This window comes from Lithobates pipiens, unplaced genomic scaffold (assembly GCF_037356315.1).
Source record: "Lithobates pipiens isolate NorthernLeopardFrog02 unplaced genomic scaffold, aLitPip1_a1.2 Scaffold_27, whole genome shotgun sequence".
Classification (NCBI taxonomy): Eukaryota; Metazoa; Chordata; class Amphibia; order Anura; family Ranidae; genus Lithobates; species Lithobates pipiens.
In genome coordinates this window covers 33,074,006-33,146,094 of record NW_027507788.1, presented here as the reverse complement: position 1 = coordinate 33,146,094, position 72,089 = coordinate 33,074,006, and the positions used below count along the sequence as shown (strand labels likewise).

The 72,089-nt window shown below is 45.4% G+C and overlaps 1 protein-coding gene across 1 annotated transcript; it reads right to left on the bottom strand.

Annotated features, from left to right (window-relative positions):
* Positions 1-33,679: 33,679 nt before the first annotated feature.
* LOC143933148 (formyl peptide receptor 2-like) lies at positions 33,680-53,030 on the bottom strand. Its single transcript, XM_077456083.1, has 3 exons — positions 52,953-53,030; positions 44,301-44,384; positions 33,680-35,013 (listed from the first exon to the last, which is right to left on the bottom strand). The coding sequence occupies exons 1-3, from the start codon at positions 53,003-53,005 to the stop codon at positions 34,011-34,013; spliced, it is 1,140 nt and encodes a 379-aa protein (XP_077312209.1). The 5' UTR covers positions 53,006-53,030; the 3' UTR covers positions 33,680-34,010.
* Between the last annotated feature and the right edge of the window lie 19,059 nt (positions 53,031-72,089).

Here is a 72,089-nt window from a genome sequence, read left to right as displayed (position 1 = left end):
GCAAACCAATCAATATATATGCTTATTGCGTTTTTTTTTTACCAAAAATATGTAGAAGAATACGTATCGGCCTAAACTGAGGATAATATATTTTATATATTTTTGGGGGATATTTATTATAGCAAAAAGTTCAAAATATTGCTGCTTTTTTTTTTAATTGTCGCTCTTTTTTTGTTTATAGCGCAAAAAATAAAAACAGCAGAGCTAATCAAATACCACCAAAAGAAAGCTCTATTTGTGGGGAGAAAAGGAAGTCAATTTTTTTTGTGTGCAATGTCGCACGACCGCGCAATTGTCAGTTAAAGCAACGCAGTGCCGAATCGCAAAAAGTGCTCTGGTCAGGAAGGGGGTACAATCTTCCGGGGATGAAGCGGTTAATAAGTCAATTCCAATATGTAATGCTTATGCTACAATTTATTAGAATATAAAAACACTTTTCTGAGTTCCTTAGTCCTTTTTCCATTTTTTTTTTCTTACCAACGGGCAGCAGGAAACTCGCGCTAATCTGCATGTGGTTAGTTCAACTCTTGTTTTGTTGCAGGCAGATTTATCTGCGTTGACTTCAGGGCCGTTCGCTGAAGATGTATTCCAGTCTGGCTGGCATGGACTTTATAAAACCTTTTTTTAAATCTTGGGAACACAAAACATAGACAAGTGGATCGATGCAGCTGTTGAAATAAGTCAAGGAGATGCAAATTCCGGAGATGATCATGTTGGCTTTCCAGTATTTGCTGTTGTAAGGAACAAATGGCCACGTATTGTAATGAAACCAACAGATGAAGAAGCAAAGCACAATGACAATGATGACCTTTAAGCCCTTGTACACACGGTCGGACATTCCGACAACAAAATCCGCCAGATTTTGTCCGACGCATTTTGTCCGAAACTTGTGTTGCATACACACGGTCAGACACAGTTGTCGGAAAATCCGATCGTACGTAACGTGATGACGTTATTTCGTTACGACGGGACTACGTTCAGGCTAGTAGCCAATAGCTTTGGTCTAGGAATTTGATCTGAGCATGCGTGGCACTTTGTCCGATCAGAATTCTCTACACACAATTGGACAAAGTCCGATCGGATCATGTTGTCGGAAAGTTTTATAGCTCAGCTCTAAAACTTTGTCCGTCGGTAGGGATGAGCTTCGTGTTCGACTCGAACATCGGCTGTTCGCCCGTTCGGCGAATTCCGAACGTTATGGGCCGTTTGCACCAAATTCGTGTGGCGCTCACGGCCCACAATGCACTGCGATGGCGCAGTGCATTGCTGGCTCATGATTGGCCAAGCATGCACTGTGACCCCACATGCTTGGCCAATCACAGCGCCGGCAGCGAGGAGAGCCATGATTGGCCACAGGCAGGATGCCTGTGGCCAATCATAGCTCAGGCTGTGTAGTACACGCCCCACACTATATAAGGCCGCCAGCGCGGCGGCCTTGTGTAGTGTGTTGGCATCTGTAGCAGTTAGTGGGTGTTCTGTGTACCTTCAACACAGTATACACCAATCGTTATGGGCCAATTTTTGGTTCTTGCTCTTCTGTAGTGGTTGTTGACTGCGTGCCCTGACCGCAGTATACACCGCTATATTCACCTATATATCTAGCGATATATCTATCTTTTATAATAGAGCTGTCAGTCAGTGTTAGGAGATTGTGCTCTGAATGCAGTATACACTGCTATATCCACCTATATAGCTAAATATCTTGCTCGTTTTAAATAGAGCTTTCAGTCAGCGGTAGGAGATTGTGCATGCTGTCTGCATGCTCTGAAATAGATGGACGGAAAAACAAATTATTCAGGGGTGATAACCCTTCCCTATGTTTTCCAAAAAGCTTAAAAATATTTTTTTTTGACTGGAGCTACACTTTAAAAATGTACCGGTTGAAAATTACAAACCGATTCAACTTAACACAACAAACCTACACAGTCCCTGTCTTGTTTGCACCGCCTGTATACTGCTGTTCTGAGTATATAGGGCCTGGGGGCCACACGTATTTCCTTTTTTTAATATGGGTACGGGGTTCCCCTTAATATGCGTACAAGACCCAAAGGGGCTGGTAATGGGCAGGGAGGGCTACCCATGCCATTTTTCTCAATGATTTTCAACCATATTGCAGGAACCAGATATAACATTAAAACCGCAAGCAGTTTTAAATGACGTTATTTCCGTTAAATGTCATTTTGTGCAGGGACTGTTCTAAACACAGGAAACACATTGCACTTCACAGGCATACTACAGACACCCCCCCCCCCCCCCCCCCAGGCACGATATTTAAAGGAATATTTAACTTTTTTTTTTCACTTTAATCGTCATTAAAATCAGTGCTCCCGCCAAAACGGCCATTTTTAAAAGTTTTATTGGCATTGACCCATGTCCCCTAAGGCAGGAGCCAGGTCCCCAAACCCTTTTTAGGACAGTATCTTGCATATTAGCCATTAAAATTAACACTTTTCATTTCGAACGTTCGAGTCCCATAGACTTCAATGGGGTTCTAACGTTCGTACGAATTTGGGGTCCGTTCGAAAGTTCTGGTGCGAACCGAACCGGGGGGTGTTCGGCTCATCCCTATCCGTCGGATATTCCGACAGAAACAGTCCGATGGAGACCACACACAGTCGGACAACACGGTCCGATCGGACATTTTCCGTCGGAATGTCCGACCATGTGTACAAGGGCTTAGTGTTTTTGTGAAATGTTTGGTCTTTTAAGAGATCTGATTTTGTAAGCAATTAGAACATAAGAGATGGTAATTATGATAAATGGTAATGAAAAACATACATACATTTTGGATGATAAACATCTTCTTAAACCTTTTGATTATCTATATCCTCTTTGAACCATCCCTCATACTTAGGAAAGCAGTCTGAGTTGTCTTCTATTTTTTTATTTTATTATTTTACAGGATTTATATAGCGCAGACAGTTTACGCATCACTTTACAATATTAGGGCAGACAGTACAATTACAATACAGTTCAATACAGGGGGAATCAGAGAGCCCGGCTCATTAGAGCTTACAATCTAGTAGGGAGGGTCAAGTTATACAAAAGGGTAATAGCTGTGGGGGATGAGCTAATGGAGAAAATGGTGCAGTTGTTAGATGGAGGCAGGATAGGCTTCTCTGAAGAGGAAAGTTTTCAGGGATCACCTAAAAGTGGATACATTTGGAGACAGTCTGACAGATTGGGGTAGGGAATTCCAGAGGATGGGTGAGGCTCGGGAGAAGTCCTGGAGGAAGATATGGGAGGAGGTGATGAGGGAGCTAGAGAGCAGGAGGTCTTGGGATGAACGAAGATTACAATTTGGTTGGTATTTTGAGACTAGGCTAGTGATGTAGCTGGGGGCAGAGTTGTGGGTGGCTTTGTAACTTATTGTTAGTATTTTGAATTGACTTTGTTGGACGAGTGGCAGCCAATGGAGGCAGAGGCGGCTCTATAATTAGGCATATTAGGCGGTTGCCTAAGGCCCAGCGCTCCCAGGGGCCTCGCGCCCATCTAATTTGCCTGACGGAGGAAGGGGTGAGGAGAGCCCAGCATCGGGAAGAATGATGGCACTGCCTGCGTATGTGCGGGATCGATATTTTCATGCCAGAGCCCTGCACTAACACCAGCGGGACTGCCTCCACCTCTCATCTTTATCCTGGCTGCAGGGAGGAAGAATCGGGGTGAGTCACTGCTCCTCGGGCAATCTGTAATGCCCGTATAAAGGTCTGCACCAGCGATGACGGGAGAAAAAAAAATCTCACTGGTTGGTCCAGGGGCCAATGTGCTGCAGGCTGCAGGGGTTGACTGGTCAATGAAGCCCCGCCCTGCACGTGTGTTGTGGTTTCACCCAGAGGCAATGCAGAGGCTGCTTGTAGTGACGGCGGTGTGATGAATTTGGGATTGGGGTGAGTCCAGTGACAAAATCTGTTTATTGCACACTGACACATAACTGCTCTGTCCACCACCCAGCCCCTGTATGCAAACAGCTCCTCTTCCATGGGACCGGACCACAGACATCACAGCTTATATCCAGAACTCACACAGGAGCACAGAACAAAACGCCTTCCTTCTTCTCTCTCTCCCCCTCTACTCCTCCCCATCTCCCACTCCCCCTCATCCATACCCTGTCTCCTCCCCCCCCCCTCTCTCTCTCTCTCTCTCTCCCCCCTCTCTCTCTCCCCCCCCTCTCTCTCTCTCTCTCCTCCCCCCTCTCTCTCTCCTCCCCTTCTCTCCCTCCCACCCCTCTCTCTCTTCCCCCCCACCCCTCTCTCTCTTCCCCCTTTTCTCTCTCTCTCTCTTATCTCTCACTCTCCCCCCCCCTCTCCCCCCACTTTCTCTCCCTCTCTTATCTCTCTCCCTCCCACCCATCTCTCTCTTACCCCTACTCTCTCTTTATCTCTCTCTCCCCCTCCTCTCTCTCCCTCCCTCTATCTCCCTCCAACCCCTCTTTCCCTCTCCCCCTCCCCTGTTTCCCTCCCACTCCTCTTTCCCTCCCTCTCTCCCCTCTCTCTCTTTCTCTCTCCCACCCCCTCTCTCTCTTCCCCCTTTTCTCTCTCTCTCTCTTATCTCACTCCCCCCTCCCCCACTTTCTCTCCCTGTCTTATCTCTCTCCCCCATCTCTCTCTCCCTCCTCTCTCTCCCTTACCCCTACTCTCTCTTATCTCTCTCTCCCCCTCCTCTCTCTCCCTCCCTCTATCTCCCTCCAACCCCTCTTTCCCTCTCCCCCTCCCCTCCTCTCTCTCTTTCCACCCCCTCTCCGCCCTCTCTCTCTTTCTCTCTCCCACCCCTCTCACTAACTTCCTTCACCCACTCCCCTCACCCCCTCCCTCTCCACTCTATTTCCACCCCTCCCTCTTTTTTTTCTCTCTCTCTCTCTCTTTCTCTCTCTATCTCTCCCTCTCTTCCACGCCTATCTCCCTTCCCCCTCTTCTCTGTCTCCCTTCCCTCTCTCTCTCTCGCTCTCTTCCCTTTCTCTCTTCTCTCTCTCCATTCCCTCTCTCTCCATCCCCCTCTCCCCTCTTCTCCCTCCCTCCCCCTCTCTCTCTCCTCTCCCCATTCTCTCTCCCCTCCCCCTCTCTCTCTCCCTCCCCCCTCTCTCTCCCTCCCCCCCTCTCTCCCCCTCCCTCCCCCTCTCTCTCCCTCCCTCCCTCTCTCCCCTCCCTCTCCCTCCCCCCCCCTCTCTCCTCTCTCCTCCCTCCCCCCTCTCTCTCTCTCCCTCCCTCCTCTCCTCTCTCTCCCTCCCCCCTCTCTCTCTCTCTCTTGCGCTCTCTCTTATCTCTCTCCGCCTCCCACTTTCTCTCTCCCCCTCCCATTTTCTCTCTCTCTTATCTCTCCCCCCTCCCTCTCCTCTCTCTCCCCCCCTCTATCTCCATCTCACCCCTCTTTCCCTCTCCCCCCCCCTCTTTCTCTCCCACCCTCTCTCTCTTCCCCCTCCCTCCCACTCTTCTCTCTCTCTCTCCCTCCCACTCTTCTCTCCCCCTTCCCTCTTTCCCTCCCACCTCTCTCCCTCTACCCCTCCCCCCTTTCCCTCCCACCTCTCTCCAACCCCCTCTCTCCCTACCCCCTCTCTCTCCCCTCACCCCCTCTCTCTCTCCCCCCTCTATGTCTCTCCCCATCTCACCCCACTCCTCTCTCTTTCAACCCTCTACCTCTCCGTTTTTCTCTCTCGCCTTTCTCTCCCCTGCTTCTCCACCATCTCTCTCCCTTCCCTCTCCCCCTCCCCCTCTCTCTCCCTTCCCTTCCCCCTCCCCCTCTCTCTCCCTTCCCTCTCCCCCTCCCCCTCTTTCTCCCTTCCCTCTCCTCTTCTCTCTCTCCCTTCCCTCTCCTCTTCTCTCTCTCCCTTCCCTCTCCTCTCTCTCCCTTCCCTTTCCTCCTCTCTCTCTCCCTTCTCTCTCTTCCCTCTCTCTCTCCCACCCCCCTCTCTAACCTCTTTCTTTCACTCCCCTCTATTCCCCCCTCCCTCCCACTCCTCTCTCTCCTACTCCACTCTATTTCTACACCTCTCTCTCCCCCTTTTTCTCTTGTTCTCTCTCTCTCTCCTGCGACTCTCTCTCTCCCTTCCCCCTCCTCTCTGTCTCCCTCCCCTCTCTCTCCCACCCTCCCTCTCTTTCTCTCTCCTCCCTCTCTATCCCTCTCTCTCTCCCTCCCCTCTCTCTCCCACCCCTCCCTCTCTTTCTCCTCACTCTCTCTCCCCCCCTCTCTCTCCCTTACCTCTCTCCCTCCCTCTCTCTGTCCCCTTCCCTCTCTCCCCCCTCTCTTTCTCTCTCCCACCCCCCCTCTAACCTCCTTCTCCCACTCCCCTCTATTCCGCCCTCCCTCCTACTCCTCTCTCCCACTCCTCTCTATTTCCACCCCACTCTATTTCCACCCCTCCCTCTACCTCTTTCTCTCTCTCTCCCATGCCTCTCTCCCTTCCCCCTCCTCTCTCTCTCCCTTCCCTCCTCTTCGTCCCCCCTTCCCTCTCTCCCACGCCTCTCTCTCCCTTCCCCCTCCTCTCTGTCTCCCCTCCCTCTCTCTCCCACCCCCCCCCCCTCTCTTTCTCTCTCCCCCCTTTCTCTCTCCCCCTCTCTCTCCCCAGTCAGCTCTGTATTCAGGTTCACTGACCTGAATACAATTCATTATTGTGTCCACAGCAGGTATGGGGCATAGGTTTAGGAAAATAGATGATCAATTTATGGCCAAGGTAATGTGAAATGTAGGCATACCAAAGAGCTATCTAGTAAGTGACGATCACTATAGAGAGGGAGCTTATCATATGATCCAATGCCTACTGAACTGGCCATGGGTGAATTCCCATCAGTTCATTAGACACTGTGCAGTGCACTGTATTATACATTTTTATGGCTTGAATTCTTTTTCCAATTATGGGTGTGAGTAGGGCCTCATGTCTAAGTTTAGCCTAAGGCCTCACAAAGCCTAGAGCCGCCTCTGAATGGAGGGATTGGCAGAAAGGGGTAGCAGTCGCTGAGCGGTTTGTAAGGTGGATGAGTCTGGCAGCAGCATTCATGATGGCCTGAAGGGGGATAGTGTATGTAAAGGTGAGCCAATGAGGAGGGAGTTGCAGTAGTCAAGGCGAGAGATGACCAGGGAGTGAATCAGGAGCTTTGTGGTTTCATTGGTTAGAAAGGGACGTAGTTTGAAGGTGTTGCGGAGGTTGAGGCTGCAAGCTTTGGAAAGTGATTGGGATGTGGGGGCCGAAAAAGAGAGTTTCAGAGTTCAGGATAAGCACCTAGGCACCCTGGCATGTGGGATGGGTGGATGGTTGTGCCATTACTCTTGACAGATCAGGGGAAGAGGCACGTGGGATGTCAGGGGAAGAGGCACATGGGATGCCAGGGGAAGAGGCACGTGGGATGTCAGGGTCAGGGGAAGAGGCACGTGGGATGTCAGGGGGAAGAGGCACATGGGATGTCAGGGGAAGAGGCACATGGGATGTCAGGGGAAAGAGGCACGTGGGATGTCAGGGGAAGAGGCACATGGGATGTCAGGGGAAGAGGCACATGGGATGTCAGGGGAAGAGGCACATGGGATGCCAGGGGAAGAGGCACGTGGGATGTCAGGGTCAGGGAAGAGGCACGTGGGATGTCAGGGAGAGGCACATGGATGTCAGGGGAAGAGGCACATGGGATGTCAGGGGAAGAGGCACGTGGGATGTCAGGGGAAGAGGCACATGGGATGTCAGGGAAGAGGCACATGGGATGTCAGGGGAAGAGGCACATGGGATGTCAGGGGAGGACATGGGGTCAGGGGAAGGCACGTGGGAGTTTCAGGGGGAAGAGGCACGTGGGGATGTATTTGCGCACCACATGCGGCACGCTGCTCACAACACACAAGCAAGCCAAGTAAACACTGCTACTAGGGCTGACCAGCCTACGTGTTCTATATATTCGACTCCAAAATGGCCACATGATGGAGGCACACCTGTTGATACTGATCAACAGGGCCGTCTTTAATACTGATTGGACCCTGGGCAAAATTTTTCTTGGGGCTCCCCCCCATGCAGTTTTGCTCTCCACCTGCTCTGAGACATACAATAAATAGCAGCTAGATTTAAAATCAGTTTACTGTATCAGATCAGGCGGCAATTGCGATTGGTTACCAGCGGTTACAGCATATCATTACTGTTAATTGGTTACTAGAGATTACTGTAAAGTAATACTGATTGGTTGCTGGAGGTTACAGCACATCATCTCCTCACTGCAGGGGAGCATGATATACATATGAATGCCACCTTTATTTACATATCAATGCTGCCGGCCGCATCTATTTACTTAGTAATGCCGTCACCATTTACATATGAATGCTAGTTATTTACATGTAAACACAGGGTCTGCAGGTGAGTCATCTGTACACAACAATAGGACAGAGCTGAGCAGCATTAGTACCATCACTTCACACTGAGATATTGGGACTAAAACTTCAAGGGACAAGGGAATTTACACTGGGATAGTCGGCAAGTATGAGGCAGCTGCTTTGGGCCCCACAACAATGACAGGGCCCAGGCAGCTGCCCCTTTTGCCCTGCCTTAAAGACGGCCCTGCTGATCACAGTCAAAACATAGACACTAGAAAACATGTTGATGAGCATCACGGACAAGGAAAGTTTGCACAAATCTTTGTTAAAAATACGTTTCCCAAAACGGTTTCCATTGTGAAATACAGAGAGGAAGGGCAAGGTTGCAGATGAGATCGGCAATGGCCAAGTTGAGGAACCAAACAGAATTGACGGTCTTCATCTTGGCAACGTAGATGACTAGACCATTTCCTATGTCTCCAATAATGAATGTGATGCTGTAGCAAAGGATCAATAGAATCTGTATAATTGTATAAGCTTTGGACATTGATGTAAGAAACCAGAGGAACTCAACATAGTCTGAAGAATCCATTTGATGTGACGACTATTCAAGAAGTCTTGAGTCCAGGTATCGGACTGAGAAAAAGTTTGCATGTTTTTGTTTTTTCTCTGCTGAAAGAGATAAAAAGATCTGATGATTCGTTTTCTTTTTTTATTCATAGTAAACCTATTCAAAAGTTTGTTCTCACCATAGATAATACCAAAGGACCTTGTTCTAAGCAGCAAATAACATTTGATATACATATGATTTCAGTAGGAAAATCATGTATAGTCTGGAGGAAAGAAGGGAAAGGAGAGACATGATTGAACCACTTGCCGACCAGCCGCCCCAGTTGTACTGCGGGAGAATGGCACGGCTGGGTAAAGCGACATTATGTAACATTGCTCTGCCCTGTGGCCACTAGGGGCGGCCACCATGCACACGCTGCTCGCCCCCAGACCTCCGGGCTCGCACGATTGCAGCTGACACACAGAGAACCGGGATCTGTGTGTGTAAACACACAGTTTCCGGTTCTCTGAGGGGAGAAGAGACAGATTGTCTGTTCATACAGAGTATGAATAGCGATCTGTCATCTCCCCTACACAGTCCCATCCCCACTTCAGTTAGAACACACACTAGGGGACACAATTAACCCCTTGATCGCCCCCTAGTGTTAACCCCTTCCCTGCCAGTGGCCTTTTTACAGTAATCAATGCATTTTTATAGCATTGATCGCTGTATAAATCCCAATCGTCTCAAAAATGTGTCAAAATTGTCCGATGTGTCCACCATAATGTCGCAGTCCCGATAAAATCGCAGATCACCGCCATTACTAGTAGAAATAAAATAATAATAAAAATTTATAAATCTATCTCCTATTTTGTAGACACTATAACTTTTGCGCAAATCAATCAATATACGCTTATTGCGATTTTTTTTTACTAAAAATATGTAGAAGAATACATATCGGCCTAAACTGAGGAAAAAATGATTTTTTTTATATATATATTTTCGGGGGATATTTATAACATGAAAAAGAAAAAAAGAATGCATTTTTTTCAAAATTGTTGCTCTTTTTTTGTTTGTAGCACAAAAAATTAAAACCGGAGAGGTTATCAAATGCCATCAAAAGAAAGCTCTATATGTGGAAAAAAAAGGACGTCAATTTTGTTTGGGTGCAGCGTCGCACGACCGCGCAATTGTCAGTTAAAGCAACGCAGTGCCGAATCGCAAAAAGTGCTCTGGTCAGGAAGGGGGTAAAATCTTCTGGGGCTGAAGTGCTTAACCACTTAAGCCCCGGACCAATTTGCAGCCAAAGGACTAGGCCCCCTTTTTGCGATTTTTGCGATTCGGCACTGCGTCGCTTTAACTGACAATTGCGCGGTCGTGCGACGTGGCTCCCAAACAAAATTGGGCATCCTTTTTTTCCCACAAACAGAGCTTTCTTTTGGTGGTATTTGATCACCTCTGCGGTTTTTATTTTTTGCGCTATAAACAAAAATAGAGCGACAATTTTGAAAAAAAATTCAATATTTTTTACTTTTTGCTATAATAAATATCCCCAAAAAATATACAAAAAAATATGTTTTTTGCCTCAGTTTAGGCCGATACGTATTCTTCTACATATTTTTGGTAAAAAAATCACAATTAGCGATTATTGTTTGGTTTGTGTAAAAGTTATAGCGTTTACAAAATAGTAAGAAGAAAAAAGTTTTATAGCACTTTTATTAATATTTTTTTTTACTAGTAACATTATGGCGGACATTTTTGACACATTTTTGGGACCATTATCATTTATACAGCAATCAGTGCTATAAAAATACACTGATTCCTGTGTAAATGACACTGGCAGTGAAGGAGTTAACCACTAGGGGGCAGTGTAGGGGTTATGTGTGACATTATGTTTTTTTATTTTTTATTGAAGGGGCGTGGCCACGGTCACGGAGCTCAAGACCGGGTTGGGAGCGCGCCGCCGGCGGATCACTCCCGACCTATGGCTGGACACTTAAAGAGCCACGTACAGGTACGAGATTGTGCCCAGCCGTGCCATTCTGCCAACGTATATCGGCGTGAGGTGTTCCTTAAGTGGTTAAAGGGGTTTTAAAGGTACGTATTTTTTTTTATTAAATAACAAACATGTTATACACACCGCCTCTGTGCAAGGGTTTTGCACAGAGTGGCCCCAATCCGCCTCTTCTGGGGTTCCCCAGTGGCACTCCAGGCTCCTCCAGGCTCATGGACGTGCTCCCGAGTCCTGCTGCTGCGTCCATTGACACAGACACCAGGACTTGGCCCTGCCTCCCTGGCTCCCGTGTCACTCTATGTGAAAGACAGCAGCGGGAGCCAATGACTGCTGCTGCTATCAATCTACTGTATATAATGAGGACAGGAGCCAGAGGCTGGAGCTGCTGGGCTCGTTCTTGTTGCTGGAACGATTGGGTTCAGGTAAGTAAAAGGGGGGCTCTGGGGGGGCTGCTGAACTACAGAAGGTTTTACGCCTTAAGAATGCAATAAGGTGAAAAACCTCAAGGGTTTACAACCCCTTTAAATACATGAAGGGTTTCAGGAGGGAACTTTTTTCAATATGAAACCAAAATCAAGAACGCAGACACATGACCTCAAACTACCTGCAAGGAAGTTCAAAATGAATCTTATGGCACGTACAGGGGCGGACTGACCATTGGGCCACTCGGGCACTGCCCGAGGGCCCCATGCCACTAGGGGGCCCCCATCAGGGTTGCCAGCCTCAGTAAAACCAGGGACAGTATGTAAAAATTTGAAATGTCCCTTACCGACATCCTTTTGGTCTAAAAACCCTGAGATTATAGCTGTCCCACCTCTCCAGTACCTTCTCAGCCAATAGAAACATGTCTGTGTATACTGTGTGATTGTATACTGTGTGTGTGTGTGTGTGTGTGTGTGTGTGTGTTTGTGTCTATTGTGTGTCTACTGTGTGGCCCCATAATCTCTAATTGCCCGGGGGCCCCATGAGTTGTCAGTCCGCCCCTGGGCACGTACACATGATCGGAATTTTGATCGGAAAAAGCTCTGATGGTGTTTCCGATGGAATTCCGCTCAAGCTTGTCTTGCATACACACGGACACACAAAAGTTCTCTGAACTCTCGACCGCCAAGAACGCGGTGACGTACAACACTACGATGAGCCGAGAAAATTAAGTACAATGCTTCCGAGCAATGCGTCAAATTGTTTCCGAGCATGCGTAGGAATTTTGCGCGTCGGAATTTGTACAGACGATCGGAATTTCCATTCGGAACTTTTTATGATCAAAAAGTTGAGAACATTGCTCTCTATCTTTTGCTGGCCGAAATTCCACCAGCAAAAGTCCAATGGAGCATACACACGGTCGCATTTTTCCGACCAAAAGCTCTCGTCGGACTTTTGCTGAATTTCCAATCGTGTCTACAGGCATAAGAAGGTATTATTTTACTGAAAGGGTAGTTGATGTTTGGAATAATCTACCGTCAGAGGTAGTGAGATAGTCAACAGAAAAATGGCTTCAAACATGCTTGGGATACATATAGATATATAGTCAAACAAAGTTAACAATAAATTATGTAGCGGATGACATTTGGGATCAAATGTCACACGCCTGTAAATTTAGTTTTTGGCCTCCGAGCAGTAAAGTTTCTGAGGGTTAATTGTGTAGGTTAGGCCTCAACACCAGTCTGGCCAGGTTGTGTTTGGAAGGTCTGCCTGGTCATGTGAACGGTGAGGTGCACATGACAGACTAGAACCAAGTCTGGTTGGATGTTTGGGTATCGGCCATCTCGGAGCCAATCAGCGGGAGTGCCGGGGCCCATTGAGGAGTCTGGGAGGGGGCACTTAAACGGGTGTGGGTCACGTGTTCGGGGTTCCGGAGTTGTTCGAGAGACCTGTGTGGTCTAGTCTGGTTCCAGGACCCGGTTAGCCCCATGAGGGGTCCCGGTCACGGGTTGTTCGACACCCCGTAACATGTTCTTGTCAGTGGCCCCTGATAGACCTGCCTGGTCTGGGGTAGGGATCTGTCTGTTCCGGAGTCCCGGAGCCGGCTGGTCCGGGGCGCAGTAATTGAAGGAGGATTCAAAGTGTCAGGTGTGCTCTCGGCTTGGAGGGACACCACAGCGGAGGAGGGCCGGCAAGTGGCATCCTGAGAAGTGCCTGGTTACTGAGTTGGTTGGTTACTGAGTTGAGAAGGCCATTGACAAATTCACACTTTTCCAGTACCATAAAGGAGATGGGAAACGTTCCAGGTACGGAGGAAAAAGGTTCCTGCTTGCCCTTAGTTGTTTGTTCAAGTTTGAGTCAACGTGCTGACTGCCAGGATCTCTGGCTAGAGATCTGTTTAGCCTGGAAGTACCCAGCTGCGAGAGGCTACTCTCTGGGTGGAAATAGAGACTTTGCTAGACCTGCAGTTCAAGGTGCCTGAGTTCTTCACCCGTGCCCTCTGTTCCCAAAGAGACTGTGTTAGTTGAAAGTTCTACTGCAGAATAAAACCTTTTTGAAAGGACTTAATCTGTGTCACTGTACAAGTCGTTGATTATCAACCCTGGGAACCCCTAGAAGTGGAAGAGCAGGCCAAGAGAATGTAACCAGTAAGCCCATTCAGTTAAAGCAGGGTTCCACCCTAAAGTGGAACTTCAGCTGATCGGAATCCCCCCCCCCCCTCCGGTGTCACAATTGGCACCTTACAGGGGGGAGGGGGGTGGAGATACCTGTCAAAGACAGGTATTTACACCCACTTCCGGTCATAGACTCCCGTGGGAGTCTACGCCATTTCCTGCCCTGCCGCGCTGTCTGCTGGGACACACACGGGTCCCAGTGACAGCGTGGACAATTCCTATTGCGCTGCGCGACTCGCGCATGCGCAGTAGGGAACCGGGAAGTGAAGCCGATTCGCTTCACTTCCTGATTCCCTCACCTAGAATGGTGACGGCAGCAGCCGAGAGCCGAGCGATCGATCGACCTCGGCTGCCGGCATCTCTGGAACCCGGGACAGGTGAGTGTCCATTTATTAAAAGTCAGCAGCTGCAGTATTTATAGCTGCTGGCTTTTAATATTTTTTTTTTAGGTGGAATCCCTCTTTAAGGTCACCCTTCAACGGGTTATGGCCGCTACAATAAAACAATACAAAAACAAAAATAAAATGGCAGACTTGTTGGACTGCTCTGTCTTTTTCTGCGGTCAATTTTCTATGAAAATAATATAGTGTATGACGTAATGTTAAAATCCCATACCATACCTTACAATGGGCTGTCTATTGGGATTCTCCTCACCGTGAAGTCGACAATGGCACGAACGATTCTCCCTGTGCTTTCTTCTCGATATATATATATATTAGAGAGTTTTATATAACTGATTTGTCATTGCACTGTTACCACTTCGAACTGATTTGTCTAAAAGGCAAAAGTAAAAGAAAACGCACGGGACACAGATAAGGTCATCGATAAGGGCTTCATAGATGTGACTGTTAAAAAAATGGAAAAAAATAACATTTTGATATATTTTATAATTCCAGTGCAATGCAAAAATTTTCAGATTTTAACCACTTCAATACCGGGCACTTTCACCCCTTTCCTGGTCAGGTCAATTTTGAGCTTTCGCCGCTGTCGCACTTTGAATGACAAATACGCAGTCATGCAACACTGTACACAAACAAAATTTTTTCACATTTTTTTTTTTGAGACAAATAGAGCTTTCTTTAATTATTTAATCATCACTTTTTTATTTTTTTGCTAAACAAAAAAAAGACAGAACATTTTAAAAAAACATAGTTTTTCTTTGTTTCCGTTATAAAATTTTGTAAATAATTATTTTTTCTCCTTCACTGATGGGCACTGATGAGGCAGCACCAATGAGGTGGCACTGATAGGCACTGATGAGGAGGCACTAATATGCAGCACTGATAGGCACTGGTAGGCAGCACTGATGGGCACTGATAGGCAGCACTGATAGGCACTGATAGGCAGAACTGAGAGGCGGCAGGCATGGGCACTGATATGTAAAAAACAAGTGGAAGAGGAATGGCGCCTTCTGAGTGCAGTAAAACGGTAAATTTTAATAACATTTTTAAAAATCAATACACTTACAAAAGTGGTTAATAGATGGGCATTGTAATTATTTCAATATCCGCTAGTCGCCATCAGAGAGGAGAGGCCATCAGCTGTAAATCCAGCAGAGGGATAGATGATGTGGATGGTCCCATGTGGTTGTGGAGCGCAAACACTAGGCACCAGCACTGGCGGGGATCGGCATTGCTTCTGGGTTAGCGGGGAGGAGCTCGTGTTCGGGACATGCGTGTCCATTCTTCAGGCTTTATGGCTGCCATCACAGATATGGGCACTGATATGCTGCACTGCTAGGTGGCACTGATATGCAGCACTGATAGGCAGCACTGATGGGCACTGATAGGCAGAACTGAGAGGTGGCATTTATGGGCACTGATAGGTGGCACTGATGGGCACTGATGGGCAGCCTTTATGGGAATCCACAAACACCAATTCCCTCCTCCCGGGTCTTATCCCATCAATGGCACTGGCAGCGCTTCCCTCCGGGTGAAGGCTTCCCACAATTGTCTCCTTCCTCCTTCTCCTAAACCAATTGAAACACTTCTCCATTCGGTCAATCGGTTAACAGGTCTCAGACCCGCTTCCTAATTGGCCAGGAGGAGAATCAGTGTGACAATAGCGAATATTCATTTGCTATCGCCACACAACTGGGTGCGCTCGGAGCGTCCCGAGACCATCTTTTTTTGAAGCCTATTAGAGCCTCTAGCTCTAATCACGTGCGTAAAAAAAAAAAAAAACCCTGATTGCAATCCATGCATCCAGTGCCCTGTATGTAGATTAGGGGGCCGGATGCTTGAATGGGGGGGCAGCGCCTGTGCGCCCTGCATTACTGGCCAGCCACTATTCTGAGGGCTAGATATTGTTTCCCTGCATTAAGGTAAAAAATGTCTCACTAGCTGTATTGCCCCCTCACCTCCCTTTATACTTACCTGAGTCCTATCTCAATCCAGCCCTGTGCCCGTCTGCAGCAGTGCATGGCTCTCTCTCCTCACAGACTCAGAGACAGCAATGAGAGCCATTGGCTTCTGTTGCTGTCAATCAAATCCTGTGAAAAGGCAGCAGGGGGGAAGGCGGGGGAGTTGGAGATGAGCCACTCTGTGTGTCAATGGATGCACACAGCCTGGCTCAGGAGAGAGCCAACATAGATGAGAGCATAGGAAGAGGAGGAGCCAAGAGCAGCAGTGGGGTTCTGGACTGCCCTGTGCAATACAATTGCACAGAGCTGGTAATCAGACCATGTATCTAAATAAAAAATAAAATAAAAAAAATGTTTACAATCAGTTTAATATGCCACTGCATTATATTATATATATATAAAATAGAAGAAATGCAAATACCTGAATTTGAGATTATTCCTGATTTGGCATTAGTCCTTTACAATCCCTGAATGGGGCTAGACTGGGAGAGAGAGAAGCAGCACAATGAGCTATTCAGTTTATGTTCTGACATGGTGCATGCTGATAGAAGGAGAGACCAGAGTGACAAAAAGATACGCTTATCAGTCTCCTGCTTCTCTTCTTGAAGTAGGAGGACAAAAAAATGTAGCTGCTAATTAACTGCAGCAGAGAAAAAAATTAGGTGTCCTGCCAGACAGGGCTGTGCTGTGTAACAGAGCAGTAAACATCTAAGGAATGGATGAACAGAAATACTACTCCTTTGGCAGGTAAAACTGTTCTGATATTTAATCTGTGTATTTAGCTGCTTGTCTTAAAGCCCAGCTCCACCCAAAAGGGGAAGCTCTGCTTGTTCACACCTTCCTCCCCCTCCACTGCCACATTTGTCACTTTCTGAGGGGGGGGGGGGAGCGGGTAACTGTTAAAACCAGGTACCTGCTTCCCCCCCAAAAAAGTGGCAAATGTGGCCGTGGAGGAGGGGAGGGTGCAAACAAGTGGAGCTTCTGGATAAGATCATTACAACAATCTGCAAGCAATTCCGGCCCCTCTCCATTCCCCCCGCTGACTTCTGGGACACACACAGGTCCCAGAAGATGGCGGGACCGTTCAGAAAGCACAACACAAGTCGGGCATGCGCAGTAGGAAACCGGCTGTGAATCCTGCAGGCGTCACTGCCAGTTTGCCTTACAATGCCGGCGCCTGCACCTGAAGCCGATTGACGAATCAGCTCGGGGTGCTGACATTGCGGGATCCCTGGACAGGTAAGTGTCCTTATATTAAAAGTCAGCAGTATTTCTAGCTGCTGACTATTCATTTTTTTCCTCTTTAAGTTCAGCTTTATGCTGCGTACACACAATCAGAAAAGTCTGATGAGAGCTTTTGGTCGGAAAATGCGACCATGTGTATGCTCCATCGGACTTTTGCTGGCGGAATTCCAGCCAGCAAAAGATTGAGAGCAGGTTCTCAATTTTTCGGTCGGAAAAAGTTCCAATCGGAAATTCCGATCGCCAGTAGCAATTCCCGATGCGCAAAATTCCTACGCATGCTCGGAAACAATTCGACGCATGCTCAGAAGGATTGAACTTCATTTTCTCGGCTCGTTGTAGTGTTGCATGTCACCGCGTTCTTAGCGGTCGAAAGTTCAGAGAACTTTTGTGTGACTGTGTGTATGCAAGCCAAGCTGGAGCGGAATCCCGTCGGAAAAAAACATCCAAGATTGTTATGGGCGGCTATGCATTAAACACTGATAGTAAAACAAATGCATCTGCCGTGGCTCTAAATTTCTAGTTGCTGCCTGGTTATTATTCTTGCCCTCAGACTTGAGTGCTTTTCTAAAGCCTATAGCCACATGAATCTTTGATGACAGATATTTTGTCCAAGAATAATTTTTACTGAATTGTGATTAGTACATTTGGCTTGCTGAGCTAGGGTCCTGAGTTACACTATATTGTCAAAAGTATTGGGATGCCTGCCTTTACATATATGTGAACTTTAATGGCATCCGAGTCTTATGCCTCAGAATTTTGGTCGGAAAAAGCTCTGATAGTTTTCCCAACGGAATTCCGACAGGGGTTTCGCTCAAGCTGTCTTGCCTACACGCGGTCACACCAAATTCCAACCGTCAAGAATGCGGTGACATACAACACGTACGACGGGACTAGAAAAAGGACGTTCAATATCCAGTAGCCAATAGCTTCCATCTCCTAGTTGAATCTGAGCATGCGTGAGTTTTTGCGCGTCGGAATTGCATACACACGATCAGAATTTCCACTAGAAAGTTTTTCCGTCAGGAAACTTGAGAACATGCTATCAATTTTTTGCTGGAGGAAATTCGGACAGCTAAATTCCAATGGAGCATACACACGGTCGCATTTTCTGATGAAAATCTCTCATCAGTCTTTCTCTGGCCGCAATTCCGATTGTGTGTACACGGCATTAGTCCTTAGGGTTCAATATTGAGTTGGCCCACCCTTTGCAGCTAAAACAGCTTCACCTCTTCTGGGAGTGCCACAAGGTTGTGCCGGCCAGTCAAGTTCCTCCACCCCAAACTCGCTCATCCATGTCTTTATGGACCTTGCTTTGTGCACTGGTCCAAATCATTTGGTGGAAGGGGGGGGGGGGGGGGGTTATGGTGTGGGGTTGTTTTCCAAGGGATGGGTTTGGCCCCTTGGTTCCAATGAAGGGAACTCTTAAGGCATCAGCGTACCACGACCTTTTGGACAATTTCATGCTCCCAACTTTATGGGAACAGTTTGGGGATGGCCCCTTCCTGTTCCAACATGACTGCGCACCAGTGCACAAAGCGAGGTCCATAAAGACATGGATGAGTGAGTTTGGGTTGAAGGAACTTGACTGGCCTGCACAGAGTCCTGACCTCAACCTGAAAGAACACCTCATGGATGAATTAGGAATGGGAACAGAGGGGCGCCAGACTGCGTGCAATATAAATCATATATTTAATAAAAACAAGTATGGATGAATTAGAGCAGAGACTGCAAGCCAGGCCCTCTTGTCCACCTCAGTGCCTGATCTCACAAATGCGCTTCTGGAAGAATGGTCAAACATTCCCATAGACACACTCCTAAACCTTGTGAACAGCCTTCCCAGAAGAGTTGAAGCTGTTATAGGTGCAAAGGGTGGGCCAACTCAATATTGAACTATACGGACCAAGACTGGGATGCCATTAAAGTCCATGTGTGTGTTCCTTTTGACCATGTTGTCACCTTTGTTATATTCTATTATTTACTGTATTCCTGTATACAGCTTTGATTCATCCTAAACAGAAAGAAGAATCATAATTGTTTCCTTCTTCATGTATTGGAGTTTGATGTTTCTACAGACATGTGTATGTCATGCACGTGTTATGGTGTATAAGCTATACTGTACCTATGATTAATTTTATTTTAATTTTTTTTAAAACACAGTATAAGAAAAAAAAAAGTTCAGACATGCCAATACTTTTGACAATATAGTTATATATATTCTATTCCTATTGTCAACATGGTGCTTGCACGATCTCTGAGTTTGTTTAACTCTTCTCCCATCAGGATCTTTATGCCTTAGGCTAGGTTCACACTGAAGCGATGCGGGAACGCCGCGAATCCGCGGCGGGTTCCCGCATCGCATGCCTCCCGCTGGCAGTTCACACTGCCCTATGCGAACTGCTGGGAGTGTCAGTGAAACCTTAATGACACCCCCAGATCAGTTCGCATATCACAGTGCAATCTGCAAACTCGGACAGAAACGTGCGCCGTTTTGGAGATATATCACTTGTAGTGCGCCAATGATGTAATCGGCGCTGTGAAGAAATGGACCTCCGTGCCGTTTCTTCCCCCAGCGTGTGCCGTTACTGACGGCTCCCACGCGCAGGCGTGGGAGTGACGTCATGCAGCTCCGGCCATTCACAGAGCCGGAGTCTGCAGCCCCTGGAAGGAAGAGGGGCGAAGATGGACGCAGCCTGCACAGGGGACAGCGATGGATTAATTAGAAGGTAAGTGTCATACAATAGTCTAGTATGTGATGCATACTAGCCCATTATGATTTTACTTTGCAGGCTTTGCCGGGAGCAAAAGAGGAAGTAAAGCTCATCAGGTTTTACTTCCTCTTTAATGTCAGTGTAGGTAGGTCAGTGTGTGTTAATGTCAGTGTAGGTAGGTCAAATTGTTCTATTCCTTCCCACCAAGACCTCCTGCTCTCTTGCTCCCTTGTCACCTCCTCCCATGCTCACCTCCAGGACTTCTACCAAGCCTCTCCCATCCTATGGAACTCCCTACCCCAATTTGCCAGCTGTTAGGTAATCTCTGAAAACTCAGGTCTTCAGAGAAACCTATACTGCCCCACAATTGTACTTTGTTTCTCCATCAACTCATCTCCCACAGTTATTACCTTTTGTATCACTTGACCCTCCTTCTAGCCCTCTGATTCTTCCTGTATTGCACCTGTACTGTCTGCCCCATGTTGGAAAGCACTGCACAAACATTTGGCACTATATAAATCATGAAAAAAAATTTTTAAATGTTAAAGCTGAACCCAGGGCTGGAATAAGTGGGGCCCCCTTGCAGGTAAAATTTTGCTTTTGTCCAGGGGGACAGGAAAAGATGAAATATTTACCATATTCCTCACACCTAGGGATGAGCTTCGAGTTTGAGTCAAACTCATGTTCGAGTCGAACATTGCCTGTTCGCCTGTTCACCCAGCAGCGAACAATTTGGGCTGTTCACGGCAAATTTGAAAAGCCGGAACACACTGTACAAGTCTATGAGAGAAATCTAAAGTGCTCATTTTAAAGGCTTATGTGCAAGTTATTGTCATAAAAAGTGTTTGGGGACCCGGGTCCTGCCCCAGGGGACATGGATCAATACAAAAAAAAGTTTTAAAAACAGCCGTTTTTTCAGGAGCAGTGATTTTAATAATGATTAAAGTGAAACAATAAAAGTGTAATATTCCTTTAAATTTCGTACCGGGGGGTGTCTATAGTCTGCCTGTAAAGGGGCGCATGCTTCCCGTGCTTAGAATTGTCCCTGCGCAAAGTGTAATTTCTACAGGAAAAAAATAGGGCTGTTACTGATTAAAAATGTTGTGTTCGATTAATCGATTTTTTTTTAATCGATTAATCGATTAATTTCGATTAATTATAACCAGTTGCCGACCGCCGCACGCCGATGTACGTCGGTACAATGGCACGGGCAGGCATAAGGACATACATGTACGTCCCTTGCCTCCCGCGGGTCGGGGGCCCGATCGGGCCCCCGCCCGGTGCCTGCGGCGGTCGGTATTCGTTCGGGAGCGATCCCGGACGAGGGGACGGCCATTCATTCATGGCCACCCCCTCGCGATCGCTCCCGACGAATAGAAATCCCCGGTGACATCACTTCCTCTCCTGTAATGTAAACACAGGAGAGGAAGTGATGTATTCTCTCCTCCGTGTCGGTATTTTTCGTTCCGACACGGAGGAGAGCGGATCAGTAAGTTGCACCAACACTCTACACACACAGTAGAACATGCCAGGCACACTCACACCCCCCCTTTACCCCCCGATCACCCCCCCAATTACCCCTGCCCCCCAGTCACAGTGACACCAATGTCATTTTTTTTTTTTTTTTTTTTGCATTGGTGTCATTTGTGACTGTAATAACTGTTAGGGCAGTTAGAGTTAGCCCCCTTTAGTTCTAATGTACCCCCCTAACCCCCCCAATAAAGGTTTAACCCCGTGATCACCCCCCGTCGCCAGTGTCACTAAGGCTGGGTTCACATTGCAGCGGTTTATGAGAACGAATGTGATTCGCACCGCACTGCAGTGCAAATCACATCCGATCTCTGTGCGATTCGAGTTCAGCCATTCGCCGCACCCGCCGCACCCGCCACACCCGCCGCACCCGCCGCAAATTCGCACGGGACCCTTTTTTTGGCCCGCAGCAGAATCGGATCGCATGGGTGTTCACACCATGCGATCCGAGTTTGCAGATCGCACTGCGATATGCGAACTGATCTGGGGGTGTCAGTAACATTTCACTGACACTCCCAGCAGTTCGCATAGGGCAGTGTGAACTGCCGCCGGGAGGCATGCGATGCGGGAACCCGCCGCGGATTCGCGGCGTTTCCGCATCGCTCCAGTGTGAACCCAGCCTAATAAGCGATCATTTTTCTGATCGCCGTATTAGTGTCACAGGTGACGCTAGTTAGGCAGGTAGGTATTTAGGTTCGCCGCAGCTTTTTATAGCGCCAGGGACCCCCATATACTACCGCATAAAGCCCCCTGATTGCCCCCTAGTTAACCCTTTCACCTGTGATCACCATATAACTGTTACAGGTGACGCTGGTTGGTTAGTTATTTTTTTATAGTTTCAGGGCACCCGCCATTTATTACCTAATAAAGGTTTAACCCCCTGATCACCCGGCGGGTGTCATTTGTGACTAATAACTGTTAGGGCAGTTAGGGTTAGCCCCCTTTAGTTCTAAGGTACCCCCCTAACCCCCCCAATAAAGGTTTAACCCCGTGATCACCCCCCGTCACCAGTGTCACTAAGGCTGGGTTCACATTGCAGCGGTTTGAGAACGGATGTGATTCGCACCGCACTGCAGTGCAAATCACATCCGATCTCTGTGCGATTCGAGTTCAGCCATTCGCCGCACCCGCCACACCCGCCGCACCCGCCGCAAATTCGCACGGGACCCTTTTTTTGGCCCGCAGCAGAATCGGATCGCATGGGTGTTCACACCATGCGATCCGAGTTTGCAGATCGCACTGCGATATGCGAACTGATCTGGGGGTGTCAGTAACATTTCACTGACACTCCCAGCAGTTCGCATAGGGCAGTGTGAACTGCCGCCGGGAGGCATGCGATGCGGGAACCCGCCGCGCATTCGTGGCGTTCCCGCATCGCTCCAGTGTGAACCCAGCCTAATAAGCGATCGTTTTTCTGATCGCTGTATTAGTGTCACAGGTGACGCTAGTTAGGCAGGTAGGTATTTAGGTTCGCCGCAGCTTTTTATAGCGCCAGGGACCCCCATATACTACCGCATAAAGCCCCCTGATTGCCCCCTAGTTAACCCTTTCACCAGTGATCACCATATAACTGTTACAGGTGACGCTGGTTGGTTAGTTATTTTTTTATAGTTTCAGGGCACCCGCCATTTATTACCTAGTCTCACTAGTGTACCCCTAAATTTAGGGGTGTCTACTTTCCAAAATGGGGTCATTTGGGGGGGGTTTGTGCCATCTTGGCATTTTATGGCCTTCAAAACTGTAACGCCCTTAGAAAGCCTGAAGGCGGTGCTTGGTTTTCGGGGCCCCGTACGCGGCTAGGCTCCCAAAAAGTCCCACATATGTGGTATCCCCGTACTCAGGAGAAGCAGCAGAATTTATTTTGGGGTGTCATTTCACATATGCCCATGGCATGCGTGAGCAATATATCATTTAGTGACAACTTTGTGAAAAAAAAAAAAAAAAAAAAAAAAGTTTGTAATTTTCCCGCAACTTGTGGCAAAATATAAAATATTCCATGGACTCAACATGCCTCTCAGCAAATAGCTTGGGGTGTCTACTTTCTAAAATGGGGTCATTTGTGGGGGTTTTGTGCCATCTTGGCATTTTATGGCCTTCAAAACTGTAATAGGTAGTGAGAAGTGAACTCAAAAATTTACGCCCTTAGAAAGCCTGAAGGCGGTGCTTGGTTTTCGGGGCCCCGTACGCGGCTAGGCTCCCAAAAAGTCCCACATATGTGGTATCCCCGTACTCAGGAGAAGCAGCAGAATTTATTTTGGGGTGTCATTTCACATATGCCCATGGCATGTGTGAGCAATATATCATTTAGTGACAACTTTGTGAAAAAAAAAAAAAAAAAAAAAAAGTTTGTAATTTTCCCGCAACTTGTGGCAAAATATAAAATATTCCATGGACTCAACATGCCTCTCAGCAAATAGCTTGGGGTGTCTACTTTCTAAAATGGGGTCATTTGTGGGGGTTTTGTGCCATCTTGGCATTTTATGGCCTTCAAAACTGTAATAGGTAGTGAGAAGTGAACTCAAAAATTTACGCCCTTAGAAAGCCTGAAGGCGGTGCTTGGTTTTCGGGGCCCCGTACGCGGCTAGGCTCCCAAAAAGTCCCACATATGTGGTATCCCCGTACTCAGGAGAAGCAGCAGAATTTATTTTGGGGTGTCATTTCACATACGCCCATAGCATGTGTGAGCAATATATCATTTAGTGACAACTTTGTGTAAAAAAAAAAAAAAAAATTTTTTTTTTGTCATTATTCAATCGCTTGAGGCAAAAAAATAAAATATTCAATGGGCTCAACATGCCTCTTATCAATTTACTTAGGGGGTCTACTTTCCAAAATGGGGTCATTTGGGGGGGTTTTGTACTGCCCTGCCATTTTAGCACCTCAAGAAATGAGATAGGCAGTCGTAAACTAAAAGCTGCGTAAATTCCAGAAAACGTACCTTAGTTTGTAGATGTGACAACTTTTGCACAAACCAATAAATATACAATTATTGACTTTTTTTTTACCAAAGACATGTGGCTGAATACATTTTGGCCTAAATGTATGACTAAAATTGAGTTTATTGGATTTTTCTAATAACAAAAAGTAGAAAATATCATTTTTTTTCAAAATTTGCGGTCTTTTTACGTTTATATCGCAAAAAATAAAAATCGCAGAGGCAATCAAATACCATCAAAAGAAAGCTCTATTTGTGGGAAGAAAAGGACGCAAATTTTGTTTGGGTACAACATTGCATGACCGCGCAATTACCAGTTAAAGCAGCGCAGTGCCAAAGTGTAAAAAGACCTCTGGTCATTTACCAGCAAAATGGTCCGGTCTGAAAGTGGATAAGGCACATACAGATCCAACTACTTTTAACTGATCTCCTTGCATTTCAACTCTGCATTAGTCAGTGGTAAATGTGGTATACACTATATACAATCACCTGACACTAGTTAGTTTCCACAATCCATGACTTAACTTCACAGTTCACATAAACGTTTTAAATTCAAACTGTAGCACTGACGTAAGCCATTTTTTTTCCACAATAGCGTGACAATCCCTCCACCTCCGGTCTAACTAATCACTCTCCCCTAATGGCATGGACCCCTGTACAAACAGGTGGTCATGCATGCGGGTATCAAAAGGGTAACATGGACCATAAACTTCTCTCACAATCTCAGGTCATGGGTAGAAAGAAAAGATCGAAGTGCTCACCGCTTAAGTATGAGATTTAATTTTTTTTGTTCAAACACAAACTACTCACATAAATATGATAAAAACACAGCATGTAAAGCCGACAATCGTGTTAGTTCCGTAGGGCAGCAGCGGGTGGCGTCATGCGTAGCTCCTCCCCCGTACACGTTACGTTCAATCAGAAACGGCACCGGACTCCTCCCCCCTTCCTTCGTTAGCAGACGGAGGCACTTGGGGAAGGGGGAGGAGTCCGGTGACGTCACCGGATCTCCGGCGGAACTCCCTGAAGACCCGGGAAGTCGGCGGAGAGGTGAGTACCGGTCAAAAGAATTTTGATCGATCAAAAAAAATTTCATCGATCAAAAAAATTAACGATTAATCGAGGAATTAATCTTTAATTTTCACAGCCCTAGAAAAAAAGTAATTTAAAAGCACTCACGGCTATAATGAATTGCCACCCGTCACCTGACCCCGCCCACCTCTGACGCAAGGGGAAAGCCAGGCTGCCCCAGTGACGTACGGGTGACCCCGCCCCCATTGATGTAACGCAGGTTTCCGTTACATCAGAGGGGGGGGTGGCGTCACCTGTACGACACTAGGGAAGCCCGGCTTTTCCCTTGCATCAGAGGGGGGCGGGGTCAGGTAATGGGTGGCCCCGCCCCCTCTTTTGTTAAGAAGCGTCAGGCTGCTGGGATTCCCGCAGTGTCCCCGGGGGAGACAGGGTGGATGCACTGAGCTGGAGGGAGAGATCACCCATCGCTGGATCAGATCACCCATCGCTGCACCCTGGAGAGATGATCATCCATCGCTGGATAGCAAGAGTGGATTACCACCGCTGGAATCTTTTTTTCATTTTTTTTATTTTGAATAAAGGACTTTTCCCAACGTGTGTGTTTTTAACATTTATTTACACTTACTTTGTGAAATGGTAGGGGTACTTTGTACCCCCTTACCATTTCAAACAGGGGGAGTGGGATTTGGGGGTCCCCTTGTTAAAGGGGGCTTCCAGATTCTGATAAGCCCCCCACCCGCAGACCCCCACAACCACCGGCCAGGGTTGTGGAAATGAGGCCCTTGTCGTCATCAACATGGGGACAAGGTGCTTTGGGGGGACCCCAAAGCATCCTCCCAATGTTGAGGGCATGTGGCCTGGTACGGTTCAGGAGGGGGGCCGCTCTCGTCCCCCCTCTTTTCCTGCGGCCTGCCAGGTTGTGCGCTCAGGTAAAGGGTCTGGTATGGATTTTTTAGGGGAACTCCATGACATTTTTTTTTTATTTGGTGTGAAGTTCCCCTTAAAATCCATACCAGACCTGAAGGGTCTGATATGGATATTTGGGGGAAACCCCACATAATTTTTTTTCTAATTTGACGCGGGGTTCCCCTTAATATCCCTACCAGACCTGAAGGACCTGGTAATTGAATTTGGAGGAGCCCCATGCTTTTTTTTTTTATCAATGGCTTTCAATGACTGTTCTCTGTATTACGGGGAAGCAACAATTCATTGTAGCCGCGAATGCTTTTAAATTATTTTTTTTCCAACAGAAATGACACCTTGTGCAGGGACAGTTCTAGGCATGGGAAACATGCGCCCATTTACCGGCATACTATAGACACCCCCCAGGTACAAAATTTAAAGGAATATTACACTTTTATTGTTTCACTTTAAGCATTATTAAAATCAGTGCTCCCAAAAAAAAGGGTCATTTTAAAAACTTTTTTTTGCATTGATACATGTCCCCTGGGGCACTTTTTAGGACAATAGCTTGCATATTAGCCTTTAAACTTAGCAATTTGATTTTGAACATTGGAGTCCCATAGACTTTAATAGGGTTCTAAAGTTCACACAAAGTTTAGGTCTGTTTGCAGGTTCTGGTGCGAACGGAACCGGGGGGGTATTCGGCTCATCCTTACTCACAACCCTATGCTTCCCCTCTTCATAATTTGCTCCTCTTCGCTATCCAACAAGCTATAGCTCTGTAATGTATTGAGCAGCACCCATTATGGCTGAAGCCTTCATTACAGTTGGTTTTACTTCCTGAAAGTCTATATTCACCATGTTCACATTTTGCAATCATGAATGGATATTATTCATCTTGTGGATAACGGTTACAAGATAAACATCAAAAAAACTGCTCTTAGATTAAAACTGGTATTTTAACAGAATCTTGAGGGTTTGTTCTCATGAAATGTTTATCCTTCAGCCCATCTTCTGGTTTCTTCTATCGCCACTTTAGAAGAAAACTCATGTTCAAAGTTCCTTATGTTACATAGTTAGTAAGGTTGAATAAAGACACCAGTCCATCCTGAGTGAGTGTCTACAACTGTCCCCATCCCTGTATGCTGCACACTCACATCAGTCCCCACCCCCAAGGAGCCCACAATCCAAGGTCCCCATTCATATACTAGGGCCAATTTTGGGCAGAAGCCAATTAACCTACCTGCATGTCTTTGGTGTCTGGGAGGAAACTGGAGTACCCAGAGGAAACCCACGCAGGCACAGGGAGAATGTGCAAACTCCAGGCAGGTAGTGTCGTTGTTTGGGATTTGAACCAGCGACCCTTCTTACTGCTAGGTGAGAGTGCTAACCACTACACCACTGTGCCACCCACACTGTCTGGCTGCCAACAATATAGAATTGTATATTTTACTTTTCATCAAGGGCATTGCTAGGTGGCAAAAGGACCAGAGTGCAAGCTGGAAACGGGGGGGGGGGGGGGGGGGGGGTGTTGTACGCGACACAGGTTTTTTTTGGCTGGCCAGTAGGTCACTGACGGCAGTGACCTAACTACCTGACCTACCTACACTGACGATAGTGACCTACCTACACTCACCTGCCTGACCTACATGCACTGGACATATACATACACTAATGGTAGTGACCTACCTACACTGACCGACCTACCTAAACTGACATATACATACACTAACGGTAGTGACCTACCTACACTGACATATACATACACTAACAGTAGTGACCTACCTACACTGACCGACCTAGCTACACTGACATTAACACACACTGACCTACCTACACTGACGTTAACACACACTGACCTGCCTACACTGACGTTAACATACACTGACCTACCTACACTGACATTAGCACACACTGACCTACCTACACTGACATTAACATACACTGACCTACCTACACTGACGTTAACACACACTGACCTACCTACACTGACCTACCTACACTGACGTTAACATACACTGACCTACCTACACTGACATTAGCACACACTGACCTTCCTACACTGACCTACCTACACTGACATTTACATACACTGACCTACCTACACTGACATTTACATACACTGACCTACCTACACTGACCTACCTACACTGACATTAACACATACTGACGTACCTACACTGACATTAAAGAGGAAGTAAAACCTGATGAGTTTACTTCCTCTTTCATTCCCTGCAAAGGCAAAGCATAATGGATTACTATGCATTGCATAATAGTCCATTATGTGTCACTTACCTGACACAGGAGCCAGCGCTGTCACCGCTGTCCCCTGTAGTCCGACGCATCCATCTTCTCGGTGGGTCTCGCTGCTCCGCCGCTGTCATTCGGTAGACAGCGGTGCCTGTCTTTCGGCAAATATCTCCTAAACCGTGTAGGTTTAGGAGATATTTATTGGACCTACAGGTAAGCCTTAATCTAGGCTTACCTGTAGGTCAAAGTGTGTTGTAAGGTTTACAACCACTTTAACATCATACACTGACCTGTCTGAGCCGTGGTGTCACAGCAGCCAGTCCTCAGAGGAGGAGCCGAGGAGGAGAGGAGAGCGGCTCACCCGAGCGCCAAGCGGGGATGTGGCGCGGCAGCCTCTTTGTAATTCCCGCCTTCTGGAGCCAACAGCGCCTATGATGGATGTCACACGTCCCGCAGTCCCGGCATTGGACCAGTGGGACATCCATCATAGATGTGCAAGCTCCAGAAGGCGGGACCTGCTCCGGCACTCAGCCACACTCGGCCTCGCTCGGCTGCACTCGGCGGCGCTCAGGATCAGATTGGTCCCGGCGCTCTCGCCTACTCTGCAGAGCTGACACTCGGGGCTATAGGGGGACACATTCGGGGCTTCAGCCCCCCCGCCACCCCCTCCCGACGGCCCTGCTTTTCATACAGGTCATACAATGCCAAAGAACCTTTTCAAAATAAAATGGATCTTTATGTTAAAGGAGATCTTTAGTTCTAACCTTTCTTATCCCCTTAGCACCAACTGTACACACATATGCAGCCTCGTCCTGAAGGGGATATATTGGGGTGATGCCTGCTGCAGGCATCATCCCAGTAATGTTTTTTAGAGCAGGAGGTCGGCTCTTGAGGGATAACAACTGATGTGGCTAAAAGCCGCTCGGCTCTCATCCTAAGGAGCGGGTGGGGATGCCCCCCCTCCCACCGCCCTCCGCCGCTCCTCCCAGGCCTCCCGTCCCACCGGGAGACCCGATCTACAATCCGGCACTTCCACTGGCTAGGCTGAGACTGGAACAAAGCCGGAAATGGCTTTATTCCAGTCTCCTATGTAAAAACACGGAAGCAACGTCACTTCTGGTTTACTCGGCTGCCAATGGGGCCCCTTTTTAAAAAAAATTACAGTATTCAGAATTGCTGTTTTTGGCAATCTGAATACTTTGAAGTGCAAAGGAGGGATTGGAGGTCTTTTAGACCCCCCCGATTCCTCCATAAAGAGTACCTGTCACCACCTATTACTGTCACAAGGGATGTTTACATTCCTTGTGACAGTAATAAAAGCAATCATAATTTTTTTGTTTAAAGTAACAATGTAAAAAAATAAGATTTTTTTTTTTTTTTTTAAAGCGCCCCATCCCCGCGAGCTTGCGCAGCAAAAGAAGCCGCATATGTAAGTTGCGTGTTTATATGTAAACGGTGTTCAAATCCCAATAATGTGAGGTATCGCTACGACTGTCAGAGTGAGAGCAATAATTCTAGCAAAGGACCTTTTCTGTAACTCTAATCTGGTAACCGTTACATTTTTTTAAAACGTCGCCTATGGAGATTTCTAGGTACCGTTGTTTGTCTCCATTCCCTGAGTGTGCGCAATTTCAAAGCATGAAATGCTAGGTATCTATTTACTCAGCATAACATCATCTTTCACATTATACAAAATAATTAGGCTAACTTTACGGTTTCATTTTTTTTTTATTCATGAAAGTGTCTTTTTTCCCCCAAAAATGTGTTTGAAAGACTGCTGCGCAATTATCGCGTGATGGAAAATATTGCAACGATCCCCATTTTATTATCTAGGGTCTCTGCTAAAAGAAAAAAAAAAAAAGAAAAGAATATATATATATATATATATATATATATATATATATATATATATATATATATATATATTAGGGCTGTGGAAATTAAAGATTATTTCCTCGATTAATTTTTTCGATCGATCAAAATTCTTTTGATCGGTACTCACCTCTCTGCCGGCTTCCGGGTCTTCAGGGATTTCCCTCGGAGCTCCGTTGACGTCATGGATATCAACGTCACTGGACTCCTCCCCCCTTCCCCAAGTGCCTCTGTCTACTAACGAAGGGAAGGGTGAGGAGTCCGGTAACGTTGAAGTTCTGATTGAACGTAAGGAGGAGGAGCTACGCATGACGTCACCTGCTGCTGCCCTACGGAACTAACACAATTGCACACATTCTGTGTGTTTATCATCTTTATGTGAGTAGTTTGTGTTTGAACACAAAAATGTAATCTTATACTTAAGCGGTGAGCACTTAGATCTTTTCTTTCTACCCATGACCCGGCGTCCTTGCTGAGATCTAAGGAGACTTGAGAGAAGTTTATGGTCCATTTTAACCCTTTTGATACCCGCTTGCAGGACCACCTGTTTGCACAGGGGTCCATGCCATAAGGTGAGAGCGATTAGTTAGACCGGAGATGGAGGGATTGTCACGCTACTGTACTTACGTCAGAGCTACAGTTTGAATTTAAAACGTATTTGTGTGAACTGTGAAGTTAAGTCATGGATTGTGGAAACGAACTAGTGTCGGGTGATTGTATATAGTGTATACCACATTTACCACCGACTAATGCAGAGTTGCAATGCAAGGAGATCAGCTAAAAGTAGTTGGATCTGTATTATAATTAATCGAAATTAGACGAATAATCAATTTAAAAAAAAACGATTAATGGAACACAAAAATGTTGATCAGTAACATCCTAATATATATATAGATATATATAATGGGTTTTTTTAAGTAAAAAATACGGATTTTAACTTGTAAGCAACAAATGTCAGAAATAGGCTTAGGCATTCTTTACTGTCAAGCGAAGCTATGAGCGCTGCTGGCATCTGAAACTTCCAAGTTTAGATATATTTACTTTCCACGGGAGTTGTTTTGTAACAAAATGTTGTTAAAGGATAAGTTCACCTTTTGTAACATGTTACATGTTATACCCATATTCAGGGTGTACCATGTAACATATTACAAATGCATCTGCCCCCGCACCCCCCGTGTCTTTGGTTTGACAGTAGTCTGTAAATGGGAAACTACAAGTCCCAACAGCCTTTGCAGCTGTCGGCTTGTAGTTCTCAAGGAACTACCAGAGTGCTGTTGAGCTCCTCAGGCAGTCAACAGAAGGTAAGTCCACACATCTCCTCACTAGGAGGAGGTTATGTGAAAAGATTTTTAAGTGCCACAAAGGTACCGCATCAGTACAATCTGTTATAAAAACACACGTTTTATTTATACAAAAGTCAATAAAACATATGCATCAGAACATATTAGAAGGTACAATCAACATGTGTTATGACCATTTCATGCAGTCAAAGCGTGGTTAAGTACATATGGATCGAGTATGTCTGGATTGATGCATTTCACCCAAATGAGGGGCTTCCTCAGGATCCACATTTCAATATCAACAATTCTAAATATAGCGCAAACAAGATATTAATTTAAAAAGAAAAATACATAATACATACGGTACATAAGTATATACAATACATCCTATTCTTTCTGTTATTAGAAAATAATTGAAAACAACCATGTCTAATAGGAGGAAAACAATAAAAAAACTGGGTACAGGAGGTACAGACAGACAGATGCACAGACAGTCTGCAGGACTGTGGCATTACATCCACGATCTGCTGTTTGTGGGTGCAATGCTTTACATATCACTAACACAAAAAATAATAAATGCATATTTTAAGGACACAGCTCCCAATCTCCTTCTCTGCAGCCTCAGTTTCCCAAAATAAATGTATAGGAATACCTCTGTACAGAGCTTCCCTTTCAGTTGTCACAGTTATGAATGAACAGAGTCAATTATTATTATTTTTATTTAAGGTAATTATATAACACCGTCAATTTACGGAGCGCTTTACATATACATTGTACATTCACATCAGTCCCTACAGTCAAGGAGCTTACAATCTAAGGTCCCTAACTCACATTCATATACTAGGACCAATTGAAACAGAGGCCAATTGACCTACCAGCATGTCTTTGGAGTGTGGGAGGAAACCGGAGTACCCGGAGGAAACCCACGCAGGTACAAGGAGAACATGCAAACTCCAGGCAGGTAGTGTCGTGGTTCGGATTCAAACTTTTACTGCTAGGCAAGAGTGCTATCCACTACATCATACGCACTTAGAGGGCTGCAGCACTGATCCCAGCTGCCACTGTACACTGCCTTTAAAAGAGAAGTATGTTTTTTGTTTTCCAGTTTCATACTTACCTAGGTGGATGCAGCATCGCTTCAATGCTGCATCTGTCGCCCACCGCCTCTGCACTGAGAACCGAGCGATCGAACACCGGCAATGGCTCGATTCTCACAAATCCCCGAGCAGAGAGCTGCTGACTGTCAATCAGCAGCTCTCTGCACTGCCCCCCTGCGCTCACTGGAGCGCTGAGCTGTGGAGGGGCAGCTGGTGGATCCAGTTTTTTTTGGCGCAATGACGCGGTGCATGGACTGATTCCTGTGAAGTCAGCAGAGAGTGGACTGATCCGCGGCTCTTTAACCATGTGATCGGCCGTGTCCAATCACAGCCGGTCACATGTAAACACGGAGATGCCGCTAATCGGCTCTCCTAGCCTCACACTGACAGAGTGTGTGGCGAGAAGAGCTGATCAGCAGCATCTCCACACAGGGGGACATCTAGGAATGTAATCAGGACACTGATCATCAGTGCCCTGATTACAATATTGCAATATAGTGTCACCAATCAGTGCCCATCATTGCCCAACAAGGCCAGCAATCAGTGAACACCATTGGCAGCAATCAGTGCCCACCACTGCCACCAAGTGCCACCAATCAGTGTCCATTAGGGATGCCAGTCAGTGCTGGCTATCAGTGACCCCTATCAGTGCTGCCCGTCACTGCTGTTGATTAATGCCCATCAGTGTCACCCATCAGTGTCGCCCATCAGTGTCCATCTGTACCGCCTATCCGTGCTGCCCATCAGTGTCACCCATCAGTGCAGCCTATTAATGCCCATCAGTGCCCTCTAACAGTGCCCATCAGTGCCACCTACCAGTGCTCATCAGCGCCTCCTCATCAGTGGCACCTAATCAGTACCCATAAGTGCAACCTCATCAATTCCCACCAGTTTAGCCTATCAGTGCCGCCTCATCAGCACACATCAGTAAAGGTGAAAAATTACTTAGTTACCAAATTTACTGACAGAAAAAAAGTAAAAAAAAAAATGTTTTCAACATTTTTTTTTTGTAAAAAATGAAAAACCCAGCAGTGATTAAATACCACCAAATTAAAGCTCTATTTGAAGAAAATGATAAAAAATGTAGTTTGGGTACAGTGGAGCATGACCGCGCAATTGTCATTCAAAGTGCGACAGTGCTGAAAGCTGAAAAAATGGCCTGGGCAGGAAGCGGGTGTAAGTGCCCTGTAGGCAAGAGGTTAAAGAAAACAAAGTATAGGTACATGAGCTTGTATTACAGAGATATACACTGATTTTTTTTTGTTTTAAATTTCTCCAGACATTTTACAAAGCTAGCCATCATTATAATAATTTTCAGTCGCGGTATATAAAATAGCACACCAAGATTATCATAGTTATATTTAAAGCGATGAAGTTTGCAGATTTGCATTGGTATGTGTGGTGGCCTCGTCTCTGCAGCCCAATTCAGAATCTTCATTGAAAGCTTTGTTCAGGGTGGCCGGCAAGGACTTAATGAAATTCCTCTTAAAATCGTGGCAGAGGAAGACATAGATAATGGGGTTGACGCAGCTGCTGAAGTAAGCCAAGCAGACAGTAATTTCAGCAATGATTCTATCGAGCCTCCAGTAATTTTCACTGAGAGTTATGAAAGGCCAGGTACTATAGGGAAACCAGCAGATGAAGAAGCACACTACGACAGCTATGATGAGCCTAAAAGGACGTCGAGATTTATTTGGTTTTCTAACTTTTCTAACCTTAAAAAAAACCAGGGTATATGATATCAAAATAATTGTGAAAGGGAAGGCAAACATACATATATTTTTTATGATGAACATTGTCTTTCTTGTCTTTATCTTATGTTCTTCATCATAGTACCAGTCTTTAGGATAACATTCCGTGATTTCTTCAAAGAAATGGTTGAACAGAATATAAGGGATGCTGGTAAGGAGGCCAAAAACCCAAGTTAATATAGAAATGATATGTGCTTTCCTGGGTGTTCTGTGTATTTTGGTCCAGATTGGCCACAAAATGGAAACACATCGGTCAAGGCCAATGATGGACATGAAGTAGATACTGGTTGACATATTTATGTATAGTAGAGTTATGCCGATTGTACAGAGATGATGATCGTAATCAATTTGAAAATACAAAGCCCACTCCGAGATCCGCAGAGGAAGAGAAATGCACTTAATAAAATCAGCAATTGCCAAGTGGAGGAACCAAACTGAAGTTATGGTCTTCATCCTAAATCCAGCAATCCAAATGACTAAACCGTTTCCTACTAAACCCAAGACTAAGGTCACGCTGTACCATGCGATAGACATTCTTATAATGCTATCTGTATCCATGTAAAAAAGATCTTCATTATCTGTATCGGTATAGTCGTTCAGAAAAGTATAATTCCTAAAAAAAAAAAAAAAAACAACAAAAAAGATTAACCTCTTATAGAATATCAATACTAATAATATCTAAAAATTGCACTCCTACAACCTCACAAGTCAAATTATCTCTTTATCTCTCTCTATCCTAATGTCTTTTTTTTCCCCCCATCCCTCTCTCTAGCCGTCTTTCTTGTTCTTTCTCTTATTCTTTCTCTCCCTTTTTCTTTGTTCCTCCCCATCTTTTCCTATCCCTTTCATGTATTCTCTATTTCTATTCCTTCTCTTACTCCATGGTGGGGAGGGGGATGGGATGGGATGAGTGGCAGTGCTGGGGGGAGTTTTGATCAACTCTTGGTTGACTTTTGGTCAACTTAGGTGCTCTTGATCAAGGTCATCTGCTGATCTGAGATCTGTAGTGGGGACTTATAATGGCAACTCTAAACACAGGTAGTGTTACTCACTGTGTCTTCGGCTTCACTGTGTCTTCAGATCTGTGGTGTTTCGCAGCAGTGACAGCGAAGCCGAAATTTAGGAGACAGGGTCTCCTCCAGCCCCACCCACTTCACATTCCTCACCAATCAGCTGACCTCTAGTCTCTGCCCTCCAGCCAGGCTGTGAACTGAATGGGCGTCTGCGAAGAGGCCGAGTGAGGGGCCTCCAGGAACAGCCCAGCTGGGTGGCCACAGGCTCCTGGGACAACCATGCTGGGCGCCCGCGAGAAGGCTGGGAGAGTGGTGTGGGCTTCTGGAACAACCCAGGATTCGGTGATCCCTGGCAAATCGTCTTTTGACCCCCGAGGGAGTCCCGACCCCCAGGTTGAGAACCACTGCTGTAGGGGTTTAATACACCCCCTGCTGAACCAGATCTACAGCTCATGCTTGCTGCTAATGCTAGACCATTGCAGGGAGACTAATATTTTTTGAGCATTTTCATATGTACGGTAACACCGGTCAAATAGACCTTGTAAAAGAAAACAAAAAGAGATAATAAAAAAATAAAAGGGAAAAAAAATCAGAGCATACAGGATACGCTATCTTGGCTAAGTACCCAACATAAGTGTAACGTCATTAATGAAACGAGAAAGAAAATAGCGGCTGCTTTTTAACCACTTCCCACCTGGCCAATGCACATATACGGCCGGGTGGGAGCTCTCTACTTCTGAGAGGACGTTCAGGAAGGTCCTTCAGAAGGAGTGGGATCGCGCGCGTGCGTGCCCACACAGCGGCGCGATCCCGATGTGCTCGTGTCACCCGGACACGGCACATCTCGGATCGGCAGGAGGGCTCTGTGATTGGCCCTCCTGATCACATTACGGCCGTGTCCAATCACGGCCGTCATGTGATGTAAACAAACAGCCGGTTGCTAGGCAATCGGCTCTCCTCTCCTCACACGGAAGTCGTCGCTGAGGAGAGGAGAGCAGATGGCTGCAGCCGGCTGGTGATCAGTGAGTATGAGCTGTTTTTACAGCTTTTTACTAACTGATCACCAGTCTAGTATAAACCTACAGTGTAAACACACATGTCACCACAATACACGTCACCACACATGTCCCTAAATAAAAAAAAACACATGTCCCCCACATATGTCCCACTAAAAATCACATGTTCCAATGATTATCTGCGCACATATGTACGTGATCACCTGCACACATATGTCTGTGATCCCACAAACCAATTATTATACACTTAACGGAATTTTTTTTACCAAAAACATGTAGCAGAATACATGTTGGCTTAAATTTATGACAAAATTTGATTTTATTGGATTTCTTTTAAAATAGAAAAAATAAAATATTGTTTAATTCTCCAAATTTCAGCTTTTTTTGCCCTTATATCGCAAAAAAATAAAAAACGGAGTCGTGAATAAATACCACCAAAATAAAGCTTTATTTGTGCGAACAAAATGATAAAAATGTCATTTGGGTACAGCGTAGCATGACCGCGCAATTGTCATTGAATTTGCAAGAGGGGGCGAAAGTGCCCTGTATTGTAGTGGTTAAAGAAACTTTACAAACCTCTTCAGCATAATGATTAAATATACAGTGCATCCGGAGAGTATTTACAGCACTTCACTTTTTCCACATTTTGTTATGTCAGAGCACAAACCATGAAGTCCAAGGAATTGTCTGTAGACCACTGAGACAGGATTATATGGAGGCACAGATCTGGGGAAATGTACAGAAATTTTTCTGCAGCATTGAAGGTCCCAATGAGCACAGTGGCCTCCATCATCCGTAAATGGAAGAAGTTTGGAACCCCCAGGACTCTTCCTAGAGAGGGCTACCCAAAAAACTGAGAGATCGGGGGAGAAGAGCCTTAGGGAGGTTACCAAGAACTGGGTGGTCACTCTGACAGAGTTCCAGTGTTTCTCTGTGGAGAGAGGAGAACCTTCTAGAAGAGCAACCATGTTTACAGCACTCCACCAATCTGGCCTGTATGGTAGCATGGCCAGATGGAAACCACCCCTCAGTAAAAGGCACATGACAGTCTTCCTGGAGTTTGCCAAAAGGTGCCTGAAGGACTCTCAGACCATGAAAAACAAAATTCTCTGGTCAGATGAAACAAAGACTGAACTCTTTGGCCTGAATGGCAAGCATCATGTCTGGAGGAAACCAGGCACTGCTCATCACATGGCCAATACCATCCCTACGGTGGTGGCAGCATCATGCTGTGGGGAAGTTTTTCAGGGGCAGGAACTGGGAGACTAGTCAGGATCGAAGAAAATATTAATGCAGCAATGTACAGAGACATCCTTGATGAAAACCTGCTCCAGAGTGCTCTGGAACTCAGACTGTGGCAAAGTTTCATCTTCCAACAGGACAACGACCCTAAGTACACAGCCAAGATAACAAAGGAGTGGCTATGGGACAACTTTGTGAATGTCCTTGAGTGGCCCAGCCAGAGCCCAGACTTCAACCCGATTGAACATCTCTGGAAAGATCTGAAAATGGCTGTGCACCAACGCTCCCCATCCAATCTGAGGGAGCTCGAGAGGTCCTGTAAACAAAAATGGGAGAAACTGCCCAAAAATAGGTGTAGCATCATACTAAATTTTTGATTATTGTGCAAAGGCTGTGAACACTTATGTACATTTTTTATTTTTAATAAAATTTGCAAGGATTTCGAAACAAACTTCTTTCATGTTGTCGTTATGGGGTATTGTGTGTAGAATTTTAGGAAAATAATGAATTTAATCCACTTTGGAATAAGGCTGTAACACAACAAAATGTGAAAAAAGTGAAGTGCTGTGAATACTTTCAGCATGTACTGTAGTTAGTGCTGATTGACAGAGTAACTTTACTCTGTCAATTAACATTAACAATTTTTAAACCTCTTTAAAGAAGAAGTTCATTTGGATTTTAACATCCATACACCCGTGCAAATACATGTACAAAGCAAATTTACAGGAAGGGCAGGAGCATCCTATATAACTATATTAATTGAATATTGCCAATAAAATCAACAACATGTCCACAATTCTCCACCGAAAACTCCATCAATAAAAGAGATTCTTGATTAATCCCCTCATAACCCTTTTCAATCAATCCTTCCTCCATAGCCCAGCCTTCTATTCTACTTGGACCTCCCTTGCCTCTTTTCGTAATTGGCCTTCTACTAATCTGATCCGTGCCTACAAATTCACAACCTCCCACTCTTTCCTACCATTACCGACTCTCTGTGAAACTCTTCGACATTTCTAGGTCAGAACTCTTCCGATATCTACAGATCACTTTCTCTCACCTTGCCTGCGCTCAAACACTTCCCTCCCAGATAGGACTCATTTTGAACCAATCTGTAACCATGACTCTCACTGTAGAGGCTTTATTTCTACACTTTATGCACAACTGTTAGCCCCCCCTATCTCACACCTCTCTTCCTTACGTGGCCAAATTGAAGCGTGACTTGGGTTTGCAATTTGATACAGTTAACTGAGCTGAAATTTGGTCTGTAACAAAATTGTCTTCTCAAAATATAGTTGCCGTAGAAATTAACCACAAAGTTTTTATACTTTGGTACCTGGTCCCTGCCCGTATAGATAAATTCCTTTACGACTTACTCTCACCTGCTTTCGTGGCTGTCCAAAAGCAGGTACGCCCCTTCACATATGGTGAAGCTGCCCAATTTCCCTATCCTTTTGGATTGACGTTTTCCAAATACTCAGTTCTGTTTGATCAATCCTTACCAGTGGATGCCTCCACGGCCTTACTTAAAGGGGTTGTAAAGGTTTGTTTTTTATTTTCTACATAGGTTCCTCTAAGCTAGTGCATTGTTGGTTCACTTACCTTTTCTTTCGATTTCCCTTCTAAATGTTTTTTTTCTTTGTCTGAATATCTCACTTTCTGTTTCTCCTCAGTAAACTTCTCACCATCATCCGAGCTGGTGGTTAGTCAGCCAGAACAGCTTACTGAACAGCTTACTGAGGAGGAACAGGAAGTGAGAAATTCAGACAAAGAAAACAAAGAAAAAAAACATTTATAAGGGAAATCGAAGGAAAAGGTAAGTGAACCAACAATGCACTAGCTTATAGGAACCTATTTAGAAAATAAAAAACGAACCTTTACAACCCCTTTAACAAAAAAACCCTAGAAGTAACTCACCATTAGAAATGGGCCCAATGTTTGAGTCAAACGTAAGTTTGACTCAAACATCGGGTACACGTTTGTTCGTAGAACAGACAAACTAATGGCGTGCGCGCTGGACGTTCGCCCACCAACGAGCGGCCCATAATGCACTGCCCAAATCATGCGCCTGACCTGTATGCTTTGGCCAATTACAGCGTGGTTACGTTACCCTTGTTAGAGGGGGGCTTCCAGATTCCAATAAACTTCACGCCTGCAGACCCCGACAACCACAGCCCAGGGTTGTCGGAAAGAGGCCCTTGTCCCCATCAACATGGGGGAAAGGTGCTTTGGGGGCAGGAGAAGCAGCAGAATGTATTTTGGGGTGTAATTGTACATATGCCCATGGCATGCTTGAGCAATATATCATTTCAGTGACAACTTTGTGTACATTTTTATTTATTTTTTTATTTATTTTTTTGTAATTTTTCAATTACCTGTGACAAAAAAATAAAATATTCAATGTACTCAACAAGCCTCTCAGCAAATTCCTTGGAGTGTCTACTTTCCAAAGTAGGGTCATTTGGCAGGGGTATTGTACTGCCCTCTCATTATAGCACCTCAAGCAATGAGATAGGCAGGCATAAACTAAGCTGCATACATTCCAGAAAATGTACACTAGTTTGTAGACACTATAACTTTTGCGCAAACCAATAAATATACGCTTAAAGCTTAAATCATTATTATAATTAGTATTACATTTTGGCCTAAATGTATGACTAAAATTGAGTTTTTTTTTATTTTTTAAATACAATAAAGTAGAAAATAAAATGTTTTCACATTTTTCAGTATTTTATTGTTTACATCGCAAAAACTAAAAACCGCAGAGGCGATCAAATAGCACCAAAGGAAAGCTCTATTTGTGGGGAAAAAAGGATGCAAATTTTGTTTGGGTACAGCAATGCATGACTGCGCAATTAGTTAATGTGACGCAGTGCCAAATTGTAAAAAGTGCCCTGGTCAGGAAGGGGGTAAAATCATTCTGGGGCTGAAGCGGTTAATAATAATTCCTGATGTCATTTTCATCTCACTTCCTGACCAGGCCATTTTTTTGCGATACGGCACTTTGTCGCTTTAATTGACAATTGTGCAGTTGTGTGGCGCTGTACCCAAACAAAATTGTTTGATCACCTGTGCAGTTTTTATTCTTTGAGCTATAAACAAAAAAATGGTGCCAATTTTGAAAGAAAACAAAAACATTTTTTACTTTCTGCTATAAAACATTCCAAAAAAAAAAAAGGAAAAAAACAAATGTATTTATCCGTTTAGGCCGATATATATTCTGCTACATATTTTTGGTAAAAAAAATGGTGACGATCAGTGATTTTTTAGCGGGACTGCGACATTGAGGCGGACAGATCGGACACCTAACTGACATTTTTTACACTTTTTTGGGTACCAGTGAAATTTTTACAGTGATCTGTGCCAAAAATATGCATTGTTATTGTACTACTGACACTGGCAGGGAAGGGATTAATGGTAGGGGCGATCAAGGGGTTAAATGTGTTCCTTGTTTGTGTTTTCTAACTGTATGGGGAACTATGTGGCAATTTGTGGGATCTTGCCAACCTGCTGCAGTATAACGGTTATATAACGGCAAACTGTTAAAAAAAAAAAAATATTGGTTCAGGGTCTTATACAGTGTCTGGTAAGTTTTCTATTCTTGAATCTGAACAGAAAACAGCTAAATACATGTAAATACTGTACATACTGTATATGAAACCTCCTGTACTAGTGGTGGGGGGGGGGCGCAAACAAACAAAAAATTCTGAAAAAACTCCATCAACTGCAGCCTCACTGTGGCCATCAAACGCAGCCACTGTGCCATCAAACGTTGCCACTGTGCCCCCCTCCCGCTCGCCGTCTGGCCGGCACTTACCCTGTCTCAGTGGGGCAGCGTGTGATGGCGTTGAGCAGTGTCCTCCATGGGCATGCTCCTCTATGTCCTACATGTCTTCTCCCATCCTCTCCTATAGGCGAGTGGATGCCTGATCGACATCCAATCACAGCGCCTGTCGTTTCAGCCAATCAGGTGATGGGTAACAGACCCAAGCACCTGATCGGCGGAGAGGCAGTTCAGTGTTAGGAAAGTGAATATAAACTAAAGATATGCAGTGTTCAGGGGAAAATTCGAAAGCCGCCGGAACACTGTTAAAGTCTATGGGACACTTACATGAAAAATCAAAGGTGCTCATTTTAAAGCCTTATATGCAAGTTATTGTCATAAAAAATGTTTGGGGACCCGCGTCCTGCTCCAGGAGACATACATCAATGCATTTTTTTTTTTTTAAATGCCCGTCTGGGCAATATAAATAAAACTCATTGAAAAAAATGGCACGTCCCCCCAGTCCATTACCAGGCCCTTTGGGTCTGGTATGAATAGTAAGGGGAACCCCGAAGCAAGAATTTAAAAAAAATTGCGTGGGGGGTCCCCCCAAAATCTATAACAGGCCCTTCAGGTTTGGTATAAAAAATTAAGGGGAACCCTGCGTCAAATAAAAATGGTGTAGGGTCCCACCCAAAATTCATACCAGACCCTTTTCTGAGCACGCAACCTGGCAGGCCGCAAGAAAAGAGGGGGGAAAGAGAGAGCATCCCCCCTCTTGAACCGTACCAAGCCACATGCCCTCAACATGGGGAGGGTGCTTTTGGGTCTGACCCCAAAGCACCTTGTCCCCATGTTGATGGGGACAAGGGCCTCATCCCCACAGCCCTTGCCCGGTGGTTGTGGTGGTATGCGGTCGGGAAGCTTATTGGAATCTGGAACCCCCTTTATCAAGGGGACCCCCAGATCCGCCCCTTCCACGTGAGTTAGTAACGGGGTACATTGCACCCCTACCATTTCACAAAAAAAGTGTCAAAAATTGTAAAGACAAGAGACAGCTTGGGACAAGTCCTCTATTAAAAGATAAAAAAATAAAAATGTCCAGCGATGTCCATTCATCTTCTATCACACCGATGAGCCGAAAAAAGAAGAAAACAAAAAAAAAACCTCCGCCTCCCGCCAACTGATGCTTCCCATTGGTGACAGCATGATATTTATAGGAATAAAATCATTTAATTTTTATTGTTTCACTTTAACCATTGAAAAAAAACACTGCTCTTCAAGCTACACTGACCTACCATATGCTTCAGTCTCCGGTGCACTCAGTACCTGCAGATCAACCAGCAGATTCATTGCAACAGAGCGCAAGCTCGCTACGTGGTTACTTATACCGCTATCATCTCCAGCTTACCTAATACCCTCGGGACGCCAGCCTGCACTTTCCTACTCCTTCCATCAGTGGCTTCCAAGATTACCCCTTGCGGGTTCATGTGAGGGACCTTTACAGACGCCCCTTGCTGGGTGAAACCCTGTCACTGTAGGTTGGGGCGTTTCCATCTAGGGTGGGAGCTCTTCAAGGATCAGGCTCCGCCTCCTGGGTTCCTCGTCCGGTGTGAGGGGATACAAGGCAGTGTTTTCTCTGTTTCCTGGGCTCTGTTGTTTTTATCTAATTGTATAATTGGATGCATTTGTGATGAACTGACTTTCAATACAGGATATATACTGTATTTATGCTGATCCATTTCCCCGAAGAAGAGTTTGAAATACTCGAAATGCATCGGAATATATTACCTGTATTTTTCTCATTGTTTACTGCATCCTTGTTTGTCTCTGTATGTATACACCTCAACTTACCCTTTTACTAGATGGGCTGCCTTTTGCCCATATCACCATTTTTTACATGAAGTAAATAAAACCTTTGTTTCAAGTAATACATTGCTCACTAAGTATTTGTCCTTTCCCCCAAAAGTCCCGCTGAGGCACCCCTCTCGAACATGCCAATTAACTGGGATGTGGGCCAAATTTAGACCAACTGCAGCACTCGCCTCCCCTATTTTGAAAAAAAAACACTGCTCCAGAAAAAACGGCCATTTTTAAAACGTATTTTTGCATTGATACATGTCCCCTGGAGCAGGACCGGGTCCCCAAACACTTTTTATGACAATAACTTGCATATAGGCCTTTAAAATGAGCACTGTTGATTTTTCATGTTCGTGTTCCATAGACTTTAATGGTGTTCGTGCGTTCTTCTGAATTTTTTGCCTGTTCTTGTGTTCTGGTGCAAATCGAACTGGGGGGGGGGGGGGATGGGGGTGTTCAGCTCATCCTTACTTGTTATACTCACTGTGTAACTTAAGGGGTTAATCCTCTGCATTGTGTAAAGAGGCTGTTTTATCATGTATGCACAGATCCTCCCATTCTCCCCCTCCTGCACTGTCTACCTTGGAAAGAACAGGCAAGGTAGCCAACCTCAACCTACACATGCTCAGTTGTGTCTTTTATGCTGGAGAAAACAGTTACTTGTTCTCAGAGCTAGCCAGGTCACATACTATTTGCATCACACATGTGGGCGTGTTTACAGGCTGTAGTGTAAATCTCCTCCTACCTGAACTCTCAGCACTGAAGAAACTCTGCAGTTTATCGTGTAATTGTGATATACAGTCCATCCAAAATGGTATATAGTGGAAATAATTTAATGTAAAAAGAAGATTTATAAGCTGTGGGCACTGTTGGGGGAGTGAACTATTTTCATATTACTGAGTTTAGTCACACTTGAAAGATTTACAAATAAAAATCTTATGTTTAAATGATCCTGTCTATCTATGCATGTAAAAATTATAAACACATTTGTATGAGAAATAAATACCTGAGGGTATAGTCAAAAATGTCATCGGAGCTTTCATCTTTTGAGGAAGACGTGTTCATGTTGAAGTTCCCAAAGTAGGGAACACTGAAACCACAGGGAAGAGAAATCATTTGAATGTACTGTAAGCTTTTTCTGTTAAATACAGTATACAATCTTAGACTGAATTACTTTATCGTTACTGGAAATTACATGAAAGATAACAAATTGAGAACTGCCAGGTTCATGTGATGAAACGCATCGAATGGAAGGAGACATCACCACCCTGATATATGGACAAACTGATTACAGGGAGTTTGATAAACAGGCGGTTGTGGATTGTAATTAGTATTTTGTTTTTCTTATGGTTTTTACTTTTATGAAGGGATTGAGGAGAATCCTACCTAACCTACCCAACCCCTGGCTTCTGCCCCTGGCATCTAGGTGAAGAAGACATCAATCACCATCATTCTGGCAAGATCCAGGGGAATACAGAGTAGCCCAAATCTTGTTAGAAGATGCTCTTTCACTGTTCTGGAGCATCATCGCTTGAGACTTGAGGAGTTACTCCTCATTGTCCTGGATCTTTTTTTTTTTCTAAATTATGATGTCAACCCTTGCAGTATATATATATATATATATATATATATATATACACACACACACACACATATATATATATATATATATATATATATATATATAAGGGCTGTTACCGATTAAAATTTTCGTGTTCAATCAATCATTTTTTTTTAAATCGATTAATCGACTAATCTCGATTAATTATAATGCACATACAGATCCAACTACTTTTAGCTGATCTCCTTGCATTGCAACTCTGCATTAGTCGGTGGTAAATGTGGTATACACTATATACAATCACCCGACACTAGTTAGTTTCCACAATCCATGACGTAACTTCACAGTTCACACAAATACGTTTTAAATTCAAACTGTAGCACTGACACAGTAGCGTGACAATCCCTCCACCTCCGGTCTAACTGATCACTCTCACCTTATGGCATGGACCCCTGTGCAAACAGGTGGTCATGCATGCGGGTATCAAAAGGTTTAATACGGACCATAAACTTCTCTCACGTCTCCTTAGATCTCAGCAAGGACGCCAGGTCATGGATAGAAAGAAAAGATCTAAGTGCTTTTTTTGATCGATCAAAAAAAATTAACGACTAATTGAGGAATTATTCTTTAATTTCCACAGCCCTAATATATAGATAGATAGATAGATAGATAGATAGATAGATAGATAGATAGATAGATAGATAGATAGATAGATAGATAGATAGATAGATAGATAGATAGATAGATAGATAGATAGATAGATAGATAGATAGATAGATAGATAGATAGATAGATAGATAGATATATCTATCTATCTATCTATCTATCTATTGATATATAGATATATATATATATATATATATAGATCAGCCATAACATTATGACCACTGACAGTTAAAGGGAATATCTCGTTACAATGGCATCTGAAAATTGGTGGGATATATTAGGCAGCAAGTGAACATGTTGTCCATGAAGTTGATGTGGTGAAGGCACAAAAAAATGGGCTTTGAAGTTTGTTGTGTGGGCTGTGAAGCCCATGGTGACCCGTGTCCACAGCCAAAAGCTTCTGCAATGGTCACAGGAACATCAGAACTGGACTATGGATCAGTGGAAGAAGGTAGCCTGGTCTGATGAATCATGTTTTCTTTAACATCATGCGGATGGTCCGGGTGCGTGCGCGTCACTTATCAGGGGAAAAGATGGCACCAGGATGCGGTATAAGAAGGCAAGTTGGCAGAGGCATTGTGATGCTTTGGGTAATGTGCTGGGAAACCTTGGGTCCTCCATTTATGTGGATGCTACTTTGGTGTGCATGTGTCAATGGGTCAGGGCTGTTTTAGCAAACAAAAGGGGGCCATACGCAATATTAGGTAGGTGGTTATAATGTTATGGCTGATCAGTTTAGAGAGAGAGAGAAAGAGAGTACTGTGCAAAAGTCTAAGCCCTTGTACACACGGTCGGAGATTCCGACAACCAAATCCGTCGGATTTTGTCCATTGGATTTTGTCCGACGGATCTTGTCCGAAACTGTTGCATACACACGGTCGGACAAAATTGTTGGAAAATCCGATCTTTCAGAACGTGATGGCGTAATTTCGTTACGATGGGACTACGTTCAGGCTAGTAGCCAATAGCTTTGATGTAGGAATTTGATCTGAGCATGCGTGGCACATTGTCAGATCGGAATTCTCTACACATGATCGGAGTATGTCCTATCGGAGCATTTTGTCGGAAAATATTTCCGGCAAGTTGGAAAATTTGGTCCGACGGATATTCCGACGGAAACAGTCCGATGCAGACCACACACAGTCGGAATATCCGACAAAACGCTCCGATCGGACACATTCCGTCGGAATCTCCGATCGTGTGTACAAGGGCTTAGGGAGGTGTGAAAAAATTCTGTAAATGAAGAATGCTCTCAGAAATCGTGTTAATTGTATATTTTTTATCAATTAACAAAGTATAAAGTACATGAATAGAAGAGAAATGCAAATCAAATCAACAATTGGTGTAACCACCCTTTTCCTTCAAAGCATCATCCATCTTCAAGATACACTTAGACACCCAATTTACTCAATTTCAGCTTGGGGGGGGGGGGGGGGGGAGGATAGTATTATTTCCAATAATTAGGCAGTATAGAATGTATTAAATACATCATTAAGTATTGTTATTATTATTATTATTATTATTATTATTATTATTATTATTAACCTCCTCGCGCCCGCCCTATAGCCGAATTACGGCCGTAGAGCAGGCGCGTTCGTTTGGGCGGTCGTCCCTGGACGGCCTGATGTTTACTTCCGCAATGCGCGCCGCCGCGGGCGCGCATCGCGGAAGTTCTGTGTTCGCCGTGTCCCCCGGGGACAGGCAAACACAGATCGCTGTAAACGGCCAATCACAGCGGCCGTTTACAGCGTGATCGGCGTGTCCAATGGGAGATGATCTCATATGTAAACATATGAGATCATCTCGCAGCGCCGCTCTCCTTCCTCGCACAGACAGTGCGAGAGGGGAGAGATGAACGGCTGCAGCGGCAGCCGTTCTGATTCTGGAAAAAAAAATAATTAAAAAAATGAAATAAAAAGTGCCATCCGCCCCCAGCAGTGCCATCCGCCCCCAGCAGTGCCATCCGCCCCCAGCAGTGCTATCTGCCCCAGTGCCATCCACCCCAGTGCTACCTGCCCCCAGTGCCATCCACCCCAGTGCTACCTGCCCCCAGTGCCATCCACCCCAGTGCTACCTGCCCCTAGTGCCATCCACCCCAGTGCTACCTGCCCCTAGTGCCATCCACCCCAGTGCTACCTGCCCCCAGTGCCATCCACCCCAGTGCTACCTGCCCCCAGTGCCATCCACCCCAGTGCTACCTGCCCCCAGTGCCATCCACCCCAGTGCCACCTGCCGTCAGTGCCACCTGCCCCCAGTGCCACCTGCCCCCAGTGCCACCTGCCGTCAGTGCCACCTGCCGTCAGTGCCACGTGTCATCAGTGCCACATAGTGCCATCTGTCATCAGTGCCACGTATCAGTGCCATTTGTCATCAGTGCCACCTGTCAGTGTCACGTGCCATCTGTTGTCAGTGTCACGTGTCATCAATGCCACTTATCAGTGCCATCTGTCATCAGTGTCACGCGTCATCGGTGGCATGTATTAGTGCCATCTGTCATCGGTGGCACATATTAGTGCCACGTATTAGTGCCATCTGTCATCGGTGCCACGTTTCAGTGCCACGTGTCATCAGTGCCACGTATTAGTGCCACGTGTCATCAGTGCCACGTATAAGTGCCACGCGTCATCAGTGCCACATATTAGTGCCATCTGTCATCAGTGCCACATATTAGTGCCATCTGTCATCAGTGCCACCTGTCATCATTGCCACGTATCAGTGCCATCTGTCATCAGTGTCACGTGTCATTGTCCTGGTGCTTCAAAAGTGTAATAAATAGTCAACAAGTTAGATGTGTAATTTATGTTCCTAGAACACATGATGGCGCTACCTGCATGTTGGGCCTCTCTATGTGGCCAGGCTGTGAAAAAGTCCCACACATGTGGTATTGTAATACTCAGGAGGAGTAGCAGAATTTTTTGGGGGGTGTCATTTGTGGTATACACATGCCACGTGAGAGAAATAACCTATTACAATGACAATTTTGTGGAGAAAAAAAAAATAAATGAAAAATCTTAATTTTGCAAAGAATTGTGGGAAAAAAATGACAACATCAAAAAGCTCACTATACCTCTTACTAAATACCTTGGAATGTCTACTTTCCAAAAAGGGGTCATTTGGGGGGTATTTGTACTTTCCTGACTTGTTCGGGTCACAAGAAGCGAGATAGGCCACCAGTACATCAGATGTGATCAATTTTGTGCGATTCGCACCACAGCTTGTAGACTCTCTAACTTTCACAAAGACCAAATAATATCCACTAATTTGGGTTATTTTTACCAAAGACATGTAGCAGTATAAATTGTGGCCAAAATTTATGAAGAAAAATTAATAATTTGCATAATTCTGTCACAGAAACAAAGAAATATGCGTTTTTTTTCAAAATTTTCGGTCTTTTTTCATTTATAGCGCAAAAAATAAAAACCCCAGAGGTGATCAAATACCACCAAAAGAAAGCTCTATTTGTGGGAAAAAAAGGACAAAAAATTCATTTGGGTACAGTGTTGCATGACTGAGTAATTGTCATTCAAAGTGTGAGAGCACCGAAAGCTGAAAATTGGTCTGGGCAGGAAGGTGTTTAAGTGCCCTGTAAGCAAGTGGTTAATAATAATAATAATAATAATAATAATAATAATTATTATTATTTTATTATTCAGGATTCATACTGTATACCGCCAACAGTTTGCACAGCTCTTTACAATAAGCACTTGAATGCAATAAAATGGTGCAAAGTTTAAATATTTTCAATAGATAGAGGAGCCCATCCATATGGAGGAACAAAGTGCTGCTCACCCCAAATTATGTAACAAAACCAAAAACAGAGACAGAAAACCCCCAGGGGCTTTTAGGCAGCAAAAAAATACAAAATAAGTCAATTGAATATATAAAAAATATATATTTTATCAATACAAAATGACATAAAGTTTTAAAAAGAAAGTGCAATTATAAAAATGAGAGTTCTGGTAGATGTACCCTCTATACTACACAGGATGTCCTAATGGCATAGATAAACAACATTATATACATGAAAATGTTTTCAAACTTGATATACTGCTCAAAAAAAGACAACACATTTCAATTTATGCTAGTTCAAATCTTCCTCAGGGGGATAAGGTCATCTTTAATGGAGAGGTTACAGGTAACCAAAGCATATACTAAAAAACACCTAAGCAGGTGGGTTTCAGAACAGTCGCCCAACAATCAGACACACCGGAGACCCAAAATTGAGCCTACGAGAGATCACATCTGCTGAGTGGGAAGAAAGTGAGGCGGGGCCCACACATGCACCATAATTCAATGATAGATTGAGTGTCAGCTCCTTATGTGTTACAGTGGTGTGAAAAAGTGTTTGCCCCCTTCCTCATTTCCTGTTCCTTTGCATGTTTGTCACACTTAAGTGTTTCGGAACATCAAACCAATTTAAACAATAGTCAAGGACAACACAAGTAAACACAAAATGCAATTTGTAAATGAAGGTGTTTATTATTAAAGGTGAAAAAAAATCCAAACCATCATGGCCCTGTGTGAAAAAGTGATTGCCCCCCTTGTTAAAACATACTATAACTGTAGTTGTCCACACCTGAGTTCAATTTCTCTAGCGACACCCAGGCCTGATTATTGCCACACCTGTTCACAATCAAGGCATCACTTAAATAGGAGCTGCTTGACACAGTAAGGTCCACCAGAAGATCCTTAAAAGCTACACATCATGCCGAGACCCAAAGAAATTCAGAAACAATTGAGAAAGAAAGTAATTGAGATCTATCAGTCTGGAAAGGGTTATAAAGCCATTTCCAAAGCTTTGGGAATCCAGCGAACCACAGTGAGAGCCATTATCCACAAATGGCGAAGACATGGAACAGTGGTGAACCTTCCCAGGAGTGGCCGGCCGCCCAAAATTACCCCAAGAGCGCAGCGACGACTCATCCAAGAGGTCACAAAAGACCCCACAACAACGTCCAAGGAACTGCAGGCCTCACTTGCCTCAGTTAAGGTCAGCGTTCATGCCTCCACCATCAGGAAAAGACTGGGCAAAAATGGCCTGCATGGCAGAGTTCCAAGGAGAAAACCACTGCTGAGCAAAAAGAACATTAAAGCTCGTCTCAATTTCTCCACAACACATCTTGATGATCCCCAAGACTTTTGGGACAACATTCTGTGGACCGATGAGACAAAAGTGGAACTCTTTGGAAGGTGTGTGTCCAAGTATATCTGGCATAGAAGGAACACTGCATTTCATAAAAAGAACATTATACCAACAGTAAAATATGGTGGTGGTAGTGTGATGGTCTGGGGCTGTTTTGCTGCTTCAGGACCTGGAAGACTTCCCGTGATAAAAGGAACTATGAATTCTGCTGTCTACCAAGAGATCCTGAAGGAGAATGTCCGACCATCTGTTCGTGTACTCAAGCTGAAACGAACTTGGGTTCTGCAGCAGGACAATGATCCTAAACACACCAGCAAGTCCACCACCGAATGGCTGAAGAAAAACAAAATGAAGACTTTGGAGTGGCCTAGCCAAAGTCCTGACCTGAATCCTATTGAGATGTTGTGGTATGACCTTAAAAAGGCCGTTCATGCTCGAAAACCCTCTAATGTAACTGAATTAGGACAATTCTGCAAAGATGAGTGGGCCAAAATTCCTCCAGGACGCTGTAAAAGCCTCATTGCACGTTATCGCAAACGCTTGGTTGCAGTTGTTGCTGCTAAGGGTGGCCCAACCAGTTATTAGGTTTAGGGGGCAATCACTTTTTCACACAGGGCCATGATGGTTTGGATTTTTTTTCACCTTTAATAATAAACACCTTCATTTACAAATTGCATTTTGTGTTTACTTGTGTTGTCCTTGACTATTGTTTAAATTGGTTTGAAGTTCCGAAACACTTAAGTGTGACAAACATGCAAAGGAACAGGAAATGAGGAAGGGGGCAAACACTTTTTCACACCACTGTATACAATTGGAGTTCCTTTTATGTATATACAATTATGGAGTGTCAGATGTGGACAGTCCAAGCCCTTGTACACACGGTCAGAGAATCCGTCGGAATGTGTCCTATCGGATGTCCTATGGTATGCATCGGACTGATTCCGTCGGAATATCCGTCAGACCCAATTTTCCAACTTAATGGAAATATTTTCCGACCAACTGGTTTGATCGGACATACTCCGATCATGTGTACAGAATTTTGATCGGACCAAGTGCCACGCATGCTCAGATCAAATTCCTACATCAAATCTATTGGCTACTAGCCTGAACGTAGTGCCATCATAACGAAATTACGTCATCACATTCTGAATGATCGGATTTTTCGACAACTTAGTCCGACCGTGTGTATGCAACAGTTTCGGACAAGATCCGACGGACAAAATCCGACGGATTTGGTTGGCAGAATGTCCGACCGTGTGTACAGGGGCTTAGAGTTTAATTTATATGATGACAGTATTCCCATAGGAGACAGGGTAATAAATGCAAACCACTGTATGGCCAAAAATCCTTACACAGAATGATGAATAATTGAAAAAAGTGCTAATTGTCACAGAAAAAAAGCTAGACTAACCCGCATCCCTAGATTACAATATTTGAAAGAAAAATTCCTCTAATTCCCTATACACACGATAGGATTTTCAGATGGAAAATGTGTAATAGTACCTTGTTGTCGGAAATTCCGACCGTGTGTAGGCTCCATCACGTATTTTCCATAGGAATTTCCGTTACACAAAATTTGAAATCTGGTTCTCAAATTTTCCGACAACAAAATCCGTTGTTGGAAATTCCAATCGCGTGTACACAATTCTGACGCATGTTTTGAATCATGCAGAGGAGCAGCACTGGCTATTGAACTTCACTTTTCTCGGCTCATCGTACGCATTGTACGTCACCACGTTCTTGACGTTCGGAATTTCCGACCAACTTTGTGTGACTGTGTGTATGCAAGACAAGTTTGAGTCAACATCCGTCGGAAAAAAATCCCATGGATTTTGTTGTCAGAAAATCCTATCGCGTGTACAGGGCATAAGTGGGACTTTGAATGATGTGGTGGGTTGGCTCCGGAAGGCAGTATAGAATTTATTAAATAAGTCATTAATTATTATTATTAATAATTATATTATAATTCAGGATTTATACTGTATAGCGACAACAGTTTGCACAGCTCTTTACAATAAGCACTTGAATGCAATAAAATGGTGCAAAGTTTAACGATTTTCAACAGTGAAATAAATGGAAAAAGTTCTCTTATCTATTTAGTAACACACTGATACTTTATCTGCACATGTCGAAAAAAGAACGCTTACAATAAAAACCTGTAGATTTCTGAATGTTCATCAAAATTGATCGAAGGTCTGTCCACCTGTGGCCATGCTAAAAATGGATCTTAGTCACACAACGTCTATACATGTTCCATTTACAAATTATTTTCAATCAGAAAGAAATACCTGTCTGAAGTCTTGTAGTCCGAGGTCTTATTTTCCAAGAACGAAATGTTCATGTTGACGTTCTCAAAGGTTAGAATGCCAGCGCCACAAGAAAGAATAATGCTATCATCTGAGTTTGTTCTGTTAAAAATCGTTCGTAATCTTATCATTGATGTTTTATCTTCACATCCTTCGATGGAAATTACATGATACAAATTGGTGACATTCACACAAATTAAATTGAGAAAATACAGTACAAGGACACTCAACAATCTTTATTGCTGACTGTTCTAAAACCCAAATTCCTCCCACCGACCCGAGCCCCCTCACAACGTTCTTTGACAACCCGGCCCTCCCAGAAGGTAGCTTGATGCAAACACCAGACAACTATAACAGATCCTCCTCGCCCACTGCACAGCAATTTGTCCACAGTACCTCGGGCACTTTTGTAATAGACCGACCCACCACAGCCCCTAACATAACATGGCTCACCCTCTTTCACCTGACCTCATACTGCAAGAAACTTCATAACTCCAAACAGATCCACACACCTCTTACGAGTTTTGAACAACTATGCTCACTTTCAGAGACCCCCAGACACACCCTATCACTGATCTATAAAATGATACTAGATCATACCCATAGTACCCTACCGAACTATACAAAACTTTGTTCAGAGGAGCTGGGGAGAGACATATCAGAGGTAGAATGGAGTAAAGCTTTTATATTTACTCACAAGTCATCTATCTCGAGCTACACTCAGGAGAAAAATTACAAGTTGCTGGCTCGGTGGTATCGAGTGCCAACCAATCTCAGGATCATGTACCCCTCGGTCACCGACATCTGCTAGAGATGTAGTTCTGCAAAAGGTGCGTACAAGCACATCTGCTGGGATTGTGATGCAATCCGACCATTTTGGACCCAGATCTTCCACATTTACTCCAAAATGTATGACAAACCCCTTACTCCCTCCCCCTGCATCGCACTCCTCTCCATAGTACCTGGTATTGGCAAATCCCAAAAACACGTCCTCCTGAAAATTTTCCCAAGTGCAGGTAGGCAACTAATTCCTAGACCAGTGATGGGGAACCTTGGCACCCCAGATGTTTTGGAACTACATTTCCCATGATGCTCTGGCACTTTGCAGTGTAGTTAAGCAACATGGGAAATGTAGTTCCAAAACATCTGGGGTGCCAAGGTTCCCCATCACTGTCCTAGACACTGGAAAACATCCAACTCCCCATCCCTTTTGGAATGGGTGAACGAGATAAACAGTATCATGCTTATGGAGGAAGTGCAAGCCAAATCCCTTGATAAATATGCAAAATTTTTCTAGATTTGGAGTATCTGGAGGCATTACTCTACCTCAGATAAACTGAAACATAGACTCTCTACAGCGACCACCCCTTAAACGAATTCCTAGACACTGGAAAACATCCAACTCCCCATCCCTTTTGGAATGGGTGAACGAAATAAACAGTATCATTCTTATGGAGGAAGTGCAAGCCAAATCCCTTGATAAATATGCAAAATTTTTCTATATTTGGAGTATCTGGAGGCATTACTCTACCTCAGATAAACTGAAACATAGACTCTCTACAGCGACCACCCCTTAATCGAATAGCTCACCCCCGTAAACGGGATCCTTGTGCCATGATCTGATAATACTTAGTTGGACTGAGGTCCGCCACCTCCCTCCTCTGCATTCCCTCTCCCCCTCACCCCTGGACTATCCTCCCTCTATATATCTCTTGCTTTAATCTACTTCTAACCTCTTTCCTCATGGCTATATCTAGCCACACCCTGAAACTGTAAGTACTCTAGTCCTAATTGATGTTATACTTAAAGCGGAGGCCCACCCTAAAGTGGAGCTTCCGCTCATTGGAACCCTCCCCCCCTCCGGCGCCACAATTGGCACCTTTCAGGGGGGAGGGGGGTGCAGATACCTGTACAGTACAGGTATCTGCACCCACCTCCGGCATAGATATCTGCAGAAGGTACGCCCTTTTCCGCAGAATCTACACCCCTTTCTGAAGGTCCCCCGCTGTCTGCTGGGAAACACACAGATCCCAGAGACAGTGGGGACCATCCTTATTGCGCAGCGCGACTCGCGCATGCGCAGTAGGGAAGCGGGAAATGAAGCCGCAAGGCTCCACTTCCTGATTCCCATACCCAAGATGGCTGCGGCAGCACCCGAGAGACGATCGAGAGATCGGCTTCGGGTGCCGACATCGCGGGCGCGCTGGGCAGGTAAGTGTCATTATTTTAAAAGTCAGCAGCTGCAGTATTTGTAGCTGCTGGCTTTAAAAAAAAAAAAAAAACGGCGGACTCCCGCTTTAAATTGGTCCTGAGACTTAGTATATGTCAGCACTTTTGTACAGATAAATTCCTTAAATTTTGCTTAGATGTACCGGTCTCCCTGGTTGCGGAGCACAGCAGGCTCCCAATGGGGTGCCCCTGACCACGGGAGATCGTAGTCCTACCATTGCTAGTACAATGTACATAACCCTACCTCAATGACTTTCACTCAGGATATATATATATTAGGGATGCACCGAATGGGTTTTTTGGTGCCGAAACCGATACCGAAAATGAAAAATACACTAGGCCGAAAACCGAAACCGATACCGAAACAGCACCGATACCGAAAATGACTGTTTTTAAAAAATATTTTTATACAGGAGGTGGTCAGAGACTGGGGACATGGTACAGGAGGTGGTCAGAGACTTGGGACATGGTACAGGAGGCGGTCAGAGACTGGGGACATGGTACAGGAGATGGTCAGAGACTGGGGACATGGTACAGGAGATGGTCAGAGACTGGGGACATGGTACAGGAGGTGGTCAGAGACTGGGGACATGGTACAGGAGGTGGTCAGAGACTGGGGACATGGTACAGGAGGTGGTCAGAGACTGGGGACATGGTACAGGAGGTGGTCAGAGACTGGGGACATGGTACAGGAGGTGGTCAGAGACTGGGGACATGGTACAGGAGGTGGTCAGAGACTGGGGACATGGTACAGGAGGTGGTCAGAGACTGGGGACATGGTACAGGAGATGGTCAGAGACTGGGGACATGGTACAGGAGGTGGTCAGAGACTGGGGACATGGTACAGGAGGTGGTCAGAGACTGGGGACATGGTACAGGAGGTGGTCAGAGACTGGGGACATGGTACAGGAGGTGGTCAGAGACTGGGGACATGGTACAGGAGGTGGTCAGAGACTGGGGACATGGTACAGGAGGTGGTCAGAGACTGCATGCATGGTACAGGAGGTGGTCAGAGACTGCATGCATGGTACAGGAGGTGGTCAGAGACTGCATGCATGGTACAGGAGGTGGTCAGAGATTGCATGCATGGTACAGGAGGTGGTCAGAGACTGGGGACACGGTACAGGAGGTGGTCAGAGACTGGGGACACGGTACAGGAGGTGGTCAGAGACTGGGGACACGGTACAGGAGATGGTCAGAGACTGGGGACACGGTACAGGAGATGGTCAGAGACTGGGGACACGGTACAGGAGATGGTCAGAGACTGGGGACATGGTACAGGAGATGGTCAGACTGGGGACACGGTATAGGAGATGGTCAGAGACTGGGGACACGGTATAGGAGATGGTCAGAGACTGGGGACGTGGTACAGGAGATGGTCAGAGACTGGGGACGTGGTACCGAAGATGGTCAGACTGGGGACATGGTACAGGAGATGGTCAGAGACAGAGGACCGGGTACAGGAGGCATCCCCCATTGCAGCCAGTGTGTCCCCATTGCAGCCAGTGTGTCCCCATTGCAGCCAGTGTGTCCCCATTGCAGCCTGTGTACCATTTTGCAGCCAGCCTGTGCACTGTGTGCACGGAAGAGAGCCGCCTCCGCCGCCTGTTTGTTAACAGTGCCGGGAACATCACAGCTTTCATTTCAATTGCTGTGTGTTCCCGGCCGTGCGCCGTCACACGCAGCCCCTCCCCCTTGTCCGGGCACTTTGATAGACAGATCATCCGTCCAATCCTGCGGATGATCTGTCTATCTAAGTGCCCGGACAAGGGGGAGGGGCTGCGTGTGACGGCGAACGGCCGGGAACACACAGCTATTGAAATGAAAGCTGTGATGTTCCCGGCGCTGTTATCAAAAAGGCGGCGGAGGTGGCTCTCCTGCGCTATGATGGTCGTCACCAGGGGCGGGGGCGGATCCCCGCCCCCCACCCAGGCCACGCCCCATTTTCGGCTCCATTATCGGCCGTTTTTCTCTTTCGGCAAATTGCCGAAAAGGGCATTTTCGGCGGCCGAAATTTCGGTGCATCACTAATTATATATATATATATATATATATATAAAAAGACATTGACTGTACTACTTATACAATTAAAAACGTATTGAACCTAAAACCCAAATTAATTTGATCCATTTGTTACTCTAAATATTTTCTTTTATAACTGGATGGTAAAAAAAGAAGATTGTATAGGGGCATGTCATACGTGCCACTTCATATGACATGCCTCTGAAGAAAGGACTCTCCAGAGGTCCAGAAACATGTTGGGATCAGTATTGATGGATTGGCCTTTTTAGATTCATATCTGTTATATGATTTTGTCTATGCTGTATATGTAAATTATTTTTTGGTGTTGTCCGCACCTAATATTATTCATAGTAATACATTTTTATATTTTTTTCATCAATTGTTGGTCAGTTGCCTCAAAAGTCCCTTAGTATTCTTTGGGGGATATTTCTTTATAATATTTTCCAATTTGGGATGTTGGCAACACTTGTGTCTTCTCGGTGGACCACTATAAATTACTGTAAATTTTCTATCCCATCAAAATAAATGAAAGAGAAAATGTCCAAATTGGGCCCAATTAGCCCTTTTGACCTCCCCGGTGGCATGTGACTTGTTAGTTTTAAAAGGTCTCAGGTGTGAATGGGGAACAGGTGTGTTAACTTTGGTGTTATCGCTCTTACTCTTTCATACTGGTCACTGGAAATTCAAAATGGCACCTCATGGCAAAGAACTCTCTGAGGATCTGAAAAAAAGAATTGTTGCTCTACATAAAGATGGCCTAGGCTATAAGATGATTGCCAAGACCCTGAAACTCGCATGGTGGCCAAGACCATACAGAGGTTTAACAGGGCAGGTTCCACTCAGAACAGACCTCGCCATGGTCGACCAAAGAAGTTGAGTGCACATGCTCAGCATCATATCCAGAGGTTGTCTTTGGAAAATAGACGTATGAGTGCTGCCAGCATTGCTGCAAAGGTTGAAGGGGTGGGGGTGGGGGTCAGCCTGTCAGTGCTCAGACCATACGCTGCACACTGCATCAAATTAGTCTGCATGGCTGTCATCCCAGAAGGAAGTCTCTTCTAAAGATGATGCACAAGAAAGCTTACAAACAGTTTGCTAAAGACAAGCAGACTAAGGTCATGGATTACTGCAACCATGTCCTGTGGTCAGATGAGACCAAGATAAACGTATTTAGTTCAGATGGTGTCAAGCATGAGTGGCGGCAACCAGGTGAAGAGTACAAAGACAAGTGTGTCTTGTCTACAGTCAATGAATGTTGCTGGCAATGGGGAACCATGAATGCCAACATGTACTGTGACATACTGAAACAGAGCATGATCCCCTCCCTTCGGAGACTGGGCCGCAGGGCAGTATTCCAACATGATAACTTCCCCAAACACCCCTCCAAGACAACCCTAGGCTTGCTAAAGAAGCTGAAGGTAAAGGTGATGGACCGGCCAAGCATATCTCCAGACTTAAACCCTATTGAGCATCTGTGGCATCCTCAAATGGAAGGTGGAGGAGCGCAAGGTCTCTAACATCCACCAGCTCCGTGATGTCATCATGGAGGAGGGGAAGAGGACTCCAGTGGCAACCTGTGAAGCTCTGGTGACCTCCATGCCCAAGAGGATTAAGGCAGTCCTGGAAAATAATGGTGACCGCACAAATAAATTTACACTTTGGGCCCAATTTGGACATTTTCACTTAGGGGTGTACTCACTTTTGTTGCCAGTGGTTTAGACATTAATGGCTGTGTGTTGAGTTATTTTGAGGGGACAGCAAATTTACACTGTTATACAAGCTGTACACTCACTACTTTACATTGTAGACAAGTGTCATTTCTTCAGTGTTTTCACATGAAAAGAGAATAAAAGACTTACAAAAATGTGAGGGGTGTACTCACTTTTGTGAGATACTGTGTGTATATATATATATATATATATATATATATATATATATATATATATATATGAAGTTCTAAAAATAGGTTCTTTCCAGCTTAAGCAGCGCTCAAAGAAAAAACACATAAATAGATAAAAAATTAAATTCAGTAGAAATGCATACGAGCAAACAGCACTTGACAATTGCGCAGTGGTGTGACATTGTACCCAAACAAAATGAACGTCCTTTTTTTTCCCCACAAATAGAGCTTTCTTTTGGTGGTATTTGATCACCTCTGCGTTTTTTATTTTTTGCGCTAGAAATAAAAAAAGAGCGACAATTTTGAAAAAAACGTTTTTTTTATTTACTTACTGCTATAATAAATACCCCCCCCCCCCAAAAAAAAGGCCGTTTAGGCCGATATATATTCTTCTACATATTTTTGGTAAAAAAAAATATGCAAATAAGCGTATATTGATTAATTTGCACAAAAATGATAGCATCTACAATATAGGGGATATATTCATAGCATTTTTAATATTTTTTTTTTTACTAGTGATGCCAGTGATCTGCAATTTTTTGCGAGACTGTGATATTGCGGCGGACAGATCGGACACTTTTGACTTTTTTGGGGGATAATTGACATCTATACAGCGATTAGAGCTAAAAACCGCATCAAATTGTGGGTGTGGTCAAATTACACTAAGAGTGGAACTCGGTTCCACCACCTCTGGCTCAGGCCCTCTGCTTCCTGTTCACCTCTTTTGCTTGTAAACACCAAAGTCCGGCTTCTCTGTTTACAAGTGGCAGTTTGTCTTCCCAATGGCTCCCACTGAGTGCAAGGTGGGGGCAAGGGATATGCAGGTGCCCAGGGTCAGGGCAGGACTTAGGGTGGTGGGAGTCCCTGGGCTTGAGTCCCTTTTGGGCCCTACCTTCTATACATTACCGTATTTATCGGCGTATATAACACACGCCAGCGTATAACACGCACCCCAAGTTTAGGAGGGAATTTTAAGGAAAAAAACTTTTTAGGAGGGAAGTTTAAGGAAAAAACATTACATTTAAATGCCCATAAATGCAGCCTCATCAGTGTCCCTCTGCAGCCTTGCCCATCCATCTGCAGCCTTGTACAGTGTCATTGCAGCCTTGTCAGTATAGCTTTGTCATTTGCAGCCTTGTCATTGCAGTCTTGAAGTTTAAAAATGGCGCCACCAAGATACAAAGTCCTGTGTATCTCGGTAGCTCTCGGGTCCTCTTTGTGGCTCTTGGGTCCTCTCTCAGTCCCGAGCGGAGACGAAAGTAGACGAGTGTACTCGGCTCAGCTCACAGTCAGGCTCAGTCCCTGCGTTATGTCCATCATAGTGCGGGACTGGGTGTGACTGTGAGCCAAGCCGAGTACACTCAGCTATGTATCTCGGCGGGGCCCACGGGGCCCCCTATTGGGCGGGACCCATGGGCTTGAGCCCAGTCAAGCCCAATGGTAAGTCCAGCCCTGCCCAAGGTACAGTGCAGAGGCCGACACCCCCACTGGATGATCCTGCCCCTTTAAGACCCTCCCACTGTTGGTGGAATTTGAATACACGCACACCCCCCAAATCGCATCAAATTGTGGGTGTGGTCAAATTCTACTAACAGTGGGAGCGTTTTAAAGGGGCAGGATCATCCAGTGGAGGGTAAGAAGCGGTTGAGTTCCTGTACCTATTTTCTGTGAAATAAAGCCCTGAGTATATATAAAGCCCCGTACACACTATCAGATTGTCTGCTGAGTTTTTCCTTCAGATTTACCAAAACCATATAATATGAGGTCAAACCTTAGGAGTTTCAATGTGTATGCAATCAGGCAGGCCCTTCTACTACATGGTTTTGGTAAATCTGAAGGAAAAACTCAGCAGATAATCCGATAGTGTGTACGGGGCTTAACTCTACTAGTAGTATATATAATATATCTGATGCACCACCATTCATGTGGACTTCACTGCAGTGAAAAAAATGCCAAATTATGACTAGTCATTATAAATAATAATGATGGTGGACCTAAACATAAAAGTGACCATGCCATGTAATGAAATCTGGTTTATGGTAGGTCTTATCATAGTGATTGATTTGATTCACATCACAACTTCATGTCTTCCTTTGATGATTTATGGTTTTGCTCATCATCATCACTGCCCCACACATGCCCATGCATGGCATCATGGCTGCGCATGGCATGCATTGCATGTGTGAGGCCGTGTGATGATGAGAAAAACCATAACTAAAATCATACAAAAAGGTATCCAATGAAGTTGTGTGATTTGAATCAATCACTAAGACAATGACATATAGTCATAAAACCATAACTAATGGGATACGTTGTCATTTAATTTGTGTCAATAATATATTGGCTCAGGCTGGCGGCAGCGCAGGCCACACAGTCAGTGGCACATATATTTTATTCAGTAAGTGCAATTCTAATAATAATAATATATTTTACATTACAATAACTTTTCTATTATTCTTATTATTTCATTAATGGTTTATATCTTGTCTTAGTGATCTTTTCACAAATAATGTGTCATTTTTTTGAAAATAAATATATTTCTTTCTATATTTCTCTATAGGCACTTGGGTATCAAACGTGATGCATCGTGGAATCGAATCGAATCGCGGACAGGATAATCAAATTGAATGGTGAGACCACTGAAGATACGCACCCCTAATGTTAATACATAAACACCTTATACACATCCAAGTGAAATGGAAGTAGCCATAGAACCCCTTCCAGCCTTGAAAATGTGGCCTGTTCATCCAAGTGGTAATACCCCTCCCCCGGCCATGAAAGGATTAAATAAAAGAGGAAGCAATTCAAATGTAAATATACCAAATTTTTATTGCGTGTTTATGAAAGTGTAATTATGGATCTGTACACATTTATTTTCCTTTTCCAACTATATATACTCTGATTAAACCAAGAGTCCTTTGGTAAAATCAATTGGCCAGAAGTGAAGATCTGGTGATCGCTCATTCGCTGACACACTTTTGGCCAAGAGATTCCAAGCCTGCCCACCACGGCAAGGTAGACTCTTCTAGGGCAGGACCTACACTAACTACACTAAGCTACCCTACTGGATGCTAGTCATCCTATCTCTAATGTTGGATGTATGTTTGTAGTACGGCCTCATCCTATAATCTGTGTGTGCGATCTACTCTCTCCTAATTTGGTTGTGTGTCTGTGTTCATCTATCTAAAGCATGGAGCGGTCAGTTTATGTACATATGGACGTCCTCTGTTAGTGCAGGTCAGTGTATGCCAGTCATTGTCTGTTGACCTCTGTGTGTCAGTAAATAAATGTTAGTTCTGTTTTTACCTGGACCACACTCATCTGCAATTTGGAGTTCATCTTGCTTTCGGTCAAAAAATCTCGGTCCTTCCGATTTGAGAATGAAGGAATCGCATGCTCTGTCCATCTGTGTATACATCTTCAGACTAAAGATCTCCTCCTCCTCCTTCTCCTCTGCTTCTGGGGTCACCGACTGGCACCCTTCAGCTCCTCCTCTTCTAGGGTCACCGACTGGCACCCTTCAGCTCCTCCTCTTTTGGGGTCACCGACTGGCAACCTTCAGCTCCTCCTCTTCTGGGGTCACCGACTGGCACCTTTCAGCTTCTCCAGACCCCCAAAGGGCCTAGTATGGATTGGGGGGACCCCCACGCTGATTTACCTTCCAATGTTATTGCTGGCAATTCTTTAGTTTTCATTCAGCTGTCAGCAGGAAACCCGCCGACAGCGGGCCTGGTATGGATTGGGGGGACCCCCACGCTGATTTCTCTTAAAATGTTATTGCTGGCAATTCTTTTGTTTTCATTCAGCTGTCAGTGGGAAACCCGCCAACAGCTGATGAGTCATTAGTTGTTAAGGACGTGGCCCGCTCCTTAACAACCAGCTATTGTTAAGGACGCCACACAGGTCCCAGAAGACAGCAGGGACCAGTGGCAGCGCGAGTCGCGCATGCGCAGTAGGGAATCAGGAAGTGAAGCCTCAAGGCTTTTCTTCCTGATTCCCTTACTGAAGATGGCAGCCGCAGCATCCCCGCCACCCCCAACCATACCAGGCCACATTTCCTCAACATGGGGGGTGCTTTGGGATAGAGGGGCTCCCCACCACCTCCCCTCCCCCTCCCCGCATCCCACCCACCTGCAACCATACCAGGCCACATGTTCTCAACATGGGGAGTGCTTTGGGATAGAGGGGTTCCCCTCCCCCTCCCCGAAAACAGCTTGCCCCCATGTTGATGGAGACAAGATACTTAGGGGGAGGGAAGCCCCATACCCCAAAGCACCCCCCATGTTGAGGGCATGTGGCCTGGTATGGTTCCGGAGGTAGGGGGGAAGGACACTCACCTGTCCGCCTCCAGCCCCTTTTCTGAACTACCAGCCTGCATACATGGATAAAGGTCTTATATAGATTTTGGGCCCACAAAGCATTCTTTTTAAAAATTTTGGTGTGAGGTTCCCCTTAAAATCCATACCAGACCCAAAGGGCCTGGTATGGATTGGAGGGACCCCTACGCTGATTTATCTTAAAATCTTATTGTTGGCAATTCTTTTATTTTCATTCAGCTCTCAGTGGGAAACCCGCCGACAGCTGATGAGTCTTTAGTTGTTAAGGACGTGGCCCACTCCTTAACAACCAGCTATTGTTAAGGATGCCACACAGGTCCCAGAAGACAGCAGGGACCAGTGGCAGCGCGAGTCGCATGCGCAGTAGGGAATCAGGAAGTGAAGCCTCAAGGCTTCTCTTCCTGATTCCATTACAGAAGATGGCAGCCGCAGCATCCCCGCCACCCCCAACTATACCAGGCCACATGTCCTCAACCTGGGGGGTGCTTTGGGATAGAGGGGCTCCCCTCCCCCCTCCCCTCATCTCCCCCACCCCCAACCATACCAAGCCACATGTCCTCAACATGGGGAGTGCTTTGGGATAGAGGGGCACCCCCCCTCCTCCTCCCCGCATCTCCCCCACCCCCAACCATACCAGGCCACATGTCCTCAACATGGGGGGTGCTTTGGGATAGAGGGGCTCCTCTCCCCTCCTCCTCCTCCCCGCATCTCACCCACCCCCAACCATACCAGACCACATGTCCTCAACATGAGGGGTGCTTTGGGATAGAGGGGCTCCTCCCCCCCTCCCCTCAACTCCCCCACCACCAACCATACCAGGCCACATGTCCTCAACATGGAGGGTGCTTTGGGATAGAGGGGCTTCCCTCCCCTCCCCGCATCCCACCCACCCCCAACCATGCCAGGCCACATGTCCTCCTCAACATGGGGGGTGCTTTGGGATAGAGGGGCTCCCCTCCCCCCTCTTTTCCCTGCATCTCCTCCACCCCCAACCATACCAGGCCACATGTCCTCAACATTGGTGGTGCCCGTCCCCCCTCCCCCCTCCCCCTCCCTGCATCTCCCCCACCCCGCATCTCCCCCACCCCGCATCTCCCCCACCCCCAACCATACCAGGGCACATGTCCTCAACATGGGGGTGCCCCTCCCCCCCTCCCTGCATCTCCCCACCCCCAACCATACCAGGCCACATGTCCTCAACATGGGGGGTGCTTTGGGATAGAGGGGCTCCCCTCCCCCTCCCCGAAAGCAGCTTGCCCCCATGTTGTTACCCCAAAACACCCCCCATGTTGAGCGCATGCTCAGATAAAGGCCCGATATTGATTTTGGGCCTTGATTTTTGTCAGCTATTCATTCAGCTGACAACGAGCGATTTTTCTTGATATACTTCTATTGTGTCATTTATCTTTTTATCTGGCATCTTTGTTCTTTTTGCTCTCTGCCAGTTCTTTTTCCGTTTGTGCAAATTTTTTGGTCATCGCTGATAGTTGGTCTTCAAGCTCGATGACCTGGTCTCTTGTCTCTGAGAGTATTGATATAAATTCTTGTTCTTTGTTGGAAATTTTTTCTCGTGTCTCCGCAAGTTCTTTCTCTCTCAGTGACAGGACTCTTTTTATTTCTGCCAGTTCTTCTTCCCTCCCTGACAGTTTTTCTTGCATCTCCACTTTTTCTCTCTCTAGCAGATCTTCACTGACTTCCATCTTTTGTCCTCCTCCCAGTTCTAATAGTCCCTCCTCCATGTTGGTTACGCTGTCCCTCTTTCTTTGACACCTGCAGCACCTAATTCCACTGAGATAAAGAAAGAAATGTTATAAGAATGTGTCCATAAACCAGCAATAATCTTCAGAATTAATAGGCGATGCCACCTAAATCTGCGCTTGATAGAAAATAAATAGTCACACGCCATCACCCCATTTTTCCGACGGAAAATGTGCGATCGGATTGTGTTGTCGGAAAATCTGATCGCGTGTGGGCTCCATCTGACTTTATCCGTCGGAACTTCCGACACACAAAAAGTTTGAGAGCAGGATCTAAAATTTTCCGACAACAAAATCCGATCGTTTTAAATTGTGATCGTGTGTAGACAATTTCCGACCGACAAAGTGCCACGCATGCTCAGAATAAATTACGAGACGAAAACTATTGGCTACTGGCCTCTTTATAGTCCCGTCGTACGTGTTCTATGTCACCTCGTTCCGAGCGATCGGATTTTCCGACAACTTTGTGCGACCGTGCGTACGCAAGAGAAGTTTGGGCCAAAATCCGTCTGAATAAATCCGACGGATTTTGTCGTTGGAAAGTCCGACTGTGTGTACGGGGGGGCATTAGAGGTGCTTTAATCTCATGATGACCAGTGAGGGGCTTGTGCTGCTAAACCCCGGGCAATAAGTACAGAAAACACACCGCCTCGGTCTGATCAACTGCCCACCTATAGGCAAAGTGGTAAATATTGGGAGGGGGGAGGGCTCAGATACAGTGGGTGATAGCATGAAGTGTAATTGAGAAAACCTATGAAGAATGTGCGATAACTTACCAAAAGTAAAGTCCTGCAGGGACTCCGATGATTACGACCAGGACACAGGCTACAAGGGGTACGATCATATATGGGAGGTAGCCACTTTTAACAACTTGATTGTAGATGTCCTCAGTGGAAGAGACTGGAGGGGTCTCCGTCTCTACCTCCACGTTGTTGGGGTCCTCCCCGACCTCCTCAGCGAAAGAGACTGGAGGGGTCTCCGTCTCTACCTCCACGTTGTTGGGATCCTCCCCGACCTCCTCAGCGAAAGCGACTGGAGGGGTCTCCGCCTCTACCTCCACGTTGTTGGGGTCCTCCCCGACCTCCTCTGTAGAAGAGACTGGAGGGGTCTCCGTCTCTACCTCCACGTTGTTGGGATCCTCCCCGACCTCCTCTGTGGAAGAGACTGGAGGGGTCTCCGTCTCTACCTCCACGTTGTTGGGGTCCTCCCCGACCTCCTCTGTGGAAGAGACTGGAGGGGTCTCCGCCTCTACCTCCACGTTGTTGGGGTCCTCCCCGACCTCCTCTGTGGAAGAGACTGGAGGGGTCTCCGCCTCTACCTCCACGTTGTTGGGGTCCTCCCCGACCTCCTCTGTGGAAGAGACTGGAGGGGTCTCCGCCTCTACCTCCACGTTGTTGGGGTCCTCCCCGACCTCCTCAGTGGAAGAGACTGGAGGGGTCTCCTCTGCCTCGTAATACACAGCGTCAGAGGTAGCATCTGGAGGGGTTTGCCAAAGCGTCTCCATATTTCTTTGGTGTTTCTTGATGGCCTCGGTCTCGGTAGTCTCAGTGGACGTGGGATCTGATGAAATAAAAACAAAGGAAATTCACTTAAATGTCCAAATAATGAGCTATAATATTCAACAAACCAGTTTCCATTCATGACTATAAATCTATTCCAAATGTCCCTCATCCAATTGGCTATGAATTTAGGACAAATCAGGTCTTTTACATTTTTTTTTTTATAGAGCAGGGGAAGGTTAGAGTCGTCCATTTCCTCTTACTTCCTGTACTGGGGACCAGGATCACAGGAACAGGAAGTGGTGACAATTCTCCCCAATGGGGGCATCCCAATAAAAACCTAACAAAGGATCAAAATCTTCCCCAACCTATTATAAAACATTGCTGTCTGTGTCCCCATTGGATAGATTTCCCCTCACTTCCTCTGCATTGGACAGGCCAAGGGACTGTCCACTGGAGGAGCATAGGGGAGCGCCATCTGCTGGAGGATCGGGGGAAATATAACTTTCCTCCTCCTCTAGACACAAATGAGCAATTCTCACTTGCAGTAAGGAAGCCGCAAGGGAGGATTTTTACTTTTCCCGAAGTCGTTTTTTTGTAATACCGCCGGCAAAACTGCCCCCATCAAAACTTGCCTAATCAAAACTGCCTCCATTAAATTGCACCCATCAAAACTGCCCCCCCGTGAAAACTTGCGCCCATCAAAACTTGCCCCATCAAAACTGCCTCCATAAACTGCCCCCATTAAACTGTCCCAATCAAAACTGCCTCCATAAACTGCCCCCATCAAACCTTGCCCCATCAAAGCTGCCTCCATAAGCTGGCCCCATTAAACTGTCCCAATCAAAACTGCCTCCATAAACTGCCCCCATCAAAGCTGCCTCCATAAGCTGGCCCCATTAAACTGCCCCATCAAAGCTTGCCCCCATGAAAACTGCCTCCATAAACTGCCCCCATTAAACAGCCCCCATCAAAACTGCCTCCATAAACTGCCCCCATTAATTTGCCCCCATTAAATTGCCCCCATCAAAACTTTCCCCCATCAAAACTGCCCCATAAACTGCCCCATAAACTGCCCCATTAAACTGCCCCATTAAACTGCCCCATTAAACTGCCCCATTAAAACTTGCCCCCATCAAAACTGCCTCCATAAACTGTCCCCATTAAATTGCCCCCATGAAAACTTCTCCATCAAAGCTTGCCCCATCAAAACTGCCTCTGTAAACTGTCCCCATTTAGCTGCCCTATCAAAACTTGCCCCATTAAAACTTGCCCCATCAAAACTGCCTCCATAAACTGCCCCCATCAAAACTTGCCCCCATCAAAACTGCCTCCATAAACTGCCCCCATCAAAACTTGCCCCCATCAAAACTGCCTCCATTAACTGTCCCCATTTAGCTACCCCCGTCAAAACTTGCCCCATCAAAGCTTGCCCCATCAAAAATGCCTCCATAAACTGTCCCTATTAAATTGCCCCCATGAAAACTTCCCCCATCAAAGCTGCCTCCATAAACTGCCCCATCAAAACTTGCCCCCATCAAAACTTGCCCCCATCAAAACTTGCCCCCATCAAAACTTGCCCCCATCAAAACTTGCCCCCATCAAAACTGCGGCCATAAACTGCGGCCATAAAACTTGCCCCCATCAAAACTTGCCCCCATCAAAACTGCCTCCATAAACTGCGGCCATTAAACTTGCCCCCATCAAAACTTGCCCGATCAAAACTGCCTCCATAAAGTGCCCCCATCAAAACTGCCTCCATTAAACTGCCCCCATCAAAACTGCCTCCATAAACTGCCCCCATCAAAACTTGCCCCATCAAAACTTGCCCCATCAAAACTTGCCCCATCAAAACTTCCTCCATAAACTGCCCCCATCAAAACTTGCCCCATCAAAACTTGCCCCATCAAAACTTGCCCCATCAAAACTGCCTCCATAAACTGCCCCTATCATACTGCTCTATTATAAAGGATTGGTGTGTCTTGTCCCCTCCCCCGGGCTCTGTATGTAATCAGAGCTGAGATTCTCCAGCCGCCTCCCCCACCGCCCCTCACTGTGAATAAGAAGCTTTGGTAACTATGGCAACAAAAGCCTGGTTACCCTTTTTAAACATGGCGCTGGATGGTCATCGCATCATTTCTGGTTCACAAATAACGCGACGCCCATTGATGACACACATCTCCCAGGAGGCATTGCAAACCACAAATGACAGTGATTGGCCGAGAGGAGGCCGGGAAAAACAAATACTAAAATGAACACAGTAAGTGTCGGGAAAAAAATATCAAATATCCAATTTGTTTGCGGTGCTCAGATTAGGGAGGGAGGAGGAGGAGATGTAAAAGTGGGCGGAGCTCCGCATGTCACATATTTGTATAGTGTGAGAAGTGATGATGAGATACAATACATCATGTAAGGGGCAGACGTCTCCTGGGTGGGGCATTTCTGGGTATAAGATGTGAGTTATGCCTTCTATGGGGAGAGAACTGGCAGGGAAAGGGTTATCAGATCACCCAGAAGCCCACCAATACCTGCCCAGCCTGGTCCTCAGTAGAGCCCCCTCCCCCCACAGCAGAAGAAGACCATGCCACACCACAGCAGAAGACCATACCCCCCCCCCCACAGAAAACGACCATGCCCCCCCACAGCAGAAGACCATGTCACCCCACAGCAGAAGAAGACCATGTCACCCCACAGCAGAAGAAGACCCCCTCCCACAGCAAACGACCATGCCCCCCCACAGCAGAAGACCCCCCCACAGAAGGAGACCCCCAAAGCACAAGAAGACCCTCCCACAGCAGGAGAATACCTCGCCCCCCACAGAAGAAGATGCCCCCCCACAGCAGAAGACTCCCTCCCACAGCAGAAGACCCCCCTATAGAATGAACAATAAACCAAATCCTCTAACACTTACCAGTCACATGAAGGAAGAATTTCATGAAGGGCTGTCTTGGTTCCTCGTCCACGATGAGTCGGACCTCGTAGGTCCCGCTGTCGGTTTTGCGGACCGGTTCCATCAATATGGAGCAATCCGCTTTATCGGAAGGTGGTGGATGGATAGAATATTTCCTGCTTTGCTGCTTCAGCAGGTCATCAAGATCACGACTCAGGATTGGTGTGTATGGAGCGCCTCCGTCTTCCGGAGACCACCCCCACTCAATCCTGATGTTGGTGGAACTAAAGTGATGGTCAGCGGGGACCTCACACGGGATCACCAGTTTGGTGCCCGCTGTACCATCAATGCGTCTATATACCGGGTGAGCATTTGCATTTCCTATACAGCATGCTGCGTATAGGAAATAGAAAGCGACAATCACTTTCCAAAGGCTCATTTTTATAAATGTGTCACAAATAATCTGGAAATGTGACACAGAAATTAATATATATCTATATATACTATATATATAATATATATACTGCTTATATAATCAGACAGAATCTGAATATTCGCTCTGTAACTAGAATGAGAATTGCCAGGAAGAACTCCAGACGTATGTTCTTGCTCTGAGACTCTTGTTCCAACTGACACACAGCCAGCAGAGTCTCTTTATAAAAGCTCAGAAATCTCTCCTCTGTGATGTCATAATGGCAGTAGGCTGCACCTCGCTTAACCGCACTGCTGCAAAATGCACTGAGCTCAGCTAAAAATTGATTTGTCAGTTGGCCAAAACTAACAGTCACTTTGTTTATATATGAAAGGCTGAGCTCATTGTTCATTAACCCCTTAGTGACTGCTGGTAATGACTGAACACAATTTTGTAGCTCTGATGTCTGTTAGTAACCAGAAGGATTATACTGTGTTTTTATTTATTTTTTTCCCCAAAATAAATTGGTGGTAAATGGTAACTGATTTCTCCCTACTTTTTTCTTCTCAATAGTGGAAATATATATATATATATATTATTAAAATATAATTTATTTGTAATGTTTTTTACCATCTCCTGGAGAATATATATATATATATATATAAAAAATTGTTATTAAAATGTACTTGTAATTTTTTTTACTATCTCTTGGAGATTTTATTATATATAATATATATATATATATATATATATATATATATATATATTATATATAATAAAATCTCCAAGAGATAGTAAAAAAAAATTACAAATAAATTATTTTAATAATATATATTATTATTATTATTTATTTGTATTTTTTACCTTTTGGAGAATATATATATATATATATATATATATATATATATATATATATATATATATATATATATATATATATATATATATATATATATATAGTGACATTGGGGTGATTAGCTCAATTGGTAGATGCATTTTTTAGTCCACATCAGTCAGGCGTGTATGGTTAAGGGCCTGGTAGCCCACGTTTATTAGAAGAAAACAAAATATTAGTCCATCCAGTAATCCCACGCAGGGGTCCAAGCTTAAATTAAATACAGCAAAATCAGAACGAAAATGCTAGCCCACCTGGCTACTCTTCAGCAGTACTGCTGCTATAGGTACTTGCCCCGTCCAACAAACTGCTTGGACGCACACAGCTTCCAACCCTTCGACACACAGCACACGGCTCCTTGGACGCACACAGCTTCAAGTCCTTCACACAGCTTTGGACATGCACAGCTTCAAGCAGCAAGCTGCTCACACACCACCATCCTACACAAATCCCCTCGTTATATGGGCTGTGTGCAGCTGGGCACACACCCTGCTCGCTAGCCTCAAGACCCGGACACAGGGTTGGAGATCCCGTCCCACCCATAACTCTCAGGGATCTCCAAACTACAGAATCCCATCTGGAGCTAGCAAAACCTGGAGAAAACTGACAGAGCAGTTTTCTCCATTTAAACTCTACACTCTGTAGTCCTGCAGTCCGCAGATATGCAAACTCTGTGTCTCCTTTTCCTCTAATTTCATAGGGACAGAGCCTCGCTCTGTCACATATCCCCCCCCTTTGTTTCGATCCGGAGGGAGGAACACCAGCACCCATCATGATGGTTGGGACACCTCTGTGCTGGCTGTCAGCCACGTAGGCCCAACCCTTTTTCCGGGTGCGCTTCCAGGAACATTCCCCCCTGGATCTTAACAGGTTCCTATATTGTCCTATACTCAGCCTTCCTCTTCTTTTGGGGTCCCTGGGCTTATTCACTTTTCTTGGGGGAACTCTGCCTTCCTTGAGCCCTCCTTTCAACTTACAAATACCCATTTTACCCTTCACCATCGGTATTTCAGGTTCAAAACAGTTTTTCTTGGTACCCACTGCAACCAAATCATTGTTTACAGAACGAACTCTTAACAGATCACAGCTTTCCATATCAGCAGTGCTTTCCAATTCAGTGTTTGTTAGAAGAAGACCCGAGGAGGGACTACGTCCGACGGGACCATAGCACAGCTCCA

Excerpts from the sequence above, each read along its gene's own strand:
- LOC143933148 (XM_077456083.1), bottom strand. The coding sequence starts at position 53,005 with ATGAACATTTCGTTCTTGGAAAATAAGACCTCGGACTACAAGACTTCA. Across the intron at positions 44,385-52,952 it reads GACTACAAGACTTCAGACAG|TGTTCCCTACTTTGGGAACT; the intron begins GTATTTCTTTCT and ends CTGTGGTTTCAG. Across the intron at positions 35,014-44,300 it reads ATTTTTGACTATACCCTCAG|GAATTATACTTTTCTGAACG; the intron begins GTATTTATTTCT and ends TTTTTTTTTTAG.